General features: G+C 38.3%; 2 protein-coding genes, 2 long non-coding RNA genes and 1 other non-coding gene across 5 annotated transcripts in view; 2 read left to right on the top strand and 3 right to left on the bottom strand.

Moving 5' to 3' along the window:
- LOC110929960 (CASP-like protein 1) overlaps nt 1–1,441 on the bottom strand; it is a 2,367-nt gene extending 926 nt beyond the window's left edge. Inside the window, exon 1 of the mRNA XM_022173158.2 lies at nt 1,089–1,441. Within this exon, the coding sequence (XP_022028850.1) occupies nt 1,089–1,363 (275 nt within the window). The 5' untranslated portion in view covers nt 1,364–1,441. The remainder of the gene's footprint in view (nt 1–1,088) is intronic.
- Nucleotides 1,442–8,001: 6,560 nt separating this feature from the next.
- LOC110929959 lies at nt 8,002–9,527 on the top strand. Its single transcript, XR_002587547.2, has 2 exons — nt 8,002–8,427; nt 8,738–9,527. It is a non-coding gene; the product is annotated as an uncharacterized LOC110929959 (long non-coding RNA).
- Nucleotides 9,528–28,465: 18,938 nt separating this feature from the next.
- LOC118490188 lies at nt 28,466–29,291 on the top strand. Its single transcript, XR_004888568.1, has 2 exons — nt 28,466–28,789; nt 28,894–29,291. It is a non-coding gene; the product is annotated as an uncharacterized LOC118490188 (long non-coding RNA).
- Nucleotides 29,292–35,601: 6,310 nt separating this feature from the next.
- LOC118490842 lies at nt 35,602–35,708 on the bottom strand. The gene has a single exon (XR_004890067.1). It is a non-coding gene; the product is annotated as a small nucleolar RNA R71 (small nucleolar RNA).
- An 8,701-nt stretch (nt 35,709–44,409) lies between these two features.
- LOC110929958 (probable 1-deoxy-D-xylulose-5-phosphate synthase, chloroplastic) lies at nt 44,410–48,395 on the bottom strand. Its single transcript, XM_022173157.2, has 8 exons — nt 48,024–48,395; nt 47,789–47,917; nt 47,398–47,562; nt 47,149–47,299; nt 46,376–46,921; nt 45,276–45,865; nt 44,910–45,194; nt 44,410–44,815 (listed from the first exon to the last, which is right to left on the bottom strand). Exons 1-8 carry the CDS (start codon nt 48,147–48,149, stop codon nt 44,666–44,668), a joined length of 2,142 nt encoding a protein of 713 aa, XP_022028849.1. The 5' UTR covers nt 48,150–48,395; the 3' UTR covers nt 44,410–44,665.
- Between the last annotated feature and the right edge of the window lie 23,694 nt (nt 48,396–72,089).

The raw sequence follows: 72,089 nt of genomic DNA, 5'->3' as shown, positions 1-72,089 counted from the left end.
ATGCCCTCACCATGGGGCATTATCCGACACGTGGCAACCCAGTCAGCATGGGGCGTTATAGCATAAAGTGGTGTAGTGGGGATAATGCCCAAATAATGCCCCTTCCAATTATTAAAAAAAAAAAAGAAAAAGCAACATTAATCCTATTGGCTAGTCAAACTTGTTCCCTGCCACCATTGGTCCATTTCCAAGTATCCGGCGTTTTCATCATAACGCCAAGGGTGCATTTTTCAATTTTTTTTTTATTATAACGCCCCATGTAATGGAGGGGTGGGCGTTTTCGGGCATTATTTTTTGAAATTTTTTAAAAAAAAACGCCCCACTACACATGGTCTTAGCGGGCCAACATAAACAGAGAGAAAGGGCTGAACTCTAGATGGTCAAATATTGACAATTGTGCCATTTACGTGATTTTAATAAATACAGCCAACTAAAAAATGGCATGTAAAAATTAAATTTGCGCAATTTGAACCTTTTTATGATTTTTCTTTGTTCATACAATTTAATTTTTTTTTTTTTTTTGGTAAACGTTGGTTTTCTCCATGAATAAAACTCGACATGTGTAAAAATGCAAAATCTCATAATTAAGATCCAAGATTCACTTAAAAAAAACTTAAATTGTGTAACACTGCCTAAATCTTGTGTGACATGTCAATATTTAATTACTTAAATTTATTAATAAAAATCATGTAAGTTTAGCCACCTAACATGTCTCCTAGATAGCCGCCTAAGATATGTCTCCTAGATGCGTGCCAAAGTCTCGTTGCTTTGATTATTTTTAATGGCAAATTCTTATGACTGACGGAAATCTCATCGTGTCACCAGCGAAACCACCCGATCATATCCATCTTCACTAAACATAATGGATATATACACCAATAAAGGAGGAAACCAATAAATATGAAAAAAAAAACTTGCAGAAATCAAACCCAGGACCTATTGGTCCCAAAGAGTTATCGCACCCCAAAAATGTCACTAGCTATAAACGTGTCCCATAAAGTGAATAACAAGTAAATATTATGATTAGATTTAGATGCATGCTACATGTGTTCATCGTTCAAAAAAAAAAAAAAAAAAAAAAACCTTACATGTAAGCTGGGGAATTACTGAATTTCGCAGTCCTTGATATCACAAGTCTTGGAGTAACTCGAATCTGTGTAGTTTCTTCAGAAGTGACCATAACAATGATACTTACCACCGTTGTTGCAAACAGAAACACCCTCAACAACACATCAACCACTGCTTGTTTCTTGAAACTGCGAGCACGTGAACCGTGCTCCCGCGGTGGTGGTGCCGACGTTTTCAATGGCACCTCCATGCTAACGGCCGCATGCGGAGGAGTTGCGGTGTCGTTCGATGCCATTGATGCCGGGATGTCTTTAAAGAAAGACTAAGTTGGTCTTTTTTAATGGTGTGTGGTTGGATGTACGGTTTAGAGTCACATTTATATAAGATTTAGGTCAACTAGTTGGTACCATGTTGATAAATTTTAGCACACGTATCCATAGGTGCATTTGAAATTCGTAGCATGTGTTCACAAGGTGATTTGGTCAATAAGAGATTACCAGATATGGAAAGGGATTTCTTTGCATGTGAATGTGATTATGTGAACGAATGATAATGATTTCATGGAGGACAAAGTCAAATGTTGTTGGTTGATATGACGTATTGATTACCCTATTGTTCCAAAAACAGCCGCCTATATTTTTAACGGTGTAATTTGTAAATCAACTAGTTGATTTCGGCCGAATAATTTTTAATCAATTAAAAAAACATAACTATAATTTTGCTAGGAAAAAAACTAAAACGATGATAACACCGTAATTTTCGGCTCAGGTCAAAACTGTAATTTTTCAGGACTAATGAGCGAGTGTGAGGCAGCTTTTTTACACGAAAAAAAAAATTAAATAGAGTAAACCAATTAAAACAAAAAACTTTTATAGTTTTGCTAAAAAAATAAAACGATGAGAAAAGCGTAAGTTTGAACCGAGGGCGAGATGATAATTTTAATTAAGGGATGAAATCGTAAACTAAAAGGACCAATGGGGGAGTGCCAAGCACCTGCTGGCATGACTGCAAATTTACACTGGGGGCAAAATTGTAATTTAACAAGGAAAACAAACAAAAATGATAGAGAAAATGTAAATTTAAGTTGGGGAAAAAATCGTAACTTGGCTGTGAGAAAAAAAAAACTAATGGTAAAACTCTAAATTTAAACGGGGCAAAATCATAATTTTTAACCGATGGCAAAATTGAAATTTTTAGCTGGGAGCAAAAGCGTACATTTATTTTTAAGTAGATGGTAAAAACATAATTTTGAACTGATGGCAAAATCGTAATTTTAAGGAAAAAACTAATGGTAAAAGTGGAAATTTAAACGGGGCAAAATCGTAATTTTTAACCGATGGCAAAATCGTAATTTTTATCCGATGGCAAAATCGAAATTTATAGCTGGGAGCAAAAGCGCAAATTTATTTTTAAGTGGGGGTAAAAACATAATTTTGAACTGCTGGCAAAATCGTAATTTTAAGCGAAAAAAACTAATGGCAAAAGTGTAAATTTAGACGGGGCAAAATCGTAATTTTTAATTGAGGGCAAAATCGAAATTTTTTGCGGGGAGTAAAAGCGCAAATTTATTTTTAAGTGGGGGTAAAAACATAATTTTATAATGGTGGCAAAATCGTAATTTTAAAACAGGATAAAATCGTAAATTTGTTAGGTCAATAAAGGAGTGTCAGACAGCTGCCTGACACTATTTAGTCTGCCGCCCATTTAAACCAATAGAGGCAACGACTATTGCCCCTCATGTGTTTTGTAAGTATTGAATTTTATTATGTCTCGATAATTTTATTTTAACAAAGGGCCTTTGGGTTTACGATAACGAGTGTTGGAAATTTGTGTTTTTTTAAGTAGTGTCGGTTCAAGCACCTTGTTATATATATATATAGATAAAAGATATGAATTTAAATTAGGAATAGATGTGTGAGTTGATTCTTTTAAAAAATAGAATCTTATTTTAGGTATTATATTTAGTTTTGTTGTATCTTATACATATACCGTGGCGGACCTATAAATTATTTTTTTTGGTGCGAACAAAGGGTTCAACAAAATTTTCAAGGGGTGCTGTTAGGATTTTTACCTCAAAAATACACTAAATTTTTTTCGAAAGCGAGCATCCACCCACCCAAGCTTTGGGTCCGCCCTTGATTCTATAATATGTGTTAGAACATCACCAACGTGGATAGGGCATGGCCGTGTTCATATCTTGTGGTATGTTTAACTGATCATCTTTTGGTAAAAAAAAATCAACAATGAATATTGGCGAAGAGACGTGAGCCACGGCTGGGAAGGTCGAGCCTCAACTCGTGGCACTTGGGCAAACCTCATTGTGAGTCGCAACTTTAATAGGTACGAGATGTATCTGAAACTAAACGAGATGCGGTTGGAGACAAAGAAGCAACAACTGAGAAGGTTGTGAACCCTGACTGAGGTTGAGTCAGGGTTAGAATGTATGAGCCGCAGCTTGGAGAAGCAGGCCGCGGTTGGAGGTTATCGAGACGAAGCTTGCAGGTTAAGGTTGTTTAATGATCTAAATTTTCTAGTCGAAGTTCTAGCTAAATTAGGATAATCTATTTATTGTCTATCTTCTAAAGTTTCGTAATCGTGTTGGCTGGTTTAGAATAGTTTGTTTCCCAAAATAAGGAAGTAGTATAAATACCCATGTTGGGGTCTAGGTATAATGTATCCTTGTAATCGTTTCTTCAAGTTACTCGATAATAAGAGCATCTCCAATGCTACATCAGGTCAAAAATCCAGACCCGCCACCACAAAATGTCATATCATTCTAGACCTCTATCTTTACTTGCCTTTTTTTTCCTTCGATGCTAAACCATAATTTCTAAGAAAAAAGAAAATCAAATCCGCAATATAATCTCAGCATATGAACTCTCCGTAGTTATTGTGAATCCGAACCATTTTAATAAACGTGTGTGCTACTATTAGGGCCGTTATTTTTATCCAAAACCCGAAACTCGATTTGAATTTAAAGCAACCCGAACCCAAATTTCATATAATCCAAAATATGAAAGTTGGTGATGTATAATCACACCAAACATGGAGCCCGGTGTCAATTAAGTGATTCGCCGTACATAGATTTGTTATATAATCAAAACTAGGGTGGGTTTTTAAGCACACTAGTGTATTTGCGAACTGAATGAACAAATCCTGACCATTGATCTACACACGTATATGGCCAGGATCTCATCATCAAATCGTAAAATACACTAGTGTATTTCAACATGAAATCCGGGTCATTGATCTACACACGTGTATGACCAGGATTAGTTCACTCAGTTCGCAAGCTACACTAGTGTTTACTCTTGAATCTAATCTATCACAACTATATATTATCTTTATATAGTTGTGTTTTTTTTTTTGAAAGATATCTTTAGTGTATAGATAAACATGATATTTAATATTTTAGTAATATCTTCCGTTCGTAGAAAAAGAAAAAGAAAATGTTAGTAAATTGGTCCCACGAGGTGTTAGTTCCAAGAACAGTTGAACATCAAAGAGTAGCTTAAGTATATATTAAAATCAGAAGTTATATTATAATCAAGTTGAAAAGTTGTAACTCCGGCACCAACTGCATAAAACTAAGTTAAATCATGAAACCACGAATAAAAGTTGACATAATCGTTGTGTTACTACAACACATATACATGACAAAAGGCTATTTGTGTTTTTCTAACTAAAAAGTAAATTGTACACATAGAAACAATTTGAGATAACAAAACAATAAAAACAACTTGAATGGAAATTTTAACTATCCAGACAATTATGGATGATAAATATCAGGTAATTTGATTAGGCAATGGGGTGTACTCTAACATCTAGAGTGTTAACAATGACATGGAATGTTAACTAAACCCAATGTTAAAGTGAATTAAATGAGTTATGTGTTAACATGTTAAACCATTTCCTTAGGCCGTTTGGTATACTCTAACACCCATAGGTGTTAATCCTACTTGGCATCCGTTAACACTTGTCATACCGCTCCTGGAGAGCGTTAAGGGGCATTAAAAGTTTCACGTGTTAAGACGTTAACTAGGAGAGAGAGTGAGGGAATCAAGCATAGGAACATTTGCACACACACAACATGCTATATATATATATATATATATATATATATATATATATATATGTATGTATTTTAATTAATTTAAGGGCGTTAATGGGGGTTAAACCAATTCCTTGGTATGAGGTGAAGTGAAAGAGGGTCAAGTGGATGATGTAGCGCCTACGTGTAGTTAAGGGGCGTGAAAGTATACCCCATGGCTTTAGACAGTGGCGGAAGTAGCCCAAAAATTTAGGGGTATCCCATTTTTTTATTTTTTAGACCAAGGGTATCTTTTGTATAACGGAGACGAAGTTGAGGGATATTTTTACACTACGAAAACGGAGTTAAGGTGTATTTTTACACTACGGAGACGGGGTTGAGGGGTAGCCGTGCTACCCCTAATAACCTTCTAAGTCCGCCTCTGGCTTTAGAGTGAGACAAAGTGAAATAAGGGAAAAAAAAAAGTTGACGTATCGCTTAGATGGAGTTAAGTTAAATTAAACTATAAAAAGTACCCATCAATATTGTTGAAAACATAGATAACACTAACGCGTATTTGAGTGTGAACATATTTACTCAAGAGAGAAAAGCTTTTGCCTTCACTGATGTTACTTGTAAACATATTTTATTCGTCAACTTGAATGAGAAAAGAAATTCTATGAAATGTAGGGTACCCAAAAGTAAAATTTTATGCTTAACTGGCAGTCATTTCAAGAGTTTGGATAAGAGGTTTAAACTCGAAAGTGTTTTATGTATGAGTAACACGCGAAAAGATTATTGAGTTTATGTTACTTTTGTTATTTCAGTTTAAAAATAAATTTTTTTTTGTATCTGGGTGCCTAAGATTTCATTTTTGTTATCATTAATTCATCTAGTTGGCAAACTGAGTTAAAATTTTCTGTTAACTATTTCTCTTTTTATCGGTCTCCTCATGTAAATTAAGGGTATAATCGTCATTTTATGCCATAATATATTTTAATTAAATGAGAAAACGATAAAAAAAGAGAAGTTAACAAAAATATCTAACCCAGTTTGCAAATTGGATGAACATGGCAACAAAAATGAAAACTTAGGGGCCCAGATACAAAAGGTTTCATTTTTGGATTGAAACGACAAAAATGGCCTAAACTCAGGGACCATTTTGGCATTTTACTCTTTATGTATAGATTAAAAACGGGTAAACAGTTTATTATGAAGCCGTCTGGCGTCTTTTTTTAGTGTTGCAGATAAATTATTTAAATTACATATGTATTCACTATTTATTATGGTCTGAATCAAATTACAGATTTAACATTTAATTCGCGATTATTATGGGTTGAGTACCGCTCGACATAGTTTGTAGAGTTCATAATTTATGTACCCGTGTAGTCAATGTTTATCCATTGGGAATAGCCCAATGAAGTTGGTGAGCTAGATAAGGTTTAGGAGATCATGAGTTCAATTCTTATAATATGCAAGTTTAGCCATGAAAAAAATGTATTCAATGTTTTGTTTGTAACCTTCTAACAATCAATGGAAAGTAAATTGTCTGATCGGTACCAAATAGACTATTTCAAACAAATAAAGACATAACCCCGATTTTTTTATTCCAAACTGATCAACACAATTTTCATATATTTGGTCAAAAGGGGAAATTATATAACAAAAAAAACTACTATAAACTTAATAATTAATTAAAAACTTTCTCCTTCCCTTTTGCTCTTAATCTTTCTTGTTCTACATCTAGTCTTTTGCGTGATGTAGAATTGTGCTCTTTTGTGTCATTTAGCACAAATACTAAACGGCCTAAATAACCCTTGTTGAGGCAAGGGATTATTTACAAAAGCAAACAATGCTCAAAGTCATTGAACAAAAAAGTTATGACTCATGGATCAAACCAGTAATTTGATTCAAACCACATAAACGAAAAATATAATTTGCTCTAACTAAAATTTAATTTATAATTTTATATTGCCTGTTTAGAAATTCTCTTATAAAATAATAATTTAATTTCTTGGTTAGAGGAAGTGAACTTCTTTATGTTCTAGCTTTTTGTTGCAAGTAACACGCACCTCTAATCAAACTATTAAATCTACACGTTTGTCTATTACGGGACTTCAACCGTCATCCGTCAATCTCATGGGAGGAACATCTTGATACCACTTGGTTACAAGCCTTTGCTCTTCAGATTCTAGCTAACTTGATTTATGAATTAAATGTTAATGCGCCTATATAGGGACGCCTCTGAGAATTCATGTATATTGTTCGAGCTTGAAAAAATGTGTCATTATGTAAGATTTTTTTATTATATATATTTTTTTAAATCAAATAGGTATTGAGCTCACTAAACCTAATGTCAATGGGCTAACTTCTAAACCATAAAAATTGATTTGTAAATGGGCTTATCTTGGAGTTGGTGTAGGTATATTATTAAAAAAAATAACATACATATATCGGATTTAAAAAAAACGCGTGCCCTTGAAATCACACGCCCTGTACAGTGGTCCTCTCCGCACACTTGAAAACACGTGTAGAACTAGATGGTGTTTAGGAGGTTTGTTAAGATTGAGTTTAGAAATAACTTATTGATTTGTTGGCTTTCTAAAAAAATCAATAAGTTAAAAAAATGTTTGATATTAATAAAAGTGTTTTTTATTTTGGCTTTTAAACATAAAATTATCAATTTGCTCTCACTTTTTTAAATACCAAACATTGAAACTTACCTAGTCCTTTTTAATCATTTTACATGTATAAATAAGTCAAACACTTTTTAAAAAACAACTCATTGACTGATTGACAATCACAATCACCCTCTAACTCTTTAGACATATATTTTCTGTAAATTGGGATATTCAACGAGTGAGTTTTCTTGCATATATATCCTATCAATTGTAGACTGGCAAGTATAAGAATTATATTACAATCTCTTTGGTTTTGGGGCTGTTTGGCAACCCTCTTAATGAATCATTAAGAGGTGGACCTCTTATTCGGACAGAGGTGGAGGTGTTTGGTTGTGCCTCTTAATGGGAAACCTCTTAATGATTCAGTGCTGAATCATTCAGATATATCAACATGCTGAATGAAAAAAAAAGACCGTGGTTGCCCCCTTTCACCTCTGATGGACAAGAAACCCTAACCTCTCAAAACCTCCGCCCCCACCCCGTCTCCTCACCACCTCCCGCCGCCCTCCTCCTCCTCTCCTCGTCTCCTCACCACCGAACACCTCCCACAGCCCTCATCCTCCCTCTCTTCCACCGAACAACCCCTCTCCTCCGACGACCGCCGCCCTTCCTCCTCCCTCTCTTCCACCCAACAGCGACTCCACCCAGGTTCGTTTTACCTTGGTTTTTTTTTTGTATTAAACTGATTTTCATTTATATTATGATGTGTTTATTTTTCTGATTTGGTTATGGTTTGGTTTTTCTGATGTGTTTATATTAAACTGATTTATATTACTGATTTATATTAAACTGATTTATATTTTTCTGATTTGGTTATGGTTTGATTTTCATTTATATTAAACTGATTTACTCATTATTATGATGTGTTTATGTTTCTGATTTGGTTATGGTTTGGTTTTTTTTATGGATTTGTTTAATTTTCTGATATGTTTATGGATTTTCCCCAATATCGAACTAGGCCCTTGTGTGTTTATGTGTGCCTGCAGCAGATAGCAGGGTGTTGAGGTCCACCCCATTTCATGTTCATGATCTTAAAAGATTTGATGTTGATGTCCTAGAACAGTATTTGATTGTTACTGTTTTAATGTAACATATGCTTTGTTATATGTTGACGATGATGTAACAGATTTGGTTTTAGAATGGTGTTGGTGTTGCTTTCAACTGCTTCTGCCTTGCTCCTGTTTTGATTGTTTCTGTTTTAATGTAATAATATGCTTTGTGCCTTGACTTTTCGTTTGATTGTGTGTGTGTTTAGAATCACCCTTAGGCCATGGGTATGGGGTTTGGGTTAGGGGAAAACGCCCAAGCCACCACCCCGGGGGGCTTGAGTTTGGGCGTGGTCCCCTTTGGCGTGGGTTTAAAGCCGGGCGTGGGGCGGCCAAACAAGGTGACATGGCGGGATCTCAATGGCCATGTGTCAACTCATGCCCCCAACCCAAGCCCTAGCATACCCCATGGGCGTGGGTTTTTTTTCCCATTCCACGTGTCAACCAATGCCCAACCCAAACCCCACCATACCCCACGGTTAGTTCAAACGTATTAGTGGTACTATTATCCGTACATTCTATTCTATTTAAATTTACGTTTAACTAAAATTCTTTTGAATGGAAGGTTTATCCAAAGTAAACACATACATTTATTTGAATCAAATTAAAATTGTATGTAGAGTTGTGTTATTTGTATTTGGATTTCGTATGTTGTGTTGTTTTGTATTTGGATTTAAAGGATTGATGTGTAATTTGGATTTTCTATGGCGTTTTGTATTTTTCTTTTACAAATTTTCATCAATCTGTACACTATTCAGAGCTCTTGCCAAACAGATACATTTCATTCAGCACATAATAGTTCAGAGGGGTAAAATAGTCATTCTACACAGTCATTCAGAGATACAACCAAACAGCTCTTAATGGTTCAGCACTTACTGATTCAGAGCCTCTTACCCATTCAGGCCTCTTACTGGTTCAGCACTTGCCAAACAGCCCCTTTATTTTTTGTGTGTGAGAACACACATCATTTATTCATACAGAGACTTTATTTGAGTACTCCATCGTGACAACTGACAGTACGAGAACACTTAACGGTCATCACAAGGAACCGTGTGTGTTTACATTTGTTATTATATATTCAACTAGAAATATCTTTAAATGGGATTAAATATATCCAGAATCATACCACAATAAAATATTGTAGTGGTTGACTTCAATGGTGTAGATTTATGATTGTAAAACAACGGCCTACTAGTGACTAGTATAGGAACATAATCAAAGGAACACAGAGAGAAAGATAGAATAAAGAATTATTATTCATTGAGATGTGTACATGCAATACAAAGAACCTCTATATATAGTGTTCTTACATTAATACAAAGGACATGAAGAGACGGGAGTTAGAATGTGGATAGTCACCATAATATAACGTATTTATAACACTCCCCCTTGACTATCCACGTGATAAAAGAAAACAATGTATTATACGTTTGGTGATGCTGACTCGTTAAAAACCTTGCTAGGAAAATCCAGTGGGACAAAACCTCAGCTAAGGGAAAAAGAGTGCAGCGCGCATTTTCTCCCCCTGATACTTTTGGATCAGGTATGTTGCCTCATTAAAAACCTTACTAAGAAAACCCAATGTGGGCAAAATTAGTCAAGGGAAAAAGAGTGTAACTTGAATAAGTCTCCCCCTCATTTTAACATGTATCATCTAAGTGACGTGTGTCAATCTTCTTTGAAAGTCGAATAAAGCTTTTGTAGCGAATGATTTGTCGCTCGATCCCTTAATGTGCAATCCTTTATGTTGAGCAATGTTGTATAATCTTCTAACGAGACTTTAGGTGCCTCCTTCCAAAAAATTATAATGTGTCCACGACTGTGTTTTGTTACATTCATACATCTACAAGACTAACCAAACTTGTTTGGATGGGTTAGTAAAATATAATCAAATATCGTTTATACCTGAAATATTTCTTTGAACTCTTTCCAATGTCTCTTCGCTTGACAAAGGTTATATCATGACAATAAGCTCAAGTGAAAGATATTATAACTATACATAGCTAGCAAAACATAGTAATGAACTTATGCATTTAACGATGGTACTTCTAGAATGAGAATATTTACTTTGATAGAAGATGATAATAGGCATTTTTTATAACAAATGACTTAACAATCTTTAACGTAACTATGCTCATACTAAAATATTAAACATCATCTTCTAGATGTACTTGGGGGATTGGTAAAATATAATTACATATATACTCGAACTGCAGTTCGAGTAATAATTATACCGTGACAAGGTCATTCAAAAATTATCCCTTTAATAGCTCGACAATTTCTCTCGATGCATCGCTGTAAACTGCGATTATAGTGAACTTTTAAAAGTAGAACGTTGATAAAACATGGCTAATTTAATCAAACTTATATCCCTCTTTATGCAAATATCTCGAGTTGTATAACACTCGTTCTAACTATTTTAGTCCATACATATTCTATGAACTTGATATAGTACGTTCTTGAGGTTTTGACATCATTAATGCTTCTAGCGTTATCAATCCATGAGGGAATTCTTTCCATCTTATCCAAATATGCATGTGCTTTCACTATTTAGAAGTTTTGCTACATAAATTTGCCCATTTAACACATTGATATCTATATCATATGCAAAAATGCCATAAACACTTGCTTTTATATCCAAAACCCATATTGTACCATGCGTGTACACTATTTATTGAGATATCACAATCATCGGGTACAAGTTTTCTATGTATGTTTCTTGGTGCACAAGTATTACATCATTAAGATGTTTCAATTAACCTTTTAAGCACTCAATTGCTTTAGAAACTCATCACGAGTTCCAGTTATATCCAACATGTAAAATAATCATAACCTATTCAAATCCGAATATGTAGAAATGGCCACATTGTTCTCGAGAACTTACTTTACATGACCTACATAATTTAATCCTTCGGGACTTTCATGTAAACTCAGTATCAAATGGTACATAACATTCATAAGACGAATATCAATTCTCTCTTTATATTACCAGACTACTAAAATATTGGAAAGTCAATGCATCCACCACTGGAGAATACGTCTCCTCATAATCAATCATAGGTCTTTACGAAAATTATTGTGCCACCAATTTTTCCTTATATCACTCAATTTGATTTTCACATAATTCGCATAAAAGACCTGTTTATATCCAACATATTTTACAACTTCAGTTGTATATACTGTTTGTCCAGATACTTTCCATGTCTTTAGAGAATTCAGCTTTGCCTTATTTGCGTCTTTCCATTTTGGCAAATCATTTCTTAATATTCATTCATAGGCAGATCTTAAATCTTGATCCTCTCATTTAATCATTTTAAGCGCTACATTATATACAAAAGTATAACGACGTCGATTTTTATTTCGATTCCATACATATCTTAGACATGATACAATCATCGATATCTCTTTATTTTCAGGTACCTGAGGTTCTTCTTGAACCATCATGTCTATTGTCTCTTCAAGAGATCTTATTACTATAACATCGACTTGACCATCTTAATTACTTGCTCCAATTTTCAAGAAATTTTATTATTGGAATCAACTAGTCTACCACACTTTACGCGTGCAATAGACTCATTACAAAAATATGTGGTTGTCCTCTTGGGACAAAAATATAACTGGAGCATAAGCAGTTGATTATGTGACTTACTTAGTCACTTTATTTAGGTCAGTGACCTTGTCTGGTAATTTGTTCTTTAATATTGGTAAATGAATTATACTTTAAACTTCTAGTTCATAGTTTATAGTCTGAGGATCAATATGACATGATAATTCATTTCACTTTTCACTTTCCAACTGCTTGTTATCTCCCCTAATGTTGGGAACATTCATTCACTAAAGTGAAAACCAATGAGCCATAAACGAATACTAATGCCTTTAAGTATTTAATCATAGACGATTATTTATACCCAACATATTCTTAAACTTTTTAGAAGTCCCGTCTTTGTGCGGTATGGTGGATAAGTTTCAATATATGTCGCACAACCAAAATCTTTGATGAGACATCTTTGGTTCCTGACCAAAAACCAACTGTATGGGGAGAACTATAACTTATTGGCTTGATGTGAATTGATGGTACTATATATAAAATTTCATGTACCTAAATGAACTTTTTCTCCTCTCATGATCATTGGCTTTGTAACCAATAATATACGTTTAGTGATCATCTCAACAATAACACTTATTCCAATTATCGTTAATAACTTGGGAATCAAATTCACTATTATCAAATAAATATACCAATATGGATTAATGTGTTTGCTATCACATTAGCTAAGCCACAATCACACAAGCTTCAGGTTGTGGATTTCATAACCATTTAGACGATGCATCGATTTAGAAAAAAAAAAAACTAAATGGAATCATGTTGGGATATGCATATCCTTTAATCGCTTCCAGAATATTTAGGTATACACACCCTCGTTTATTTTTGCAAATATATAATTTCACTTGAGAGCAAATATTACATGCTAATTATTATCATGAAGAATCTTCTAGTTCTTTATTATGTTTCACATCATCATTCACTTGGTGTGGTCTAACCAGTCAAGCCAATTAAGTAAATAATCATGATACATAAACTTCTAGTTTACGATCGTATGTGTAGTAGTTGCATTATGCGAGAGAACAACATGTTATTATTGCAAACTATTGTGTTTTATCCTTTTCACCTTTTTGTTCTCGTATAATCACTACCATAATTTGCTACTTATAGTGGTCAATCTCATTATGACCATTATTACAATTCTGAACTTGGCTATCATATCATTTTGATATGGTCAAACTCATTATCAACTTGGCTATCATAACACTTCTGATGACCGTTCTCATTATTATTATAACTGTCATTACAAATTTCTCAATTATGTCCATGATCATGATATTTTCAATGATCTTTATATAATCACATTCAATTCAGGGAATGAAGTAGAACCAGAACAAGTCTTATAGCTTTTCATTCTTCATCGGAGGTTTTGTGGATCATACATGTTTTAGTTGCACTCGTGTTTGTTTAATACACGACATAAAATATGAGAGAACCATATCTTATTATTTCAAACATTCATGTTATACATGTTTCATATATTATAATCTCGTATAATCACTTCCTTAGTGAGTCACTTCTTGTGGTTGATTTCAATATTAACATGGTTGATCTCACTATCAATATAGGATCATTACAGTTTTCTCATTTACCATGATCACGACCTTTATAACGATCATTGTATAATCACCACATAATTAACATGGTTGATCTCATTATTCACAGGAGCATAATAACAAATTTTCATGATGGCATCATTTTAACTTCCTTTGGGTCATGACCGTGACCTTTACACTGATCATCATCATATTCACTTTAAGCAATGGGATAGAATCCGGAAACATTCATGGATTCTCATTCTTTGTTCAGTCACATGGGTATGAAATCATTTTAAACTCATACTTTGTTAATGGTATCTCTACTTCATGAGCATATCTCAGGTGTGACAAATGAACATTTTTATCCAGTTTTTCATTAAAACAATCTTATTTTCATATATTATAAATTGGGAAATCGGTACATTGTGACAAACCGTACTTTTGAGGTCAACATTGTGTATCGTTACATTCCCCGCTCGACTATGTATTATAACTGAATGTATACTTTATTGTTCGCGCAAACGACAACCGATTAAGTTGATGGTTCATATAAGTTGCATGCTTGGTGTCGAAAGGGTTAGGGAAGCCGCACAATTAGTATGGTGTGATTAGTTATACTAATTGGTTGCATGAGTATGTTGAACTAGATCTCGGTTTCGAATTGCAACATTGGGGTTGTGAGTCATGGCCTCTAATTCGCAGCCCACTCTAAGGGCCCAAGGCCTAGGCCGGCTTGCATGAGGGATCCGCATACTTAGTTTTGCAACTTCCATAATGTTACGGGTTACACAAGAAGCAAACCCTAATCTCCTCCTCCCTTTCTACACCTCGACAGCAAGAAAGCACCCTTCACTCGGTCCCTTCACTCGGTCGCACCATCCGAAGACTCCTTGATTCGAAGCCACACTCTCTAATTCCTCCTCGGTTAGTGTTACACCATACTTTGCTATACTTTCTGATGATACATGGCTGTATTTTCGTTGCTTAGTTTATCCCTGATGGTTAAGAAAATGCTTGTATGCTTTAGTAATATTGTATAGGGATTGTGATCCTGATGGTTGTTGCCTGATTGATATGTAAATTGTTGGATCCGATTTGGCCATGGACGAACAATTAATTTAATATAGAGATGATTAGGATGTCGACTGATATTGATCATTAGAATAATATTTCCGCAATGCTAACATTTAATGCACTAGTGGAATCTGATGTCTTATATTCGGGCATACTCACTATTTGACCGATGATCTTATATGAATATGATGGCCATGTGAATATGATATTATATGTGTTAACAATCTGATGGCCATGTGAATATGATCTTATACATATATGGGAATCAATTAACATACTGATTGATTATATTATCACATGATAGCCTAGGGGATAGATATATCAATAGGGTATCGGTCCAATGTAATCAAAGTAAAATGGCTATGTGAAATTCATAAATATGTTAGTAATCCTAAAAAGCCATCAACATAGAAATAAGGAAAAGGCAGCCATGTGAAATCTGATCAAATCATGTGGTTACTTTAATAAATTGTCAGTGGCATTTCATGAATATTAAATGTGGAGATGATGCTTTTGTGTGTAATCAAAATTTGGTATAGATGGCAGCTGAACCTTTTTGACAATATGCATGTATAATGATTAGTGCACATGGGACTAAGAAGGATAATAATGAATCAAAGTAGAGTTTCATGATTTATTTGATGTGTGAATCACTGCTGTGAATATTACACGCCTGATCGGGGCTCTTGCTTAGGCCGAACCTTTAGCAGGTTATACACATATAGTTTGGGCCACACATAGCTACTAAACACACACACATATAAAATCCCGAATTGTTAGTTCTGGGCCACAAACAAGCCGGTTCGCAGCTGGGTCACGAGTTTCACTGTGCATACTCAGTTGGGCCGGTGTTAATGGAGCAACATAACCGGACTGGGCCAGTAACTTTGGGCCGAGCAAGGCTGCCAAGGCAGTGATTTCGCCTAGTATGCTTGATGTGCGATGTATGTTTAGCCATGCTAATAATTATGATATACGTATACTTTATTTGAGTCATACATGTTTAATAGCCGGATTGAAGCATGAACGAGCAGGTTATATATTTATGCGTACAATATGCTCGAGTAATTACAAGTTAAACATTTGGTTGGTGTCGCAGATGCATGAACAAACCGTTGTGAACTGGATTATATGGGTGCGTTATATGAACAATGAATATGCTTGATTGAACCTTGAAATGAATTAATTAATTGTTACACCCTACGTGCCAGGAGATGAATGATCTATGCTTACAACTTGTTTTAAATAAGTGGATGTTTGTGCATGAGTCTAAATCGATATTGGTAACTATGATAGGATCGTTTTGAGCAACTGAAAACATAGCTAGTCTTACCGAGCAAATCAAAGGTGAGTTCACTACATTCGAGCATGCGTCCCAGTGGTTGGGGACAGTCAGTGGGTATCCCATGGGGGGGGATGAGTCTTTGGGTAAAAACGAGTATATTGGTTAATATTCTCACCTATCATCTTTTGTAAGTCCCTCATCGGGTATTAGTTAGTAGCGCTACTTAGGTTTGGCACCCTCACCCCGTGCCTGTAGAGGACGGAGGTGAACTAATGACCCAGTCTGGCCCAGTACTAGATAGGAGTACGTGGGAAGGGCAGTCGTGTATTTCAGGAGCCGTCATTGTTCGGAAATGAGATATTAACAATATTACTTGCATTGGTTATTGAACGGTTATACATACAACTGGTAACAAACGTTTTTCTAAAACTGTGAACTCGCCAGCTTTGTCTGATACACTTGTTACATGCTCGCAGGTCGTTAGGTACTTGGGAACAGGAACTTGCTGGCTGGAGGGCGTGAGTGGTCATGGTTGCATTGATGGGTTTATTTATCAAACATTTATTTACTATGGATGTTTGGAAAATATTTACATTATGTAACGTTAACGCTTCCGCTGAACTTGTGGTTTTTGAATTACTTATGTTTGGATTTTATTACTATTAAATGACGAAACTTTATTTTAAACTTATGGATTCAATGTAATTGGTGGCTCATTACTAGTGGTCACACGCCTAACAGGGACACTCCCTAAGTGGTAATTTGAGGGTGTGACAGTTTGGTATCAGAGCCACTGGTTATAGTGAACTTGGTTTTAAAAACGACTTTATAAAACCAGACTATAACCGAACAGTTCTGAAAACGTGAATACAACCATGACACTCAGCTCCAGACTGCAAGGTTTGTCTCTCGTTTATTTATTGTACTGCATAATTAGTGAACACCTGCATATGATATTGAATATGATTGCACGTTAGCACAACAGTATGAATTCGTTACTTGCATGTGTTATGTGATTGGTAGTGGTGTTTCCTTAGACATTCATGACTCGCGTTTTGTGATGTTCTTTGCTTGCTACTCAAGTTTGAGGAACCATTTGACATGAGTTAGGAGGAGCTGAGATGAGCATGCAAATCACAATATTATTGTGGGTGCACACATAATAATAGTGTGGGGTGCATGTGAGTCCCAGTGAGGCTTAACAAGTGAAAAAGGGGTTCTGCTCTGTTATTTGATCAACGTGAAACGTAACAAGTCTATAGGAGTCATAACAGTGATTATCTTCTACTCGAACGTGACATTTTCACTCCTCCCTGAATCCTTTCGAATCACGATGCTATCGAGTATTACCTGAACACACACCTGAACGTCTAGCGAACCGTGTAGAATGCTAGGTGCTTGTACGAACGTCCTTGAGTTGGTCTATACCTTTCCCGCTTCCCTTTGTTTGCTGGAACGTGACGTATTGACGGTTAGATCCCGAAGTGCGACCACTTCTGTAACACTCTAACAACATACCGTGTATCACTCCATCAACTTGCAAGATCGATGGACAAGAGGATGAGCGTAGTGCCTTACCGACCTTAGTATTGGGATGACCCTGATTACCGATAACGAACACCAGCGAATTGACTTCAAACGAACTCTTAACCCTGGCCAGCGACTCATGGGAGTCAACTCTTACGAATCAATCAGGGCATAAACGACGACAACAGATTACACTGTGGAATGTGTGACTTCCAGCACAGCGAGTAGCGCCTTAGAACGTGGCACAGAATGTGAAAAGATGAACATGGTTGGCGAAAGATCGCAGGACTTCGTTTCAAGCAGCGACATTAAAGGCAACAGTCTCGACGACATCAAAGTACTCGTAATCGTAGCCTACCGTATGGAAATAAAGGTGATTTTCACAGGGATTGACTGTTATTAAGTTAAATGACAACAATCAAGGGAACGATGACGGTATTGGGAACCCCCGTGACTGTAGCAACATTGGTAGTGGTACTTGTGGAAGGACAATTAGGATTGGCGTGGGCGACGCCAGGATAGTAGCAGCGTGGTAGCTCGTGTGGGTAGCAAATCGCTTCGTCTCGGTTCTTCTTAACCCTGACGCTTCTTGAAACCGAACCTGTTGTGGAATCGGCTGATGACAAGACAATGGAACTTCATATGTTTGTTGGGATGCAAACTCGACACTCGTGGGACAAGTGTTCGACATCGACCCTTGATGGTCTTAATGCAGTAGTCAGTGTGGATTGTGACATCCCACATCGGTTGTGAAGGGGAACAAAGGCTTCTTTATAAGGGGCTGGATACCTTCACCATCATGACGCGTTTTTTTTTAAACCGTGAGGGGCGGACGCCGAGGGCGTGCTGGCCGCCAAAGCGGACCATATCATGGTGCGGTTACGCTGGGTTGTTGAAGATGGTAGATGTACCTTGGGAAGAGAAGATTTTGCGTATCCTTCTCCCTAGTAGAGGACCGTTGTCTGTCCTAAAGCGTCAAAGGGGTGCAAGGGTTAGTGCCATCCCAGCTATGAAGGCCCAGAAGTGTCTACGGAGGGATGACCCCGCTATGTTAGCAACCGTTTCTGATGATAAGGCTAAGAAAAATAGGATCGGGGATCCACCGATTATTCGTGACTCTTCTCAGTGTGCTATTCGAGGAACTTTCAGGTTTACTTCCAAAACTGTTAGGCAGAATTTCAGTTTGATCTCACGCCAGAGGCAGCCCTGATTACTCCTACTCTTACTGATTTGCACTAGGAGGATTGCAAGAACTGTTTAATCAACTATAGAAAATGTGGTACAGGAGTTTTGTCGGGCCTAGTTTCCGCTTTGGGGAACCCTCGGTTATACCCGTGAAGATAAGCCTTATCGTTGGACATGTGTACCGATTGTTGGGAACTCAGCAAGGTGACAGTCAAGGACTGTTTGCCTCGACCATGTAGTGCCAGCCTGTCGGCCAGTACGAGGGTCAAACTCCCATTCGAGGATTGAATAACGAACGAACTAGTGCCAGATGGAAGTCTGAAGGGGAGAACGTTCATAAAGCGGCCTATCAAACGCAATTCGGCCATACGACTTTGTATCCCATGACCTTGGGGTTAATCAACACACCAGCAGCTTTATGGGTCACATGAATCGACCGTGTATGTTGGTGACGTTTGAATCATTACCAGGAGAAAGGAACAACATGGGCGGCATATGTATCTTATTTTAGAGCTCCTGAGGGAGGAGCCACTCCGCGCAGAGTCTTGTTAAATGTAATTTCTGAGTTCGAGAGGTACCTTTTGGGCGGATAATCAGCGAAGTGGGAATACGCATGGATCTCGCTAAGACCCATTTCAGTTAAAACCGATCGACGCTAAAGATTTCTGCGCGGCTATAGCAATTCCTTGGTTTCGCTAAATACTATCGTAGCTTCATCGAGGGATTTTTGGAAATTGCGCTGCTACAACCTCTTTAGCACAACAGGGTGCTGTGTTCGTGGAAGACAAACAGGAGGACGTCTTTTCGGCTTTCGAATGGTAACTCTGCAATGCACTAAGCATCGTCTTTACCCGAGGGTGTGGGTGATTTGGTGGTATATCATGACGGTTCGAATCAGAGTTCCAGTTTCACGCCGACGCAAACAGGAAAGTGATAGCTACGTAATAGACTTACAAGCAGAATTGCACGATACACAACTTGCTAACGGAAACCATGGTCTTGGATTAAGTGGGAGGCATTACTTGGACGGTACCAGATGCACTACTTAGACCGATCACAAGAGCCTCCCGTGTACTCTGGCTTCGAAAGAGTTAAATCAGGTCATGGCATCACTGGATGGGATTTTTGGATGATTCCGACTGTGAAACCTGAACGTGCACGAGCTTTGCCGCTCACTATCGACTCTAACCTACTGGATTAAACTCGCTCTGTTCAAACTGGGGAACTAAAGGAAGAAAATTCTCAAGTTGAATCCATGCGGGGCACGGAGAAGCAACCTTTGACAAATCGAATGATATTCGCCACCTCAGGGAACAAATAGGGATCTAATTATACAGCAACTTTTGGGAACTTGTGTTGAGCAAGCATACCGGCTTCGATATTCTAACCATTTGGATTTTGATGAGTGATATTGGGATCTATAAATCTTGCACTAGTGATCGGGCATGAAGGCAAACCTAGCAATGTTTGTGACTAATGTTTGACTTGTGGGAGAGTCAAGGTGAGTATCAGCAATGTTTGGGAACATACTATCATGGATTTTGTCACTGGACTACCTGGAACTCAGAACGGAAATAACTTCATCTAGGTGCTCATTGATTGTTGCACGTAATCGGTACACTTTCTCGCAAACAAGGAAGATTGTCAAGTCTTCGCATTCTCTAAATAACTAATTACGAATGGTAGTTTTAGGCACGAGGTGTCAACTTCTGTTACCTCTGATTTTGATCTATACCTGGTTATGTTAGGCATTACACGACACCCTTGGCTCTCGTCTAGTCATGAGCGCTGCTTATCACTAAAGGACAACCGGACGGAGTAACGAACCATCCTGGCACACGAAGACATGCTGTGAGCAGGTGCGTGATTAACTTTAGTAAACATTCGGAAGGACACTTACCTTTGGGTGAGTTCTACTGTAGTCGTTACCGTATTGGTATGAATGCCGCTCTGTTTGGGGCATCGCATGGATGATTATGCCAATTCCCTTGTGGACTGAGGTGGATAACAATCTAATCACAGGTCCAGGACTTGTACTCGAAACCCTTGGGGAGATTGCCTGGATCGGAAATCGTTTGGCGGCAACGAGTAACCGTAAGGAGAGTTGGTAAGCTTGGAAAACACTGGGAGTTCGTTGTAAGCGATCGTGGCAAGCTTGATTTTCGTTACGTTGAGTTATTTAGAATTCTCGAAAGAATCGACAACATGGTTTGCAAACTCGAATTACCTGACGAATTAGATATGTTCACGATGTCATTTATGACCCGAACCTAAAGAAGCATTTGTTCGATGAAACGCTTGCGGTACCCTGGTTGAGGAACCCATCGTTAACATAGTCGACTTACAATCGTGAGAGTTCGCTGGAACTCAAGACGTGGACCGGAGTCCACGTGGGAACGTAAAGATCTGATAAAGCTCGGGTATACTCAATTATTTATGCGGTTGAATCAACTTTTGCTGTCCCTAGCGAATTTCGGGACGAAATTCTTTTTCAAGTTGGGGATAATGTGGCACCCGACGGAAAATCCACAGTCATCCTAAGCTATCACTCGAGCTATCACTCCTTTCGCTGAGACTGCTTACCAAATTTCGGGACGAAATTTCTTTCAAGTTGGGGATGATGTGACAAACCGTACTTTTGAGGTCAACATTGTGTATCGTTACATTCCCCGCTCGACTATGTATTATAACTGAATGTATACTTTATTGTTCGCGCAAACGACAACCGATTAAGTTGATGGTTCATATAAGTTGCATGCTTGGTGTCGAAAGGGTTAGGGAAGCCGCACAATTAGTATGGTGTGATTAGTTATACTAATTGGTTGCATGAGTATGTTGAACTAGATCTCGGTTTCGAATTGCAACATTGGGGTTGTGAGTCATGGCCTCTAATTCGCAGCCCACTCTAAGGGCCCAAGGCCTAGGCCGGCTTGCATGAGGGATCCGCATACTTAGTTTTGCAACTTCCATAATGTTACGGGTTACACAAGAAGCAAACCCTAATCTCCTCCTCCCTTTCTACACCTCGACAGCAAGAAAGCACCCTTCACTCGGTCCCTTCACTCGGTCGCACCATCCGAAGACTCCTTGATTCGAAGCCACACTCTCTAATTCCTCCTCGGTTAGTGTTACACCATACTTTGCTATACTTTCTGATGATACATGGCTGTATTTTCGTTGCTTAGTTTATCCTGATGGTTAAGAAAATGCTTGTATGCTTTAGTAATATTGTATAGGGATTGTGATCCTGATGGTTGTTGCCTGATTGATATGTAAATTGTTGGATCCGATTTGGCCATGGACGAACAATTAATTTAATATAGAGATGATTAGGATGTCGACTGATATTGATCATTAGAATAATATTTCCGCAATGCTAACATTTAATGCACTAGTGGAATCTGATGTCTTATATTCGGGCATACTCACTATTTGACCGATGATCTTATATGAATATGATGGCCATGTGAATATGATATTATATGTGTTAACAATCTGATGGCCATGTGAATATGATCTTATACATATATGGGAATCAATTAACATACTGATTGATTATATTATCACATGATAGCCTAGGGGATAGATATATCAATAGGGTATCGGTCCAATGTAATCAAAGTAAAATGGCTATGTGAAATTCATAAATATGTTAGTAATCCTAAAAAGCCATCAACATAGAAATAAGGAAAAGGCAGCCATGTGAAATCTGATCAAATCATGTGGTTACTTTAATAAATTGTCAGTGGCATTTCATGAATATTAAATGTGGAGATGATGCTTTTGTGTGTAATCAAAATTTGGTATAGATGGCAGCTGAACCTTTTTGACAATATGCATGTATAATGATTAGTGCACATGGGACTAAGAAGGATAATAATGAATCAAAGTAGAGTTTCATGATTTATTTGATGTGTGAATCACTGCTGTGAATATTACACGCCTGATCGGGGCTCTTGCTTAGGCCGAACCTTTAGCAGGTTATACACATATAGTTTGGGCCACACATAGCTACTAAACACACACACATATAAAATCCCGAATTGTTAGTTCTGGGCCACAAACAAGCCGGTTCGCAGCTGGGTCACGAGTTTCACTGTGCATACTCAGTTGGGCCGGTGTTAATGGAGCAACATAACCGGACTGGGCCAGTAACTTTGGGCCGAGCAAGGCTGCCAAGGCAGTGATTTCGCCTAGTATGCTTGATGTGCGATGTATGTTTAGCCATGCTAATAATTATGATATACGTATACTTTATTTGAGTCATACATGTTTAATAGCCGGATTGAAGCATGAACGAGCAGGTTATATATTTATGCGTACAATATGCTCGAGTAATTACAAGTTAAACATTTGGTTGGTGTCGCAGATGCATGAACAAACCGTTGTGAACTGGATTATATGGGTGCGTTATATGAACAATGAATATGCTTGATTGAACCTTGAAATGAATTAATTAATTGTTACACCCTACGTGCCAGGAGATGAATGATCTATGCTTACAACTTGTTTTAAATAAGTGGATGTTTGTGCATGAGTCTAAATCGATATTGGTAACTATGATAGGATCGTTTTGAGCAACTGAAAACATAGCTAGTCTTACCGAGCAAATCAAAGGTGAGTTCACTACATTCGAGCATGCGTCCCAGTGGTTGGGGACAGTCAGTGGGTATCCCATGGGGGGGGGATGAGTCTTTGGGTAAAAACGAGTATATTGGTTAATATTGTCACCTATCATCTTTTGTAAGTCCCTCATCGGGTATTAGTTAGTAGCGCTACTTAGGTTTGGCACCCTCACCCCGTGCCTGTAGAGGACGGAGGTGAACTAATGACCCAGTCTGGCCCAGTACTAGATAGGAGTACGTGGGAAGGGCAGTCGTGTATTTCAGGAGCCGTCATTGTTCGGAAATGAGATATTAACAATATTACTTGCATTGGTTATTGAACGGTTATACATACAACTGGTAACAAACGTTTTTCTAAAACTGTGAACTCGCCAGCTTTGTCTGATACACTTGTTACATGCTCGCAGGTCATTAGGTACTTGGGAACAGGAACTTGCTGGCTGGAGGGCGTGAGTGGTCATGGTTGCATTGATGGGTTTATTTATCAAACATTTATTTACTATGGATGTTTGGAAAATATTTACATTATGTAACGTTAACGCTTCCGCTGAACTTGTGGTTTTTGAATTACTTATGTTTGGATTTTATTACTATTAAATGACGAAACTTTATTTTAAACTTATGGATTCAATGTAATTGGTGGCTCATTACTAGTGGTCACACGCCTAACAGGGACACTCCCTAAGTGGTAATTTGAGGGTGTGACATACATGACCAAGTCATGTAGTATTATCGGTCTATAAATCTTATGACCTTTTATAAATTAATAATCAGATTCAGAAAGTATGACACTTCTGATGTCATATTTAAGCATATTTATATTTTTTATGATAGCATATAAACCACAAATTTGGTTTTGTTGTTTTATTCAACAATATTTACATGGTGCATGATGGCATATAAAATCAAGGTATAATGTACAGTCAATTTACATAATACACTACGTTATAACATATCGTAGTAGAAAACAAGTTATAGAAAAACTTTATAAAATAAGATATATATTTTCATCACTTGCAATAAAATGTATGTAATTTATGCATAAAAGTAACATGATATAGCCAATGACAGGTATATCATATATACACATATTTGTCACTATAGTTTAAGACATAAACAAATGCCACTATCAACTTTCTCGATCATATAATAACATATGAATCTTTATTACTTGTAAATGAGCTTTTTTTTATACTAATAAATTTTGTTGCTCAAGAAAATATAACAGGCATCTTGAGAATTTTAGTGTCATGTTAATTTGCAAATAATATCTTTTACCATATAAATATTTCATAAAATCAAATCACATATTTAAATATCTGATAGCAACTAAAAGGCTTACACAATTGCAATAACAATGATATACAACAAAGTTAACTAAGAAGTTGTCATATTATAACATATTATCATATAAACATGTGCATTATTGTAAATTCATTAACAGAATTGCACTAATCATTATCTTCAAATAGAACTATTAGACATCACATTTTAATACAAATTGTATTTGGTAGTTTATCATAAATTGTATAAATATTAATAACAAAAACTAATTAATGGATCAATCAAAAGTCATAACCATAATAATAGTTACATCCATTCACCAAATCAAAATTAAATTTATATACTAATATATTGAAAATTTCTCAGTAACCTTGCAGATCATTTATCGGCGATTTCACAAAATATCATCCCAAAATCAATAAAATTTTGTAAATTAAAAGCAAATAATGATTTAGAATTTGTAATGTCTCTTTGAAACCCCAACAACGTGATTCGTTGTATAAAATTTAGAACAACAATAAAAGACTATTTATGTAAATGTAATGAGGTATACATAGTAATATGTTATTGTAAACGTTGTTACGCTTAGAGTTTTGGTGTCGTTATTTTTTTACATAAGGTTTGTTGAAAATATGTTTGTGATTAGTGTGTATGCATGTATCATTGTTCATAGTAATGTATCACATTTATGTAAGTGTCCCTTTATGTTTCAAGTAGCATGCATGAATAATAACACCTCAACACATCATATAGTTCAGTTACATCATGCAAATTACATAAATTTACACTAAATAACATAACATATCAACATAACTACAATTAACAATATGAATAACACAATTGACGTAAATATAACACAAACAGTATCGTCTCTATCACTTTGTGAAGATTTTTAGATGCATTATATTAAAAGACTTTCTAGCTTTCTACAATATGGTCAACGCAAATATTATGATCCTGGTTAAATAAGGATGATGTCAATATTAATCATGATGATTTTAATCTTAAATCCTAACTAATAAAACAATATCAAGAAAAACGTAAATTAATTTTCAACTTTTGTCATATCAACAATCGATGAGAAAAGAGGAAATAAAATTAAAACAGTTAAGGGTTTTCATACCAGATCAACAATTTTGTCTTTTATCTATTTCGCCAACGTTGATACAAGATGGTGTCTTGTGTTGATACAATCCAACTTCAAAAGCAATTTATGCTGATAACGTGTTGTAAAACAACGGCCTACTAACAACTAGTATATGAACATAATCAAAGGAACACAGAGAGAAAGATAGAATAAAGAATTATTATTCATTGAGATGTGTACATGCAATACAAAGAACCTCTATATATAGTGTTCTTACATTAATACAAAGGAAATAAAGAGACGGAAGTTAGAATGTGGATAGTCACCATAATATAACTTATTTATAACATATATTATATTCTTTGAGTTTTCTTCCCATGATACAATAGAAATTCGATTTTAGTGGCTAACAATTTGATTCGTTACAATACCAGTATCCAGTATAATCTACAATAGCAAATTTGTATACAACTTCGTTTAAATAATTTTTATATAGGCAAATTTGTATTCGGCTTTTTTTTTTTAAAAAAAAGTAAGTTATTAGAGAAAAAATCAAATTAAATAAAACCTAAACGGGTTAAAATAAATACGAGATTAAAACTTATAAAAAATAATATTTTATAATAATGTTACTATATATTCATAGTCCTTTCCAATTATTGTGAGGAATAAGTGATAGATAAAAATAACTAAGAGATTTTCACCTCACGTTGTATAGGAAACATATATATTATTTTACTACGTTAGAAATCCGTTTATTATACAGGTTGAATAAACGAAATATTATAGTGCTACATATCAACCACAGAAATATTAATCAATCACTGCCACTCTTCACGCAATATTTATTTATTATTTATTCAATACATATAGTATTAACAATTTTAAAGCATCTATCTATACAAAATATTTACTAAACAAATGTGAAGTACAAAAAATATCTACTATATATCATCGTCAGGTAATTGGGATGCTTAATTATATTTTGCAGAATTTACCGATCCATGCACGTGCGAAAGCCATTTATGGTACCATAAAAAGTACTTCATTTTGCTAAACATAAATGTAACTATGTAAGGTAAAAAAAATTATAAATCCATTGTTCATCGTTGTTGGATAGTTGAAGTGCGTAGTTATATTCTATCAAAATTACAGATCAAAACACGTGCGAAAGCCGTTTGCGATACCCTAAATACTTTATTTTGAAAAAAAAAATATCCATTGTCAAGAAGATTTACATCATAATGATTTAAAAAAAAAAAACATAACAATGTATTTAGATTTTAAAAGAAAAAAAACTAACAAAAGTTTCAGAGAAAAATCAAACTAAATGATAAAAATGATATTAGCAGTTTTAAATCAATTACCTAACGAAAATATATATACTAAACATAAAATACAAAAAAAAAACACATTACTAATCTGTTTTTCATCGTCGTTGAGTAGTCGAAGTGTTAATTAATTATATTATGCCTAAGTTACCGATTCAATTGCACGTCCGAAAACCATTTATGATAGCGAAAAATACTTTATTTCACTAAGATTAAACATAAAAGAGGAAAAAAATACTACTCTTAATCGTCATCTGGTAGTCAAAAAACATAATTATAGACTGCTGACGTTACAAAATTAATTATGTGCGAGGGCCATTTACGATACCCAAAAAGAATTAAATTTTAAATTCAACTTCGTTTTAGTTAAAATTTATATCAAAATATTGATAAAAATAAATATCTGTGTATTTAATTTTTTTAAATAACGTATAAAAGTTATTATAAATCAAATAAATGACAATTGAAATAATATTAAAAAAAATTAATAGTCAAATACGAGTCGCTAGATGTTACCATTTGTAGTGCATATAATAATTAAAAAATGAAATTAAAAAGTCTGTTAAGATGGTGGGTTGGTATATAACTAGTGAAGTTCCCCGCGCTACGTGGCGGGGAATTCAATCGTTATCGGTTTATTTCGTTTTGTGACAGGATTAATATGGTACCGATACTCGGCATAACAATCGAAAGAAAAAACAAAAAAAGTCGTGCCATGACAAAAAAACGATATCCAGACATAAAAAATACATTCGTCTAGTAAGGTTCAATCCATGCTACACTGCAGGAAGAACATGGTATGTTAAAAAGGTATTTGTTTTAAAAGATTTGGGATAAATTACACTTTTCGTCCTTTATGTTTGTAGCGGGTTACAATGGATGACTTTTAACTTTGATAATTACAGTCACAGTCCTTTATTTGTAAAATCTGTTACACCTTAGGTCCTTTGACCCTAACCTGGTTAAAACTTCCAGTTAAATGAGGTTATGTGCAACCCATATGAGGGCAAAATAGTCATTTAATAAAAAAAAATCAAAATTTAAAAACTTATATAAAGATTTAACCCACCATCATCATCTCCCTTCTCTATCTTTCTCCCCTGTACACACACTCTCTCTCTCTACATACCAGTTCTTCTCTCTCTCTACATACCAGTTCTGTTGTTTGATTATAAACCAAAACCACCATCATCATCTCACCGTCATCACCAACACCGTCGACCACCTACCCGAACCCTGTTGTTTGATTAATGGGCGATTTCTTTAGAGAAAATAAGAATTGCGGGTTTAGGGTTTCTCAATCAAGTCAAATTGCAGAGTATAAAACCACACACCATACATCGGCTGTTTCAGATTCTGAACTTAAAAACCCTTTCGAGTATTTAGGGGTTTTCAATAAACTTGATATCGTCGAGAATCACCGGGTACGACATTCAGTTTATCCTTCTTCCTTTCAATTGTACATTACAAAATCGCACTATACATCAGTTGATATTTGATTTGTTTTGAAATAAACAAGAATTTGCAGGGTTTTGTGAGAATTGCGAGTTTAAGGTTGATATTTGATTTGTTTTGAAATGAGCCAGTGGACCATCTAACAAGCACCAACCAAGCTATAAATAAGAAACTATACAAATACATGAATCAAAAAAGAATGGTGACTGCAGATAACATATTCTTCCAAAAAAAAGTGTTTCTGTTTACTTTTCAATACCAATTGGTCTTCAACACCATTTGACCCGATTCATCAGTCTCAAAAAGCCGACCCGCTAACTTATCCCAGTTTTCTCTCCTTCTTGATGACCCGATCGGAGGAGTGTCTTCTGGAACATTCCGGAAGGTCCCATATTCGCTGGGCGAGTAAGCTTCCGGAACTTCGAGTGCAACAGCCTTTGATAATGTTGCTTTGTGACATTCCAGAAGGTCCCATATTCGCTGGGCGAGTAAGCTTCCGGAACTTCGAGTGCAACAGCCTTTGCTAATGTTGCTTTGTGTTCCTCTGGATGCTCAATGGCTATTGATGAACTTCATTCCATTATTTGTTGTGGAGAGAGGGAGAAAGAAGCAGGAGATGGATGAGTGATTAGGTTAGGAATTGGGGAAAATATGTTATATGTGTAATTTTTTGTTTTATTTATTAAGAAAAATTTAAATAAAAGCATGAAATGACCATGATACCCTGAAGTGAATGGATTTAATTTAAAATTTTAACCTGGTTAGTCTTAAAGGACGAAAGGTGTAAGGAGTTTTATAAATAAAGGATTATGAATGTAATTATTAAAGTTAAAGGTCATCTATTGCAACCCGCTACAAACATAAAGGACGAAAAGTGTAAGTTATCCAAAGATTTGTTATAAAAATAACAAATTTGGAAGTAAAGAAAACAACATAAAACTGAAAAAGTAAAAAGGAACAAATCATAGAAAATATTATTAACAATAAGAGATAAAGACAAAAAAATAATAAACAAAACAATTTACTCAAAATAAAAAAGAATAAAAAACATTTTTTACCATGAAGGGCTTCAAACCCAAGACAGCACACCACTACGTTTGAATGTTCATGTAACCAACTGAACTGCGAGTCTTTTTCTTAAGAGTTTGCCGCAATAATAACTATAATATATATGTAGAGCGAAAAAAGAAAATAAAAATCAACTCGTATAACTTTCATCATTTCATGTCAAGATGAGTTTGTTTGTTTGACTCGCTTAACTCGTATAAGCAAGAAACCCACCATCTCTTTTTGTTGTTATATATCTACGAAAGAGATTACTTTTTTGTTATAAAAATACAAATCCTCCAGAACTGAAAAATACACAGTGCTAGCTCCTAAAGCCACCTGTTGACTTGATATATTCGAGCCGAGTTCATGCTAAATTTTAAGCTCGTTAACAGTTTTGAGCCGAGCCAAGCTGGCTTAACTTTAAAACTGAGCTGAAACTTGCTTGATTCAACTCTGATAACTATTAACCAACCCTAAAAAAGGAATAAATGTCCTAAAATTGCTGATTAATCCCCCGTGAATATAAACTAGAAGGTTAAATTGCAATTAATTATATGATTTTCTTACTAATTCATCGTAAACAAAAACTCATCTTCATCATCATACTCAGTAAATCTCACCGATAGCAAAGCTAAGGTAGGGTCTGAGAAGGGTAAGATGTAGACAACCTTACCTCTACGCCATAGCAATAGATAGGCTGTCGGAAAAGAGAAATAATTTAGGGATCAGTCAAGATTGAGCGACATCATCTCCCAAATTAGAAGATCCGCCAGCTCATTCCCAGCCTATTTTCCAGCCAAAGTTTTATTACGTTTCCTGTTTCTCCATCTTGTAATTGTGTATAAATTATGGTCGTTTCTCCGGTGTAAGGTATCACAAAGCAATATCACAATACAATTTAAGCCTACTTTATTTCTTTTCTTGTCGAGATGGTATCAGAGCAGTGTTTTTGATCCTTGAACACTTTGCTCATCATCTACAATCTATCTCTTCCAATCCAACCTCAAACCAGAAAAACCCGATAATCAAAATCAAAAACCCCATAGTCGAAATCAAAAGATCAGTAGCAGCAGCCGCCGACACCAGCAGTCACCGTTATCATCACTGGAAACCCCATCTTTGGCCGCACAATCTGTTCAACAGCCGCACACTTCAATTTTGGGTCTGCACACTCTGTTCAACAGCCGCACACGTTTCATCCCGGTGATGTTGCCCTCACAGAAAGCAAATTTGGAGAGATCTAACCGCTGAACAGAATCGAAGAACTTAATTGACCTGCAGATCGAGGTTTTTATGAGGAACAACAGTTTGTGTTAGCATAAGTTTTTTGAGAAGAAAAGAGGTTAGAGAATTTTTTTTTTGTGAGTGATTGCAATTGAAAATTTGGGGCCGCACACTGTTCCATTATCTTAATCCATGAAATGTGATGGTGAACTGGTGATGAGGACTTAAACAGTGGAATTTGGTGGTGGAAGTTTCTAGGTGGTTATTTGAGGGTTTAGGTTGTTTTTTCTAATTTTTTACTGGACCGGCCCACTATTATTTCTTCTTCCAAGCCCTATTATTGTTACATACACTTGGTTAATTTGGGTCCGTACACTAAGGTGAAACCAGCTTAAGTTCGCACACTGCAAGTGTTAAGCGTATTCTCAAAAAAAAGGAGGAAATGGCTAATCACCATGTCTATGAGTTGTTGAAAAACTATCCTTCAACAAATGGGGAAGCCTATTTAACAACGCAGAAAAACGGTGGTCAAATCAACTCCTGGATCTTTGATTGTGGAGCCACTGATACGATGACGTACGAGTCATCAGACTTCATCTCTACAAAGAAACCAAATAGAACTCACATCAAAACTACAAATGGCGAAAATGCCTTAGTAAAGGGAGGAGGAACGGTTGAAATATCTCCCAATCTGAGACTGTCAAATTGTTTATATGTTCCTTCGTTAACACACAAATTGTTATCAATAAGTCACGTCACAAAGGAACTCAATTGCACAGTTCTAATGCATCCTCATTTTTGTATCTTACAGGACATCAGAACCGGTAAGATAATTGGGCATGGCACTGAACGACAGGGCTTATACTATGTGGATGAGGTGACTCGGTCAGGGATTGCGATGCTTGCTCACAGAACAAAGAGTACAGAAGCATGGCTTTGGCATAGGAGATTAGAGCATCCTTCCGCTGGGTATCTACATCTTTTACTCCCTGAACTCTTTCCATCAAACAGTACATTAGATTGTGAAACATGTGCCTTAGCCAAAAGCCATAAAAAAAACCTTTCAAACCAAGTAACACTAGGGTCAGTGAACCTTTTTCACTAATACATCCCGATGTCTGGGGTCCAGCTGAAACTAATGGAGGTCAAAATCTTCGTTTTTTCCTATTATTTGTTGATGACTGTACCCGGATGACATGGGTGTATTTTCTAAAACACAAATCTAAAGTCTTCGATAAATTCAGACTGTTCTACACCATGGTCCAAACTCAATTCAAAACCAACATTCAGATCTTACGATCTGATAATGGAGGTGAGTACGTTAATAACTCCATGAAACAATTTATTCAAGAGAGGGGAATGATTCACCAAACCACTTGCCCGAAACACCCAGAACAAAATGGTGTACTTGAGCGGAAAAATGGTATTCTGGTAGAAATGGCCGGGCCCTTATGCTTGAATCCAAAGTCCCTAAATCTTTTTGGCCCGAAGCTATAAATACAGCTGTGTATCTCCTTAACCGCTTACCAACCAAAGCCCTTAACCTGAAAACTCCCCTAAACACCCTATCCACATTCACCAAACTACCCCCACCTCTTACCTTACCACCTCGGGTCTTTGGGTGTACAGTTTTTCCCCATATACCCAAAACTGAACGATCCAAACTTGACACATGTGCCGAGAAATGTGTCTTTGTTAGTTATGGGGTGGATCGGAAAGGATATCGATGTTATAACCCATTACGGCGTCGTGTGATTACCACTGTCCACTGCGACTTTCTTGAAACAAAATATTACTATCAGTCCCATCTCAGTGGTCAGGGGGAGATAGAGCATGAGGACTCACTGAGTTGGTTGAAGTGGGTCCCATCCGCAAGCGAAGGCGAGCCATCTCATACATCCACACATACTAAGCCTGTCGAAAGTGATGTGCACAAAATGCAACATATAAATTATATCAATTGTGGCTTAAAACTAACCCTTTTTTAGTACTAATGTTGGAAAAAGTGTGCTTTTGTCTTCCTTTTGTATTTTCAGGATTAAATGAGCTTAAAATAACAAAAGAAGCAAAAAGACAGCAAAATCTAACATAAATACAAGAAAAGGAACAAAAGTGATATGCCCGACCCCCCGACAGCATCTTCCCAAGCAAAAACAAAGAAGACAGAAGACTGAACACGCCCCGTGCTCAGCGAGCACGGGGCCGTGCCCAAGAAGCAGCAGAAAAGACAAACCCATAGAAGCTTCTACTGCCCACCACGGGGCCGTGCCCAGCGGACACGGGGGCATGGTCAACTTCCTACAGGTGCATTTATTGTAATTGCGAATTACAATTAATGAAGAGAGAGAGTGTCAGATGGACACGGGGCCGTGCCCAGCGGGCACGGGGCCGTGCCCGAGCTTCTATTCAGCCTATAAATAGGAGTGTTTGGAGCTCTTGCAACTCATCCCTTGGCACACCACCTCTCTCACACTTCACCCACCACCCACCACCATCACAACACCATCATCCACCACCATCATCCATTGTCCATCATAGAGTGTGTGAGTCGTCTCGGAATCCAAGATTGATCGTAAGAGTTCTTGACAATCAAAGGCCATGTTTGCCTAAGTCTCTTACATCACTTGGTGAAGACAAGCGTTTAGTGTAGTACTTTTTATTTTTAATCTTTTGCACTTTTTAATTGGTTTTGTATGAATGACTTTAATTACTAGTTTCTTATGTTGAATGTGATTCTTCCTTATCGTTTGTCCGTGGTGTCTTGGCATTATTTTACTGTCTATATAAAATAAAAGATTTTCACCATTCATATCTCCACGGTCTATATGGAGGTATGTTGGCTACCTGGTCGGGGTTAAGGGAACGGTTTGGTAAGAGTCTTGCAATTGTTCAGTGTATAGATCCTGCAAAGAACCTGGGTCAAATTTAGTAGGACCTCCTTCAATACCCAAAGGTATTGGATGGCGGGGGTCCAAACTCTTTTATCCCCCCATAAGTTAAACTACTATTAAAACTTTAACCCGGCTACTTAGGACTGTATCCCTGCTGACTCAGACTACTTAGCCGAGGGTAACGTCACCTTCAAAAGAGGGGCCTACCACATTATGCATTAATAACTTAATTAATTATATTTCAATAATCCGACCCTTTAGGATTGTATCCTTGCTGACTCAAACTAATGAGTTGAGGGTAACGTCGCCTTCAAAAGAAGGGCCTACTACAATAACTAAGATAATCTCTTAAATAAGTGCAAAAGTGCGAAAATAATCAAAGGTTACACTACACACGAGTCGGATCCAAGTGATTCATCTTGTCTATCTGTTTTTTATTTTATTTTATTTTTCAACATTTTAGTTAGTTTTATTTTCTTAGTTTAAAAACCTTTTTATAACATTTTGATTTGATTAGACGTTGAGGATAAACCGGTACTAAAAGCTCTTGTGTCCTTGGACGACCTCGGTATCTTACCAACACTATACTATGTCCATGATGGATGCACTTGCCCATATGTGTGTTTAGTGTTAGTAAATATCGTGTTTTATAAATTTAAAACTTGGCTAAAAAGTGTAAAATGGCTTAAAATATACACCTAAAACATATACACACTAACACGCATCAAGTTTTTGGCGCCGTTGCCGGGGACACAAGGATTTTAAGAACGTTAGGAATCAACGGCCTAATCATTTTTTTTCTATTTTCCTTTTATTTTTTTTAGATTTTCTTAATTTTTCAGCTTCTGCAGAACTCAGCACGGGCCGTGCCTGGTCGGACACGGGCCGTGCCCAGCAGTAACACTGGCAGTTTTTATTTTCCGAGTTACAGAGGGCTGAGCACGGGGCCATGTCGGTGCAACACGGGGCCGTGTCCAACTTTCCAGTAACAGGGATCCGGAAAACAATCGTTGTATCTCCGACCACGGGCCGTGTTCAGTGAGCACGGGGCCGTGGTGAACTTTCTGACCAACATTCTTTTCTGTTTTTATTGCAGGATTTGGAACCAGACGCCACCCTCTATGTAGTGTATGAGCTCCAGTTCCAATAAAGACATAAAAGAACCTCTAGAAGAATCCGAACGCTTTCTCTGAAAAAGACTTAAAGCTAAAAACCAAGAGATGGTTTACCCACTTCCAGTGGCGGACCAACGTACCCTCATGGATTACCTACGACCCACCGTAGGTAATCTCGGCGCCGCTATCAATGCACCAAATGTCGAAGCCAACAACTTCGAACTTCGGCCACATTTGATACAAATGCTTCAAAACTCCGCAACCTTTCATGGGCTTGCGGACGAGGATCCCCATCTACATATTACTAATTTCTTAGAAATATGTGATACCTTTCGGATCAATGGAGCATCAAATGACGCCATCCGCCTCCAAATGTTTCCATTTTCATTAAAAGACCGAGCAAAAGCTTGGCTCAACGCCCTCCCAGTTGGTTTGGTAAACACCTGGGATGAACTAGCCCAAAAATTTCTATCTAAGTATTTCCCTCCCGCTAAAACGGCTAAATTAATGACTGAAATTAATACATATTCACAAGAGGATGGGGAATCCTTATATGAAACTTGGGAAAGGTTCAAGGAGCTATTGCGCAAGTGTCCCCATCACAGTCTTGCGGTATGGCAACAAGTGTCCACTTTCTATAATGGGTTGTTGCCACACACGAGACAGAAACTTGACTCTAGCTCCGGGGGACTTTTAGGTAATCGCCGCCCACATGAAATATATAATCAAATCGAGGAAATTGCTCAAACCAATTTTCAGTGGCACACTCCCCGAGTCAATAAATCTATTGCCTCGGGCGCCCATAAGGTTGATGAAAGCACTTCTTTACAAGCCCAAATCGAGGCCCTTTATTCAAAAATTAAAAAGCTAGAAATGACAAAAACGTTCTCGGTAATGGCTTGCGAAGGGTGTGGTGGGCCACATGAAAATTGGAGTTGTATGAAAGAAACAGATGATCAAACAGAGTCGGTAAACTACATTGATAATAGACCTAGGCCGTCGGGTCCCCCAACGGGTACCTACAACCAAAGATGGCGTAACCACCCTAACCTTGGTTGGAGAGAACCCGACAATAGTAGTAACCAACAAAGTCTAAATCAACGAACAAACTTTCAACAACCAAGAAATAAGTCACAAAATTTCCCTCAACAACAAGGTGGACGAGAAAGGCTTGAAGATACTATATCTCGCCTCATCTCCGACACTGAAAAGAAAAACTCGGATCGGTTTCAACAATTGGAATCAAATTTTAGAAATCAACAAGCTAGTATACAAAACATTGAAAAACAAATAAGTCAACTAGCTCAAAATTTCTCCGAGAGGCCACAAGGCGCGTTACCAAGTAATACCGAAACAAACCCAAAAGCTCAAGTTCATCTCATAACATTAAGAAACCGTACCGTGGGTCCCGCGGAAGCTCCGTCGCCACCCGAGGAAAGCACAACGCCGCCCCAACAAGATAAGGCTTCTCCTCTATTTCAAGAGCCCACCAAAGCTCCTTCGGTTCCGTACCCCGGTAGATTAATTCGTCAAAAGACCAATGAGCAATTCGCAAAATTCGAAAGTTTACTAAAACAATTGCATGTTAATATTCCTTTCATAGAAGTCCTAACTCAAATGCCTAAATACTCAAAATTCATGAGGGACTTTCTCACTCATAAAAGGAAAATTGAATCATTGCAATTAGTTAACCTAGGCGAAGAATGCTCCGCCCTCGTACTCAACAAACTTCCCCAAAAGAAGATTGATCCCGGAAGCTTCACAATTCCTTGCTCGATCGGGGAATCCCCCATTCGTAATGCACTAGCCGACCTTGGGGCTAGCATTAACCTCATGCCCGCATCAATGTTCAAACGACTCGGCCTAGGAAAAACGAGCCCTACCAAGATGAGTATACAACTTGCCGATAGATCCGTCAAATACCCGCAAGGTGTCGCTGAAAATCTACTAGTCAAAGTCGACAATTTCGTCTACCCGGACGACTTTGTCATACTAGATATGGAAGAAGACACAGAAGTCCCCCTCATACTAGGGAGGCCATTTCTAGCCACAGCACAAGCAGTGGTAGACATAAATGACGGAACACTCACTTTAAAATATGGGGATAAGGAAGTGAAGTTCGGGGTTGGGAAGAGAATAGAGGACGATGACCCGGTCCATTACATGAAGGTTATTGATTCGAGTTTGGATGATGCTCTCCGACGGTGCAACATGGGATGCAAAATATCCCACTCGGAAAACATATAACCTCACCTTGGGTCTAGCCAAGGACCCTTATAAACGTGGCGCACCACGGAGGCATTCTGGGGAACTATCCTTAGTTTAGTTTAATCTTTTAGTTTAATTTTAATTTGCAGGAATAAAACACACTCGTGATGGTCAAGGATAACAAGGGAAATGAGAAACATAGCCCCATGCACGAAAACAGGGCCATCCGACAACAATTCCTTCATTACAGTAAGCTCAGCACGGGTCGTGTCCGCCCAACACGGCCCCATGCTGCACACTCTGCAAAAAATTGCCCAATTCAGGCACGGGTCGTGTTCGCTGAACATGCCCCCGTGTCCAGGCTTCTGTTTCTTTTCTTTAATTTTTGTAGCTGGCACCTGAACACAGGGTCGTGCCCGGTCCCCACGGGGCCATGTCCAGGATGCCAGTAACATAAAATTTTGCTTTTAACACCATTTTACACGTTCAATCAACCTAAAAACTTATTTTTGGGACACATTGAGGACAATGTGTAATTTAAGTGTGGGGGGGATGCTAAAACCTTGAATTTTGCAAGTCCTAATAACAAGCCTTACACAAAACTCTATTGGAACCGCTAATCACCCCAAATTTTTTCAACAATTTTCATTTTTTTTACTTGTCTAAGGTTAAGTTGGAAATTCAAGTTCTAACAAGGTTATATTTTTACAAGTTTACAACCGATAGCGTCGTGATAAAAAGAACAACATAAGAAAATTACGAAAAGGCATGACAAACTGAGTTAAAATTTAATTATATATACTTGATCACATAAAAAGCCCTTTCCCACAAAAGTGAGTTTTGAGCCTTTAACGAGCATACAAATATATATCTTTACACTAAATGCTCATTTTTCGTTTCTTGTGTGAATAGCCGCTTGGTTCGTACGACTCTAGAACTTGCCACAACAATACATTCCCGGTCCTTACCAACTTAAACCCGAGTAAGTAAATGATGGAGACATTAGGACTAACCCTTTTTCATTCTACACAATTACTTTTCATTTTTTTTACCACCTACCCAAACTCCCCCTAGTTAACCCCTTTGAGCCCAAACCTTTTCATTTCTTAACCCAAAACCATCACCCTTTTTACCCACCTAAACTTTTTTATTTTTAACCCTTTCTTTTAGTAACGACGTTCGGTTTTCTTATGACTTATGTTGAAAAAAAATTTGATGAAACCAAACAAACAAACAAGTTCATCAAAAATAACTTTGTTTGAGGAAAAATTGGTTCATCAAAATAAAATAAAAATGTGAAAAATAAAAAGTCTTTTAGAAACTGACGTTTATAACGCCTTTCGCCCTTTTACTAACCACTAACCCAACCACCCACCTTTAGCCCAAGCCTAATCCTTCACCCAAAAAGTCCTCTTGATATTTACAAAGGTATATAGTTAAAAAGGAGGAGGATTGATTGCTTGGCAAGCTTATGGTAGGAGTAAGTTCCAAGCCGCTCTCGAGTGATTCACTAAAAATACACCTTCGGCCGAGTGTTGAGTGATTCCCCCGTGAGATATGTGAACTTGTATATAAATGGAATTTTAAAAAAGGTATGTTATGCCCTAATAAATAATTTATCTTATGAAACGTTTTAAAAAAATCATGACGAATAGGATTGTAAATAAATAAAAATAAAACCTAAATAATCTTGGAATTCCCGACACTCTATGACAAGCCCCAAAAACCATCTCTTCTACCCATTCCATTTGGGAGTGAATAAAGCCACATTATAAAGAGTTTTGCTTGAGGACAAGCAAAGATTCAAGTGTGGGGGTATTTGATGTGCACAAAATGCAACATATAAATTACATCAATTGTGGCTTAAAACTAACCTTTTTTTTAGTACTAATGTTGGAAAAAGTGTGCTTTTATCTTCGTTTTGTATTTTCAGGATTAAATGAGCTCAAAATAACAAAAGAAGCAAAAAGCAGCAAAATCTAACATAAATACAATAAAAGGAACAAAAGTGATATGCCCGACCCCCCGACAGCATCTTCCCAAGCAAAAACAAAGAAGACAGAAGACTGAACACGCCCCGTGCTCAGCGAGCACGGGGCCGTGCCCAAGAAGCAGCAGAAAAGACAAACCCATAGAAGCTTCTACTGCCCACCACGGGGCCGTGCCCAGCGGACACGGGGGCGTGGTCAACTTCCAGCAGGCGCATTTATTGTAATTGCGAATTACAATTAATGAAGAGAGAGAGCGTCAGATGGACACGGGGCCGTGCCCGAGCTTCTGTTCAGCCTATAAATAGGAGTGTTTGGAGCTCTTGCAACTCATCCCTTGGCACACCACCTCTCTCACACTTCACCCACCACCCACCACCATCACAACACCATCATCCACCACCATCATCCATTGTCCATAATAGAGTGTGTGAGTCGTCTCGGGATCCAAGATTGATCGTAAGAGTTCTTGACAATCAAAGGCCATGTTTGCCTAAGTCTCTTACATCACTTGGTGAAGACAAGCGTTTGGTGTAATACTTTTTATTTTTAATCTTTTTCACTTTTTAGTTGGTTTTGTATTAATGACTTTAATTACTAGTTTCTTATGTTGAAGGTGATTCTTCCTTATCGTTTGTCCGTGGTGTCTTGGCATTATTTTACTGTCTATATAAAATAAAAGATTTTCACCATTTATATCTCCACGGTCTATATGGAGGTATGTTGGCTACCTGGTCGGGGGTTAAGGGAACAGTTTGGTAAGAGTCTTGCCATTGTTCAGTGTATAGATCCTGCAAAGGACCTGGGTCAAATTTAGTAGGACCTCCTTCAATACCCAAAGGTATTGGATGGCGGGGGTCCAAACTCTTTGATCCCCTCATAAGTTAAACTACTATTAAAACTTTAACCCGGCTACTTAGGACTGTATCCCTGCTGACTCAGACTACTTAGCCGAGGGTAACGTCGCCTTCAAAAGAGGGGCCTACCACATTATGCATTAATAACTTAATTAATTATCTTTCAATAATCTAACCCTTTAGGATTGTATCCTTGCTGACTCAAACTACTGAGTTGAGGGTAACGTCGCCTTCAAAAGAGGGGCCTACTACAATAACTAAGACAATCTCTTAAATAAATGCAAAAGTGCAAAAATAATCAAAGGTTACACTACACACGAGTCGGATCCAAGTGATTCTTCTTGTCTATCTGTTTTTTATTTTATTTTTCAGCATTTTAGTTAGTTTTATTTTCTTAGTTTAAAAACCTTTTTCTAACATTTTGATTTGATTAGACGTTGAGGATAAACCGGTACTAAAAGCTCTTGTGTCCTTGGACGACCTCGGTATCTTACCAACACTATACTATGTCCACGATGGGTGCACTTGCCCATATGTGTGTTTAGTGTTAGTAAATATCGTGTTTTATAAATTTAAAACTTGGCTAAAAAGTGTAAAAGGGCTTAAAATATACACCTAAAACATATACACACTGACACGCATCAAAAGTCTCACCCAAGAATCATCCAGACTTGTGTTCGAGGTAAGTGACTCTCCAAACCTTGAAAATGTGTTTGATTCTGATCCGGCTACTACTAACAATCATCAAAGTCCTGAGACAATGTAACAGGTGGAGATTGCTGAGCAGAACAACGCAGCCCAAGAAGAGGTCGAATCTAACGTACAACACGATGGAGGCTCTGGAACAACCCCAATCCCGGGAGCATACATTTTACCTCCTAGAGCCAATAGAGGGGTTCCTCCAAAACGGTACTCCCCAGAAAGAGAAACCAGAAACTCAAGGTATCCTTTAGCTAATATGGTTGACGGGAACTTATCTAAAAGTGCGAAAGCATTTGTTACCTCACTATACTCAGAACAAATACCTAGTTCCGTAAAGGAAGCCCAAGGTAAGGAGAACTGGAAAGAAGCAATGGAAACGGAAATGCATGCTCTTATGTAAAACAACACAAGGGAGAAGTGCATTCTTCCTAAAGGAAAGAAAACAGTTGGATGCCGGTGGGTATATTCAATCAAATATAAACCAGATGGTTCCATTGGAAGATACAAAGCTCGGCTTGTAGCCAAGGGTTACACTCAGACATATGAGATTGATTACTCTGAGACTTTTTCCCCGGTTGCAAAAATGGACACCATCAGAGTTCTCTTCTCTGTCGCAGCCAATAAGGGGTGGCCTCTCCACCAATTTGATGTTACAAATGCATTTCTCCATGGAGACCTAATGGAAGAAGTCTACATGGAAGCACCTCCAGGTTTTTCAGAGAGTTTTAAAGAAGGGGAAGTCTGTCGGTTGAAAAAGTCTTTATACGGGCTAAAACAATCCCCTCGAGCATGGTTTGGAAAGTTCACTCTGGCCATGAAAGAGTATGGATATCACCAAAGTAACGCTGATCATACTCTGTTCCTCAAGAGAAGAAATGGCCTTGTAACCTGCTTGATTATATATGTAGATGACATGATTATTACCGGAAATGATGTAGAAGAAAAAACACGACTGAAAAAGAATCTGTTCTCAAAGTTTGAAATGAAAGACCTTGGGAATCTCAAGTATTTCCTTGGGATAGGAGTCCTCAGGTCTAAATGGGGGATCTTCATCTGCCAACAGAAGTATGTCCTTGATCTCCTGGCGGAAGCCAAATTGATTGATTGTAAACCAGCAGATACTCCAATGGTGGTGAACCACAACCTTCACATGGAACTTTATGGAGAGCTTGCAGACAAAGAAAGGTATCAACGACTCGTAGGGAAGTTAATTTATCTCTCTCACACTCGCCCAGATATAGCTTATGCTGTTGGAGTGGTAAGTCAGTTCATGCACCAACCACAAGTTGCCCATATGGAAGCAGCTCAGAGAATTTTAAGGTATCTTAAGGGGACCACAGGCCATGGAGTGTGGTTTAAAACAAATGGACATTTAAATGTTGAGCTCTACACTGATGCAGACTGGGCAGGAGATAAGGGAAACCGAAGGTCAACATCAGGATACTTCTCCTTGGTCGGTGGAAACCTTGTTACCTGGAGGAGTAAGAAGCAGAAGGTGGTCACTCTGTCGAGTGCAGAAGCAGAATTTAGAGGTATAGCCAGGGGCGGACCCAAGCCCACTTCAAGGTGGGCTGGCGCACCCCCGGGGAAAAAAAATTAGTGTTAAATTCCGTCGAAAATCCCGTCCGCACCCCTTGGAATTTTTCGTCCGCACCCCTTGGATTTTTCGACCGCACCCTTGAACGCACCACTTAGGTAAAAAGTGTTATCAATTTATATTTTAATTTTTTGGTAAACTCTTATTTAAAAAAAATATTACCTAAATTATATAACTTTTAATACCTAACTAACTAAACTCAAATACTCATACATTTACCCGCTTATAATTCCTAACTAGCTAGCCCACTAAGTCTTAGCCCATTAACCAAACCCACAATATTTCAAACTATAATAAAATAATTAAAGCCCAAAACCTTTAGAAATTCTCTCCCGCTCTCTCCCTCTCTTGCGTCCCTGCACTGCCAATGAACAACATCACCCAGCGACAACAGTCCAGCAGTTGGCGACCACCGTAATCAGCCACCATGCCACCGTCGTTTGACACCAAATCTAACCGGAATCCGAACACGGGTAAGTTTCTTTGTATTTAGATGATTTTGGTTGATATTATAGGAGAAAAAATGGTAATAAAATTGTTAAATAGGTTTGAAATTTTGTGTGTTTTGACGTTGTTTATGGTTTTTTAGATAATTTTTAGGGTGATTATGTTGTTTATATATTTTTAGGGTGATTACAACTAACGTTATGATTTCTAGGCTTGAATAGTTGAAAATTAAAACTGAAACGTTATGTTATGTTATGGAGCGATGAACTTATGTTATATAGAGAAAGAATTGTTTAAAAATTTAGTTTTAAGTGATGTTTTGGATAGATTTCAAAAAATGAAAACCCGTAAGAGCGTCGACGTTTTAATTATGTTTGTAACAAAGTTTACATGTTTTTTATTATTATATAAATTTAGTTTGATGTTCGTTTGTTTTACATGACCCGACCCGACCCGATACGAACCGATTTTTTTACTCATATAACTAGGGGCCTAAAATTTTTAAAAATGTTCCGCACCCCCATGGAAAAATTTCTGGGTCCGCCACTGGGTATACCTCGAGGGTTAAGCGAAGTTCTTTGGATCAGGAAGCTACTGGAAGACATTGGTTTTTCCCAAAGGGCACCTAGTAAAGTTATGTGTGACAATAAGGCTGCAATACAGATTTCAGAAAATCCAGTTCAACATGATCGAACAAAACACGTGGAGGTAGATCGACATTTCATCAAGGAGAAACTGGAGGAAAGAATCATAGAGCTCTCATATGTACCGTCAAAAGATCAACTTGCAGATATTCTTACAAAAGCCGTCAACGGAAACGCGTTCAGTAGCTGCTTGAGCAAGTTAAGTATTGGTGACCCCACTACTCAACTTGAGGGGGAGTGTCGGAAAAGAGAAATAATTTAGGGATCAGTCAAGATTAAGCGACATCATCTCCCAGCCTATTTTCCAGCCAAAGTTTTATTATGTTTCCTGTTTCTCCATCTTGTAATTGTGTATAAATTATGGTCATTTCTCCAGTGTAAGGTATCACAAAGCAATATCACAATACAATTTAAGCCTACTTTATTTCTTTACTTGTCGAGAGAGGCTGCTTCTAGAGAGACTCTCGGCTCGATGGCAGTTTTGTATCAAACCTTGGACATAAGGCACATAACACTCGGCAATTAAGACAAAGGCCAACTAGTGCATGTACTCCCTTGTCTTTCGGCCATCAACGCCACCACATGATGCATGATTAACCATCCCCCTCTTTTAACATTATTTTCACGAAATAAACTAAACTATTTTAATGGAGACAAAGCAATGGTAAGGTGTTCCGAGCTACGATGAGGAAGAAAGAGCAGCGCCAACCATCGTGATGCTGGCGGACCAAGAGACCCATAAGACGACCAGTTCAATGCCCGATGCAGTTCAAACATCACAGGAGGGTGCTGTATCTATTCTCATTTGTAATTCTCTCTTCTCATAAGCTTCTCTTTAACATGATTCCCTATACTAATACATTAACAAAACACAAAGAATAATAAAACTTTGTATACATATACCCATTGTAACTTTTTATCGGGTCTCCAGTCTAAACGGTCGGGTTCTAAAACGGGTCTTTTAGTATTGACCCGAACCACTTTGCTTACTACATAACAAGTCAACAAACCCAATCCAGTTCAGCTGACTTTTTACAAAGGGTTTTGACTCTATCTTCACACTGTTAAAAGTTGAGCAACAACTCTTGTATATCACTCATCACACAAGATGACAAGAACCCTCTATGACATAACCTCCAGAGCCTCTCTTGTTTGCCCAAGTACATTGAATACGGTTGCGGCTATATGCGATGGAGTCAACCCCGCTTCCGCTAGCTGGTCATCCGGTGCACCATGGTCGATGTAGCGGTCCGGAAGCACCAGTGGTCTCCACTGCATACACCACATCAAAATTATTCAACTTCTTTACACCTGTTTTTATACATTTTAGTATTTTACCATATAACATGCTAAATGAATAACTTACCTTCAGTTTTCCATCAAGAAGACCATCTAGTGCCATGAAATGAGCAACGTGAGAGCCGAACCCGCCGATCGATCCTTCTTCGACCGTGATCAACACCTCGTGTGACTTTGCGAGTGCCCGGATGAGATTATGGTCCAACGGTTTGCAAAAACGAGCATCGGCAACGGTTATGTTTAAGCCTCGTTCTTTTACTAAACCCGCTGCTGTTAAGCAGCTTTGAACTGCTGTCCCATACCCTAGAAGCGCGACTCGTTCTCCTTCGATCATTATTCGGCCTTTCCCAATCTATCAAACGAAAACTTTCATCATTAATCGTAATGAGTACTATGGCAAAAAAGTAATTTTAAGTTGAAGTGCTTGAAGTACCTCGAGAGGAACGCCTTTGTTGCCAGGTGGCAACGGAACGCCTATCCCATTTCCACGCGGATAACGAAAACAACTAGGTCTGTCGTCAATGGCAGCAGCGGTTGCCACCATATGAAACAGCTCAGCCTCGTCAGAAGGAGCCATGACCACCATGTTCGGAAGGCACGCCATGTAAGTGACATCAAACGAGCCCGAATGTGTTGGGCCATCCGCACCAACAAGCCCAGCCCGATCCATCGCAAACCTCACAGGCAACTTCTGCAAGTCTACATCATGCACTACCTGATCATAACCCCTTTGCAGGAACGATGAGTAAATCGCACAAAATGGTTTTAGGCCTTCACACGCCAAACCCGCAGCAAAAGTAACCGCGTGTTGTTCAGCAATCCCGACATCGAAACATCGACTCGGGAACCGACGATGGAATAGATTCATCCCGGTCCCACCACCCATCGCAGCATGTATAGCCACAATTTGTTTATCGGCCTCAGCTTCAGCAATCAAGGCCTCCGCAAAGTAAGTCGTGTAGGACTGAGTCGGTGCGCTTGACTTGAATTGTTTCCCTGTTGCCGGGTCAAACTTCGCCACACCTATGTTGAAACAAATAGCAATAACCGAACCGTTAACCGAACCGAAAACCAACAAAACCAAACGGAAATTAACCGGAATCAAATTGCCCAAAATCGGTTAACCGAACCGAATCATTTAAATTTTCATATATTTCTAGCTTTTATACCTCCATTTCATGTTTTAAACTTCTATGTCATGTATTATACCTCCATTTTATTTATTTATACATCCAATTCATGTATTTGTACATCTATTTCATGTATTTATACCTCCATTACATGTATTTCTAAGCAAAAACTTTAGCCCATGTTTGGCTTGGTTATTAACCAAACTGAACCGAAACCAACAAATTAACCGAATAAACCGAACCGATTAACCAATGACTTCGGTTACGGTTTCGGTTAATGCTAATAACCGAACCGAACCAAACCGTGCACACCCCTACAAATAACCATGTAAGTCGATGTTTAGGGGGTGTTTGGACATGCATTTAGAAACAGATCACATAACATCAAAAACCTATAATTTACCATGGTACTTATCAGCAGCTTTCTCGGCATATGGATATCCTCTGCCTTTCTCTGTAATGACATGAATCAAAACCGGGCCCGTCGTTTTAGTACTCTTAACCTCTTTAAGAATGGCAACAAGATCATCGATGCTATGACCATCAACGGGCCCAATGTAATATAACCCAAGTTCTTCAAACAGGGTCGACCCGGAACCACTAATCATACCACGGGCATATTCATCAACTTTAGCAGCAAGTTCATGCATGGGCCCACCAATTTGTTTGGTAACTTCTTTGGCAACTTCACGCAGTTCCCTAAGAGGACGGTTAGACTGTAACCTACTAAGAGCGCTGCTTAAAGCTCCAACGGGAGGTATAGGCCCGTCAAGTGTTGCAGTTGGTAACGAGACTTGTTTATTGTCATTAAGGATGACGATCATATCAGAATCTAGATAACCCGCATTGTTCATGGCTTCGTAAGCTTGACCCGCGGTCATCGCACCATCGCCGATAATAGCTACTACGTCGTTTGTTCCACCTTTTAAATCCCTCCCCACAGCCATGCCTGTTTGTTCATGATTTACAAATGGAAAGATAAATCAATTAGATAAAACATAAAGAAGCCAAAGTTAAATGCGGAAAGATACAAACTTTAAGCCGAAAAGACCATTAATCAGTTGCAACAAAACGAAAGATATCCAAACACCATTTCCCGCGGCCCGTTTGTTAATAAACATCGCATACACCAATATCGCATTAAACAAGTGGCAGACCGTAAATTTAAACAAGTACCTAACCCTGCAGAAATGGTAGTTGAACTATGCCCCGTGCCAAAACAATCATGCTCGCTTTCAGACCGTTTGGTGAAACCCGCCAGCCCGTTTGTTTGTCTAATGGTATGCATCCGGTCCCTTCTTCCAGTCAATATTTTATGCGGGTAAGACTACAAAAACATAAATTAATCCAATTCAAATTCAAAATTTCAACCAAAATCATCTTCCATATTCAATATACATGATCCTAATATCCTATAATACCAACCTGATGACCAACATCCCAAAGTATCTTATCTTGTGGCGTATTGAACACGTAATGAAGCGCCACCGTAAGCTCCACCACACCAAGGCTGGAACCCAAGTGACCACCGGTTTTCGATACATTAAAGATGACATCAGACCTAAGCTCATCAGCTAATTGCTTCAATTCCTACAACAAAAAGTAACAAACTTTACTTCAAATTTGGTATCTTTACATATACTAGTTACTTACATGACTCAAAACACATGTACATATGATTTGACTTTTCAGTCAAAGTCAAACCAACCATAGTTTCAAACCCAAAATTAGCATAACAACTCAAAAGTTTACACTTTTTTTCATTCAAAACCAGCATACAATCTAGTAAAACAAAACATATATGCAAACAATTTACCTTAATGGACAGATTCTTCATGTGAATTGGGTAATTTATGGTGTCCAAAAGTGGAGTAGGAGGTCTCTGTGAGTGATACTCACCCCTTTCAGACAGTGTAGCTTGAACAACACCTGATCTTTTACTCAACTATTCACAAACAACCAAACATTCAAACCCAATAAAAACCAAACCTTTAACTCATAAAAACCTCAAAAAAAAAGTTGAAAAATCAAGAAACTGAAACCCATCAAACCTGATTAAAGGGTTTGTGCGAACAAGATTGACCCTGTTGCAGATCTTTACCAAAGAAACAATGTTGAATTGTGTGGGAACTGATCGACCGGTGGTTGATTGGAAATGCAAACCCACAAAGCGCCATGGTGGGAATGTTGGATTTGAAGAAAAAATGGGAATGTGGGTGGTGATCAGAGGTGGGGTTGTGGTGGATTGGAGCGGTGGTTTACGGTGGTGGTGAATTTGGGTTGGGTTGGGTTGGTGAAAGTGTGAAAGTTGTGATTCTTGTAAGAAGACAAGTTGGGGGTGATGAAATCTTATGGGGTTTGTGATTGGTCCACGTCATTGGAAATCACATTGTATGGATAGCATTAGCAACTATGAAATGATAGTGGTGGAACTCCCACTAGTACAAAATAATAACTATAACTATATTATTATTTGAGTGTCTTTATGTGTCCTCTTGACATTTGGATTATGATGTGTTTTTAGTGATTAAGACTAATAAGAAAATATGTGATTAAGGTTCTTAGTTCCACCGGACGTACACTCGTGGACCTTGTGGTATAGACGGTTTGTGAGAGGGGGTTAGGAGAAAAGGTGTTGCGGTTTGTGAATGATGAGAGAGAAGTTGTTGGTTCGTTTGAGAGGAGAAAAGAGCAGGTAGGCTAACGTAAAGGTGTTAGTGACCTCCCACGTTGCTCTAAATGAGATCTAAAATACGTTATAAGTGGCTTTATTGGAAATTGAATTTTAACAATGGTCAAAATAGCAATCGGTTAAATATAAATACTGATTTTGATTCCAGCTCCATGTGCGAGTTTTATAAGTTCGATGTTTGGTATCTAGTTTTGCACACTTTTAGTAACCACCCAAGATCTAAATTACGTATATTTGGTATGAAAAAAAGCCAAAATAGACTTGTAGATATTTGTTTTGTATTCTTTAATTACATTTCACATAGTCGTTTAAAGGTACTTTAACAAACATAGAAATATCATAGGCAAATATTGCAATTCTAGTAGATATTAAAATAGTATAAAAGATATTATATAATATCTTACCTATTTTCTGATAAGAGTTAAATAAGGACCTTAGTTCTTAAGAAAAACAAACAAACAAATAAATTTATCATATACACTAGGGTGCTATTTTGTGTGCTGCCTACGTGTATCAATATGTTACATGCAATGTTTTTCATTTTTAATCATGTAATTGTTGGGTTGATATTTGTTATTTATGTTTGTAATTTAAATTTTAGTATCATCTAGACTAATACGTGAGGTTTGTTTTAACAAGTGTTCGATTTATATTTTCGGTGCAGTTTTTAAAGATGTCTAATTAAAAGTGGTTGTATATTGAACATGTCGCTATATTTGTATTTCTAAGCTTAAATCATTTAGTTAAAGATGTAGGTGTTTATGATTATTTTTATACCATATATTTGTTTATGCTTTTGGACATAGATAAACGTTTTAAATAGAGATGTCAAATGTTTGAAGATTATATCAATTGAGTTTTTTTAATTGTACGGGTTTCACTATTTTTTTATGTCTGTAAAGACTATATTAATGGTCAATCAGGGCTGACTCAACCTTTTTGAAGTCTCAAAACGAACTTTGAAATTGAGACCCTTTTTAAGGGTTCCCTAACATGGATGGATCGAGTCAAGTGACGGGTCATAACAGGTTTTGATTATAGTTTGAATCATTAACATAGAGCATGTCTTTAGGCAATTAGCAACATCAAAAAGATATATTTGATCCCAACGTCATCATAAATCTAAAGCTTCTAATTTTTTCTAAAGCAACAATTATCAAAATATTGGATCCATAATTATAAAAATCTATGCCCTGACAATATATATTAAATGGGGCCTCAAAAATTTGGAGGCCCTAAGCCCCAGCCTTGATTAGATAACATATAGGCCGGCCCTGGACTCGGTCAACTGTGAGCTTACCACACAAGTGTCTGTACTTCTCGAGTCCACTTATTGGTTATGTTTAATTGAATGAGTTCAACTACTCTTGCATATCTTTAGAGACTATATTAACGATTAACTAATGGTGTACCACAAAAGTGTTTGTACTTCTTGAGTCCATTGATCGGGAGTTAGATCCACTCCTCGTGATAAGTATAAAACAAGACACAGAATGATAAACTGATCTCCGCTTACGTTGCCGAGGATGTCGCAAAATGGTCTAGCATAACAACTAAATTACCCTCATGTGCCAGACTTGACTGAAATTTTAACCTGGTTAGGGCCAAAGAACGTAGGGTATAATGATTTTTGTGAAGAAGTGATTATGACTGTAATTATTATAGTTAAAGAGCATCAGTTGCAATTTGATATAAACATAAAAGAGGAAAAGTGTAATTTACTCTAATACGTAACTTGATATTTGTTATATTCGTTAACGATACTTTAACAAAGATAACTTGATATTTGTAATATTCGTTTAACGGTACTTTAACAAACATAGGAATATCATAGGTAATGTTGAAAATTTTAGTGAAAATGAGTTTTTCACTAAATATTTTGCACATCAATAATTATATTTATATATGTGTTGTATAAATAATAATCCGTAGGTTTGTGTTCTATGTTGTGAGAGCATCATAATAATGAATCAAACTTTGTCTAAAATGGAGCTAAGATGAATAGAACATCGATACTCGAAGTTGAGTGATTGAAGTGAATATTTCTAAAATTTGGTGACTCTAGTATAAATTAATCTTTGTCATAAATTGGTGGTTTTATGACTTTTAATTTCTATTCAAGAATCATGGTGTATGTCTTGCTATGTCTTATTATTTTATTTAATATGACTTTAACATGTCATGAATGTAAATTAATCATTTTTTGACTCATGATTAATGAATTACTAGACTCATAATGAAGGTTTTTATTGTTATAATTATCTTTAAATAATACAAATTAAATATGGAGTTTTAGTTTTGAGTATAAAAGGAACCTTTTGACTCTTTGTTGGATGCAAGACAGAAAAATAGAGAAAAATGAGATGAAAGAGATATATTAGAGAAAATTATTTATGTAAAAAGTTTTATATGATTTAGAGATGAGTAGTCTCTAATTATTCCACCATCGCCAACTTATATTTATTTATTTTCCCACATAAATTAGAACACCATGATACCCGATGCTATCTCGGGCGTGAGTGACATCTCTGGCAATACACATACTGTTCCGGTTGTTGTACCCTGGGAGATAGACCATCTGAGAGGAGACGCGAAATCTGTTTTAAGGGCCCCGTGTCAAACACGATCCTCAACCAAAACCGTCAACGATATTTTGCTTGTCTTGCAGCGGAGTTTCGTACAAGAAGTTGCAGTTGAGGTTTTCCAAATACGTCGACTTGAATCAAGATTGATACAATTATATTGTATTTTATATTTATTTATTTAGTTTTGTAACCGGTATTGTACTAGTCGAATTTCCCACAAATAATGAAAGTCTCGTTATTATTTATTATTTATTTTGTAATATATTTTAATAAAAAGTGAACCTAGTTTCAACATGTAAATATTGTACTTATGCTAGATATTAAAATAGTATTAAAGATGTGTATAATATCTTGCCAATATTTTGATAAAGTTAAACAAGGACCTTCGTTCTTAAGAAAAACAAACAACTAAAGAAATTTATCATGGGACACTAGGGGTGCTATTTTGCCTCCGACCTACGTGTATTAATACGTTACATGCAATGTTTTTCATGTTTAATCATATGATAATTGTTAACTTGATATTTCTTACTTTTGTTTGTAATTTTTTAGTTATATCAATTAGAATAATATGTGAATTTTATTTTAACAAGTGTTTGATTTATATTTTCGTAACCACAAGTAGGTATGCCGTATGCGGTTTCTAAAGATATCTAATCAAACGTGTTTATGATTATTGTTATACCCTTTATTTGTTTATACTTTTGGACATAGATAAACGTTTTGAATAGCAAGCATACTATGAGGTGTCAAATGTTTGAAGATCATATCTATCCAGTTATATTTAATTGTATGGGTTCCACTACTATTGCATGTCTTTATAAACTATATTAACAGCTAATTGTCTACCACAAAAGTGTTTATACTTCCCAAATCCACTAATCGGGAGTCAGTGCCACTCCCGTGATAAGCATACAACACAACACGACACAATGACAAACTGATCTTCGTTTGCGTTGCCGAAATTTCAACTTATGTCCCTAAGTTTTAGAAATTATGGATATCGTCGTTTACTTTTTTCTCGATACATCACACATTTGGCAAAGAGATAACTGTGTTTTTTAAATGATTATTTTGAATTTGGTAAATTGTTTATTACATCCTTGTGTGCTAAGTCATGTAAAATTATAGTTTATTTTTTCAGTTAAAAAAATAAGTAAAAAACACTCCGCCCCTTCTCTTCTTCTTCACAAGTCATTGACCATCGTCTTCCGATTATCGTCTTAAACAGCGGGTAACCATTTTGGGCACCCCCTTTAGGTCATCTCGGCCACACCATGAAGCACTTACAAAATAAACATGTTTTTAGTTTTTTTTTTTTTTTTTTTTTTTTTTTGAGGATGTAAACTTACAAAATGAACGTGTTTTTAGTATTTTTTTTTTTGTTGAGGATGTAAATAAAAAGCTACAAAAATTTAAACTAGTAGCCTTCCGGCTTCTTAGAGCATTAACATTCAATCCACTAAAATATGTGAGTAGAGTTTTTATAATATAAAAAGTATAAAAAGTGGTTGTGAGTGGAGGAGAGAGAAAATGTTACTGTTCATCTGTATATTTGATGGGACACTGTTCACCCCCTGTAATTTTTTAATATATTTTAAAAGTGAATGAGAGAGAGAAAAGGTAATGATAAAGGTATAAAAAGTATTATTTAATTGAAAAAGAAAGAGAAGATGTAGTGTTTTTTAGTGTAATTTAGGATGAAAAATTGATAGAATAGATATGAATGCTCTTATTGATCCATATTATAAAAAGAAAAGAAAAAGATAACCAAAATCCAACAAAATATAAAAAGAAAAGAAAAAAAAGTAACCAAAATCCAACAAAATATAAATTTGACACGCAACAATCTTGTTCCATTTATCATTTTCAAATCTCAATAATTACATTATCCCCACCCATTTTGACACATTACGTGCATCCAATCTATTTTATTCCTATCCACTTTACTCCATAACTCTTTCAACTTTACCTTCACCTCATACATATCAATATATTGTTATTATTATTTTATATTACTTTACATAGTGTTTTTATGTGCTTATATTTGATATCTTGACTTTTAATTAGTTAAATCAAATTAAACTACTCCATCCAAATTAAGGCCTTGATTATCGTCCCACGGATTTAAAACGCATCATAATTGTGAAGATATCAAACCTTTTATAAGAATTAAAATCCAATTAAGTTTACCTAGTTAAATCAAATTAAATTAATCCATCAAAATTAACGTCTCGATTACTAAACCAAGAATATATTCAGAAATAAATACAAAAAAACTAGGTGTTACGATAGAATTAGGAGTTTGAGACCCCCTCCCCCAGTTACAAACTAAATAAAACACATAGTATCTAAGACCAAGTGTAGTTACTCATGGTTGGGCCAACCACGAGGCCGCCACGAAGCCACCACCGCCCCCCAACTCGTTAAATGCATTTTTTGGCTCCCCTTCGTTGTTCAGACCACGAGTGAAAGTGTAACAGCCCAACGTAACCACACCATAATATTGTCCACTTTGGCCAGGACGAATCACTATCGCCCCACGAATTTAAAACGTGTCATGACGGTGAAGATATCAAGCCTCTTGTAAGACCATGCGTAGTGAGCGTGTTTTTTTTTTTAAAAAAAGCCCTAAATCACGCCCGATCACGCCCACATGCCACCCCCTGGACGTTATTGGCATGTTTTTTTGTTTTGGCGTACTTTAAATGTCACACCCCAACCGATGGCGGAATCATCGGAGCATGGCACTGAGCGAAACAGATTGTCCAGAAGTTTCCATAACAATTATCATCACTATTCAGTTTAAATGACACGTCCCATACCGTGTCCCAAATAATACAATACATTATTACAGATAACATCCAGTCAAATATTCTGCTCCGACAACTCAGGTTTAATTAAAGCAAATAAATATTGTTCAAATGCTCCTAAAGACCCAGACTGACAAGATCTACAGACAACTATGCTCTAGTTGCTCACTACTGACAGACAATTATTTGTTGGGGGCCTCTAGAGCTTTATTCTAGCCTCGCTTTCCTAGCAAGCAAATATCTTAAACACCTGTCACATACGTTAAAATAAAGTCAATACATATAATGTAAATGTGAGCATACAAGTTTGATAATAGCATATAAAGTTCGAATAGTTTACGCATAACCAGCACGTACACAGAGGAAAACGAAGCATGTTAATTATCGACATGGACCTATCGATACCAATGACTGCGGGTTGACCGTTCGGGACGGTTCGCAATACATGATTACCACCGTAATCCATGCAAGTAATTGTCCTTAACAACCCCCGTGTGAACGGGTGCTGAGTCCAAACTATAGTACTACGTCGTTAAGGCAGGTAGACAGCATTCCACGTGTAAACACAATCAACAAGCATTCATTTAGTCACATAATACATGCATATTGGTTAGCGTTCAAGTAGTTTGAGTAGTGTGATCGATTATGTTTTGATATAGGTAACGTATGTAACACCCAAAAGTGCTAAAAGCAGAAGGGGATCGAGTATACTCACAACGACTGATTATGGATTGAAGGGAGTGCTTGAAAGTAGGGTTAGCCTGAATAGTTTGATAGTAGAGCGATGAGTAACGTGGAAATGCATACAAGTGTAGATGGGTCGAACAGCCTGGTCGATCGAACAGTAGGTTCGATCGGACGGCTGGTTCGTTCAAGTAGACAAACCGTTCGGACAGTCCATTCGATCGGCTGGTAGGCTCGATCGGGTGGGCTGTTCGAGTGGATTGTTACTTCTTATGAGTAGGATGTGTTTGTGTATGATGGTTTGAACTTTTGAAGTTTTCGTTGTAGTATTTGAGAACACTGAAGTGTTCTTACCTTTCAGGTCGATCGATCGAACGGTCTGTTCGATCGGCCGGCTTAACCGATCGGTTAGGAACTTCAGTAGTAGTCCTCAACAGGATGTCACTCGATCGAACAGCATGCTCGATCGAACAGCATGCTCGATCGAACAGCATGCTCGATCGGGTGGCATTCCAATACGTCAAACGAATTGGAAATCGACTAAGTGTTGAAGCACAGTATCTCATGATCCGAGGAGTAATGTTGACAAACAGCTGTTCGATCGAACAGTACCTCGTTCAATACCATACTTCATGAAATTGTTAAGTGTGGGACCATATGCTAGCCGATCGGCTGGTATGTCCGATCGGTTGGGCTGTTCGTTCGAACAGCCTAACCGTTCGGCCAGCATCCTGACCTGGTCGGCCTGTTCGTCTAACACGTGGCTGCTCTAGTTATTTGTTGTCATATTGAGGTAGTTTGACAACAGGCTGAATCATGGAACCTTCGTTCTTACTTGTTTTCCCCTGCTCGGACAGGAATCACCCAAGTCCGGCCGGTGAACTGTTCGGAACGGTAGTTTGAAGTTTAGCCCGAAGTCGGTGAACCTTGTAGATAGAATCCGAATCTTGAACCACACAACCATTTGAATAATTAGTGAGTTGGCTCAAGCTCCATTTCTACCGGTTTGAAGGCGTTGAGTGTAAAACTGTTGAAAGAAAGTTGGAAATCTTCTTTTCAATCCTTTACATCATGAAGGTGTTTAGATCTTTGATAGATCTTAGCTTGTTTATGTGGAAATCGGTTAGATCCGAGCTATTCATGGTGGATTAAGGCCAAAACATGATGTTCTTGAAGAACACCATGATGACATCATCCTAGATTGCTTAGATCTTAATGATTTCACGGTTAGAAATCAAGATTTGAAAGATAGAAAGGTGTAGAATCGTGTATTGATCAAAAACGTACAAGATTTGAAGTGAAAACTTACCGGAGTTGAGAGAAATCTGAGAAAAGGTGAAGAATAAGAGCTGGTCGGTCAGAGCTTTCCAAAAGTGGTAAAGATGACAATGACAGCCCTATTTATAGGCTCCAAAAGAGGAAAGTGTTGGCCGATCGGACAAGCTTCCTGGTCGGACGGCCGGCTCGATCGAACAGCATGTTCGATCGACTGGGCTGTTCGATCAGAAGTGTCCTGTTCGATCAGTGGCCGGTTTTGAGTGTTTTGGCGACGATTTTCGATATTTCGATTTCGATTGAAGACGACACGAGTACGATAGAGTTCCTAATCAAATTACTTTCAGTCCCAACTACTATATCTAACATACAATCGTCTATAATTCGCCCTAACCTTACATTACCATTCGTCGTAATTCGATTTCGATTGCATTCGGTTTGAGATTCGAGTTTCGATTGAATACCACACAAAACATAAAGTAAGCACGCACAAGTAACACGTAAGGCACACACACACATAAGTATTACCACACCAATTTCGCATAGTTCGAGCCTCGAGTTTGATTGATGAGTCGGTTAGCTTGATTATTGATTGATTAACTTTATCGCATTGTTACTTCCTACCATTCACAGTCGTAAATCGGTCGTATTGATTAAACATTCGATTACTTCGATATATATATATAGTAACAACACTTACTCCACATAATACCACTAAACATAAAATAGACTAATTATATTCAAAGAAGTTAAAGTTGACTTGAACTTTGACTTTGACATTCGAAAACACGGGGTGTTACAGCCTCCCCTTGTTTAGGGAATTTCGTCCCGAAATTAGGCTGAAAGCTGCACAGCACCGTGAATTACCAATTTGACGCTCCAGATCTTTATCCAAACAACTGCGGGTACTTGGCCTTCATGTCGCTTTCAAGTTCCCAAGTGAACTCCGCGCCTCGTTTGCCTTCCCATCGGACTTTCACGATAGGAATGCGCGAGCGTCTGAGTTGCTTGGTTTGGCGATCCATGATTTCGACAGACTTTTCGACGAAGTGTAGCGTTTCGTTGACCTGAAGATCGTCGAGGGGTACAATCAGATCATGATCAGCTAGGCATTTTTGGAGGTTCGACACATGGAAAGTTGGGTGGACGTTACTGAGTTCCTCCGGTAGTTCGAGTTTGTAGGCGACTTTTTCGATCCTTTCCAGAATCTTAAAAGGTCCAACATATCGAGGCGCTAGTTTCCCTTTCTTGCCGAATCTGACTACACCCTTCCAAGGTGATACCTTTAGGAGTACGTAGTCGCCAACGTTAAATTCAATGGGCTTGCGTCTTCTATCGGCGTAACTTTTATGTCTATCCCTGGCTTTTGCCAAGTTGTCGCGAATCTAAAGGATTTTGTCAGTCGTTTCTTGTAGTAACCCGGGACCGGTTAATTGCGAGTGACCGATCTCGTGCCACACAATAGGCGATCGACATCTTCTTCCGTATAAAGCCTCGAATGGTGCCATTTGTATGTTGGCATGATAGCTGTTGTTGTACGAGAATTCGACTAACGGTAGGTACTTGTTCCAACTACCACCGAAGTCTATAACACACGCTCGGAGCATGTCCTCAAGAGTATGGATCGTTCTCTCAGTCTGTCCGTCGGTTTGAGGATGGAATGCAGTACTTAGGTTAAGCGACGTACCAAGGGCCGCTTGAAACGTTTCCCACAATCGTGAAGTAAACCGAGCATCACGGTCTGAAATGATGTCACGAGGCGTACCATGATTACAAATGATCTCGTCGGTGTAGATTCGGGCTAGTCGTTCTACCTTGTAGTCTTCCCGTATTGGCAAAAAGTGGGCTGATTTGGTCAGACGATCTACTATAACCCAAATGCTGTCGTGACCTGATGGCGTGGGCGGAAGTTTGGTTATGAAATCCATTGCTATACTCTCCCACTTCCATATGGGGATTGGAGGTTGTTCGAGTAAGCCAGAAGGTCGCTGATGCTCAGCCTTGACTCTTGCACAAGTCAGGCAACTTCCAACATAAAGAGCGATATCCCGTTTCATACCCGCCCACCAGTACTTGTAACGAAGATCCTGGTACATTTTATCGGCACCGGGATGAATAGAATACCGGGATTTATGGGCTTCGTTCATTATAATCTTTCGCAAATCGGTCCGCTTAGGGATCCAAATTCGGTCCAAATAATAGAAAATCCCATCTGCCTTGCTTACAATCTGAGCTCCATCGTGATAGATTCTCTCCTTCTTCAAAGTGCGTTCGTTAAAGCAAGCATGTTGGGCTTCGCGGATGAGAGCTTCGAGATCATGCTGGGCTTGGGTATTACGAATACTGAGCAAATAACTCCGTCTGCTGAGTGCGTCGGCTACAACATTTGCCTTGCCCGGGTGATAACGAATCTCACAGTCGTAATCGCTAAGAAGTTCCACCTATCGGCGTTGACGCATGTTAAGTTCCTTCTGATTAAAGATGTGTTGTAAACTCCTGTGATCGGTGAAGATCGTACACTTGGTACCATACAGGTAGTGTCGCCAAATCTTCAATACAAAAACAACTGCGCCTAGCTCGAGATCGTGGGTTGTATAGTTCTTCTCGTGGATTTTGAGCTGACGAGATGCGTAAGCTATAACCTTATCCCGTTGCATGAGAACGCAGCCAAGACCAAGGTTGGAAGCATCACAATAGACGATGAAATCGTTGTTTCCGTCCAGCAATGTGAGAACAGGAGCATTGCAGAGCTTGCGCTTAAAGGTTTGGAAAGCAGATTCTTGTTCAGTTCCCCAAACAAAAGACCTGTCTTTATGGGTGAGAGCGGTAAGCGGCACGGCGATCTTAGAGAATCCTTCAATAAATCGTCGATAATAGCCCGCTAATCAAAGGAAAGATCGGACTTCAGACGGGTTCTTTGGCGTAATCCAGCTTTTAACTGCTTCAATCTTCGCGGGATCGACATGAATACCCTGACTATTCACAATGTGACCCAGAAACTGAACCTCCTCCAACCAGAATTCGCACTTGGAGAACTTGGCATAGAGTTGGTTCCCCTGGAGTAACTCGAGAACCAAACGTAGATGTTGCGCGTGTTCGGCTTTCGACTTGAAATAAATCAAGACATCGTCGATGAACACGATGACGAAACGGTCAAGGTAAGGTTTACACACGCGATTCATCAGATCCATAAAAACCGCGGGTGCGTTGGTTAGACCAAAAGGCATAACAACGAACTCATAGTGGCCGTATCGAGTACGAAAGGCGGTTTTGGGTATATCTTCCTCTTGTATGCGTAACTGATGATAACCTGAATGTAGATCGATCTTCGAAAAACACTTAGCACCTTGCAGCTGATCAAATACGTCGTCGATTCGGGGCAGAGGGTATCGGTTCTTGATGGTTAGTTTATTCAACTCCCGATAGTCGATGCACATCCGGAACGACCCATCCTTCTTTTTAACGAAAAGGACTGGCGCGCCCCAAGGAGAGGTGCTCAGGCGAATAAAACCCTTTTCAAGTAACTCCTGGAGTTGGTTCGAGAGTTCCCGCATTTCGGATGGAGCGAGTCGATAAGGGGCTTTGGCAACAGGGTTAGCTCCAGGAATGAGGTCGATACGAAAGTTGATATCACGAATTGGCGGTAGTCCGGGAAGATCTTCACGGAACACCCGAGGAAATTCACGAACCACTGGAACGTCTTTGACTTCAACCTTCTTTTTCTTTTCCTTCTCCGCTACTACAATGTTGGCAAAGAAAGCGCTGTATTCCTTGCGGAGATACTTGCTAGCTTGGATGCATGACATGAGCTTGAGACCTTTCGAAGCTGTTTCACCGTATACACATAAGAGATCACCATTTGCGAGCGAAATCGAATCATCTTTTCAAAACACACAACTTCAGCATGGTTTTCACGAAGAAAGTCCATGCCTACTATGACGTCAAAGCTTCCGAGTTGCATCGGAATGAGATCAATTGGGAAGAGGTGATTGTTGAGCTCGAGGGTACAATCACGAAGAACAGAGTTAACTACGACGGTTCTTCCAGTAGCAACTTCGACTTCGAATGACGAGGGGAGATAAGAACGCTTACGACTAAGGAGCTTCTCGAATTCAAACGACACAAAGCAGTTATCGGCTCCAGTATCAAACAAACATGATGCATAAATACCATTCACAAGGAACGTACCGTTAACCACGTTGTTGTCAGCCTGGGCTTGACGGGCGTTGAGGTTAAAAGTTCTGGCACGGGCTGCCTGCTGTTGCTGCTGAGCCTGCTGCTGTTGGGGTTCTTGTTTCACAACCCGGTTCGGGCACATGTTTGCAAAGTGGTTAGGGTCACCACATGCAAAGCAGACTCGAGCGTTGACCGCGGGTGCTTGAGCTGCAGGTTGGCCTTGAGGGGCTGGAAGTAGAGCTTGATGAGCGGCGGCTTGAACTGGGGCTTGACAGGGACCATAGTGACAGTTCGCAGTGAAATGGCCGTAGAGGTTGCAGTGGGCGCAGAAACGACAGGAGAGTCCCACCGGATGATGATATGAGCATGTCGGGCAGAGCGAGTGGGGACCTGTGTAAGCGCGCTTAGCTGGCGGCGCATTGATCACTGGAGCTTGTCGGTGGTGAGACTGCTGTTGAGCCTGTACGGCTTGAAGAGGGGCAGCAGTTGTTGTCACAGCACAGTTCTTGTTGCTGGAGTTGTTGTTGTTGTGCTTCTTCTTTCTTCTTGATGACTTGGAGGGTTGAGCAGTGGTGGTGTCGGCGGTTGCTGCTGTGGTGGCTTGATGCAGAGACTTGGATGACTTATCCCAGAAACCAGACTTCACTCGTTTGTCATTGATCTCGGCGACAAGCAAGTAAGTCTCCTCGATAGATGATGGCTTGGCGGCATGAACAAAGTAGGAAACACAATCTGGCAGAGCTCGAATATACTTCTTGATGGCCATATCTGGCATCTTGACTTGATCAGGACAGATAATGCTAAGCTGCTTGAAGCGAGCAGTTAGAGCAGCGCTGTCTCCGTCCTTCTGCTTGATGTTCCAAAACTCGTCCTCCAGCTTTTGGCGTTCATGGGGAGGGCAGAATTCGTCCATCATGATGGCCTTCAACTCCTCCCAAGTCAGCTCATAAGCTGCATCATTTCCGCGCTTGTTTCGTTCGGCCGTCCACCAGTCTAGAGCTCGGGACTGGAAGACGTCTGTAGCATTGAGGGTGCGGAGATTTTCAGGACAGCCGCTTTGGCGCAGAGTGACTTCAACTGAATCAAACCAGTGAAACATGGCGGTAGGGCCATCTTCTCCAGTAAACTCTTTAGGTCCGCATGCCTTGAACTGCTTGAAGCTGAAAGCAACCTTGTTTGCATCCTTAGGAGCGTCTGTTCTTGATTCTTCAGACGATTTGCTGACATTTTCATACACCTCGCTCACGGCTTTAGCCACTTGCTTGGCGATGATAGCAGCGAGACGCTTGTCTCTCTTCTCTTGGAGGGTCAGATGGTGTCGGGATCCGGACGACATTGTCTGCAACAGACATCGTCACAGGACTCAACACAACATGATTGAATCTCACCTCACACGTCTACTACTAACTAAAGCTCAGGAACACGTCAAAACACGCATCTCATAGCACATAGACACATAACCACAGATTCACATAATCACAGAAGCACATAAGCACGTAGGCACGTAGAGCACATAGACACATAAGCACAGAAGCATATACACATTTTAATTACAGAAGCAGTTAATGTCACGTAATTCCCTTATAAGCACATAGAGCATTCCGACTGCCTCAAGATCCTATCATTCAAACTCGCGAGTCGTTCGTATAGCATATCGAGTAGTATAGTATAATCGTATAGCATGTCGAATAGTATATCATAATGTCGTCTAAGTTGCAGTAACTGGTTATTGATTTAAGATAGAACAGCGATGTGAGTCGTGTGTGTTGAATGAAGTAATAGCAAAAATCGAATAACTCCCAAAAATATAAAACACGTAAACAGATAAAGCACACATAAACACATAAAATCAACGAGTTATCAGAGTACACGGTTGCGGCACTCAGAATCGGAACACATAAACACATAAAATCGAGAGATAGACTGTCTGCGGCTACTAGACATTGACTACCCAAAGCGATTCGACTATTCGCAGAAGACTTGTCGTCCCCTTTCGACTTTCGGGATCGCGTTTCTGCCTCGATTCTTGGGCATTCAACACGTATTCCCTAGGTCATACTTGTGAGTTCAGGTCGTTGGAGTCCGTCGAGGCTTTGGTGAGATGAGTAAAAGTTGGAATAAGTTACCAAGGTTCGGGTTTCACCCGTGGCTTAGCAATTTCTTCCTTGTTTTAGTAAAACTTGAGGAGATTGGGCAGATAATTTTGTCGAGAGTTTGCGGTTTTCACACCTATTCTCGATGAATAAACTCCTCCCATTTGTGAACAATTGCAGACCGAACAAATAATTTAGTCGAGAGTTTGAGGCTTTCACACCTAATCTCGACCAAATTGCTTGTTTGGTGTCAGATGATTAGGCAATAGCAGTGTAGTGCAAAGCAAGAATAATGAAGCATATAAGCTTGGTCTGTTGGGTCCTAACTATAGTCTAGGTCTCTAAGACAGCGACCCGGACTAGGTCGTGTCTAGCCTAATTCCCTATAGTTATGGCTCTGATACCAATCTGTAAGGACCTTCAAAAATATCTTCAGTATACCCGTATACGAAAACCCGGACCCTAAAACCCTAACCTACATTAAAAATCAAGAAATATCTGATTTTTGGGTTTTAGGCGGGCCGCGTAAGAGATAACTCAATCTTACGCGGGCCGCTACAACTTATAAATAAAACCGGATAAGCTTTAAGAGTCCGGACGGGCCGCGTAAAAGATTTATGTAACTTAACGCGGGCCGCGACAACTCAAGATTATCCGGAAATACATACGGGCCACGTTTGGGCCACCTGGCAGGCCTAAGCCCATGACCCAGCAACCCTATACGTAGAATAGGCGGCAATGCGGGCCGCGTAAGGATTGCTTGTAACCTTACGCGGGCCGCGTGAAGGTTATTTCCAGGCTATAAATAGCCTAGCTCGGGGGCATTCATTCCGTGTCGTCGAAATCAATTATAAACGAAGAATTTCTGTCAAAAGTATAAATTTCATATAGTAGCGAGGTGCTGCCACAATACCGGGTAATAACTCGATCGCTATTACGATTCGATATCCGATCGATTGAAACTATCCAACGAGTGTTTAAGTGCTGCTCAATCTGGGTTTATACTTTGTTATTCGTCGTGATTCCAATAGGATATTTGGGCTATGCTCTGTTATTCGTTGTGAATCCGCTGGATATTAAGTATCGCACTTTGTCATTTGTTGTGAGGGTTGTATCTCGTGAATTATCGTAACTGCTGTATTAGTTACTAACCTGGTTGTGTGCATTATTGTTAAACTAGGTTATTCGGCTTATCGGTAGGCTAAGTACTGCCCGTCTAAACTTGCAATGTGAGTCATTCTCTTTTTATCAACTGTTTTACAATACTCCAAATTATTTTCCAAAGTTATAATTACAGGGATTAAGTTTATGTAGTCACCAAATTACAGCGGGTATGAGGGGTATTGTGCACATTACTATTTTTATCACTTTAGGTGGGCGAGCCTAAAATTTGTGATACTCGTCACTATTGGGGCGACGGGATCCAATAGTGGTATGACCACAGTCACAGATACGGTCGAGTGACAAATACCTATTTGGGGTAATTGGTTGATAAAAACATTGTAATCTCTCTTAAGACTGTAAATTATAACAACGTGTCTTTTTAGTTAAAATGAATGATTCACTCAGTATTTCCTCGCTGACAAAATATTTTTACAACATGTTTCAGGTGACCTACTTTGAATCAAGTACAAGTGCTTAGGAGCACTCCGAAGCTTAAAGTAGTGGCTCGAATAAAGAAATAAACATGTTTGTAAAATAAAGAAATTATGAAATTTCTCTACTGTAAATTACAGGGTTTATCCCGAATTTATAAATAAATAAAACTCGGGCATTTTCAAATTTAAAACGATCCTGATAAGACTTCCGCTGTGAAAATGAATACCACGGGATTTCTGTCCCGCAGCTCCTGGACCGGGTCAAACCGGACACGGGGGCCGTGACAGAAAAAGGTGGTATCAGAGCCACTGATTTAAGCCAATTAAGTATTTTAGAAATACTTAATTTATCTAATTGCTATTCTGTGATTTTGTGAAACTTTAGGTTACAAAATTTTAACTTAGGATTGTGTGCGTCTTCGTGTGTGCTAACAGCATGAATGAAATATCAGAAGCCCTACAAAATATTTCAATCCATAGTACAGATGTGGATATCACCGGTATTACTACTGGATACCAGGCGGACGTAGAGGAGCCCATGGTATTTAAAGCCCAGCCTCAGGAAAAACCTAAAGTAGTGAAAAAGAGACATAGGTGGGCGGGTTGGAGGCGTGTGCGTAGGAAGAAGCCAGCAACTCAGAAAACCATGAAAAAGACGACCCAAAAGACAAAGGAAAAGGCATAAAAATTGGAGAAAGTTCTAGACAAAATCAGGAACCCCTATCTTGGGAGGAAGAGCTAGATCATAAACTGTCGCTAGGAGACATCATTGGGCCAACCGATGAAACCCTCTTTAGCCACCCAGCAGAAGCCCTATTACCTGTTAATTTAGAACCTGCTATTCCAGACCCTATTATGCACCCCAGACCTTTTCCAGGAACCCTAGAGCAATGGTGGTCTGCCGATTGGCAATTTCAGAACATCATGAATAGCCCTAACACTTTTCTCCCTCAGTTCGACCCTGAACCTATACCCAATCCACCAATGAGTAACGAAAATTTAGCTGAACTCCGCCACTACGGCGAGGAGTTGGTGGATGCAGGAAATAGAATTTGGGAGGTAGGAGAGCAGATCTCCTGGAAATACGACGAGAGGGAACGTCGTTACTGAAAAAGCCAATCAACGGAAAATGCAGAGGGTGGTGTAATGTATAATAGTGAAATATAACTCTTGTAAAATAGTTTAAAATAAAACCTTGTAAGATAAGTTGTGTGTACGGAAGCATAGTATTAAAATATATATATAAATCGAATAGTCACAAAGTCGACAATTTTGGCTGTACATGTTTTTGTGATTATCTGTTTTCTTAATTGTTTTTATTAGTATTAATTGCCTACTTGTTAATGTACAGAATGGGTAAACAAAAGCTCTCGGATATTTACCAACAACTAGACAGTGCCCAAAAGACTAAGAAAACCTCATCCCAACCAAATTCCTCGAGATATTCAGTAAACACTAGTGAAGGAATATTTATTCGCAGAGCATCCTATGAAAACCCACTTACTCCAAAAAGAGAGATTGGATTATTAGAAAAAGCCAAGAAAAAGTAGGAACATCCAATTCCAAAGAAATAGTGATTAATAAGGAAATCGGTAAAAACCCACCGTGGGAAGACGGGTTAGATGAAAAATGGTCAGACCTCTATATGTTAGCTACTGCTGCGAACCTTGATCCGTAATCAAGATAAGTAGCAAAACAAAGACTAACCCTGGTAAATAAATAAGTACGAGGGAATAAATTAAATGCAGGGTGTAGTTGTTAAAACCGTAGTATGTTTTTGAAATATCAGTTGTAATATATCTATAAGATTGTGTGTTATTTCTTAAATAAAGTTTGATTGTATAATGGACTCAAGTATTTGTGCTAAATAATAGTTCATAAACATTCACATGGAACACGCCGTAAATGAACCAGTTAATGAAGTTAACCAGTCAGAACATAATAACGAGGATCATTTCCTAAATCGGCAAGACATAGAAAACATTGTTGCTCAAGGAATAGTTAATGCTATCCCAGCCATCGTCGCTGCGGTAAAAAGTCCCGTTGAGCCTTCGCAAGCTCACCCTAGTAAACGTACGCACGACGATACTGCAAGTAATAGTATCAATGGAGGTGGTAATAATAATGACAATAGAATTCAGGCCCCTCTACATAAATGGATGAAAGTTGCAACACCTGGTTGCACTTACAAAGAATTCCTTGCCTGTAAACCTGTGGAATTTGCAGGCAACGAAGGGGCAACTGCGGCACTACGTTGGTTGGAGAAAACCGAAGCCGTAATTAAAATAAGCAAATGTGCCGAAGAAGATAGAGTCAGTTATGCTTCGCACCTTTTCAAGGAAGAAGCGTTGGAATGGTGGAACACAGTATTACAAGCCAAAGGAAGTGACATGGCTTATGCCATGAGTTGGGAGGAATTTAAACAGCTGATAGAAAGGAAGTTCTGCCCTGAATACGAGAAAGAGCAGATGACGAATAAATTCCTAAGCCACCGAATGGTGGATGTAGATTGTCGAGGGTATACCTCAAAATTCTTTGAGTATGCCAGAATCATACCTACTCTGGCTTCGCCAGAACCGGTACTTATATCTCGCTATATTTGGGGTTTAATTAGCGAGATTCGTGATATTGTCAAAGCTGCGAGACCACGCACAATTGACGATGCAGTGGAATTAGCCAACACTTTGACTGACGGACTGGTACGCACTCGAGAAGAAAATAGAAAGAAGGATATGGCTCAGAAAATTACCCAAGGATTTCGTGTGGGTAGTGGTAGTAGTTTCAAGAAAAGGGGAACAGGACAATCCTCTGTCCTGCCATATTGCAAAAACTGTAAAAAGAAGCATTTCGGAAAATGTAGGGAAACCTGTAACTTTTGCAAAATGGTAGGCCATCGGGAAGAGAATTGCAGAAAGAAAACCACAGTCTGCTACAACTGCGGAGAAACTGGGCATTATAAGCCAGATTGCCCTAAATTAGTCAAACCAGCAGACAGCAAGGCTAAACCGGCTGAAGGAACTACCAAGAGGAACGCTAGAGCCTTCCAATTGACTACTCAGGAAGCCGAACTAATTCCTGATGTTATAGCTGGTACGTTTTTAGTTCACAACGTTTTTGCAAAAGTATTATTTGACTCTGGTGCAAACCAAAGTTTTATAAATACTTCGTTCTGCCAAGCCCTTAACTTACCTTTAGCCAACCTTAGGCAGATTTTTACAGTCGAAACGGCAGATGGAAATTCTGTTAAAATAGATAAAGTTTTGCAAGAGGGAAAGATAGAACTATTAGGCCATAAATTCTCTGCAAACCTGTTGCCAATGAACTTAGCCGAATTCGATGTCATATTAGGATTGGATTGGTTAGTAGCCAACCATGCTCGAATTCTCTGTGATAAAAATTCCATAGAAATTCATACACCCACAGGAGAATTAGTAACAATTACCGGAGACAAACCACAAAAGCCACTGAAATTTATTTCAGTAATGAAATTGGCCAGTTATTCAAGAAAACAAGGAATAGCATATATGGTATCAGTAGTTGCTAATACCAAGAGTAAGAAACTGGAAGATATTTCGATAGTATCCGAATACCCAGATGTCTTTCCAGAAGACTTACCAGGATTACCACCTGATAGGGAGGTAGAATTTAGAATTCATCTCATTCCAGGAAAGATACCGATAGCCAAGGCACCTTATCGGTTAGCGCCAACTGAAATGTTAGAATTAAAGAAACAGTTAGAGGAATTACTAAGTAAAGGATTTATACGACCGAGTGTCTCTCCATGGGGAGCCCCGGTGTTGTTTGTAAAGAAGAAAGATGGATCGATGAGAATGTGTATCGATTATAGGGAATTAAACAAGGTTACAATTAAGAATCGATACCCATTACCTAGGATTGATGATCTTTTTGATCAATTGCAAGGAGCTAGATATTTTTCTAAGATAGATTTGCGCTCCGGATATCATCAATTAAAGGTACAAGAAGAAGACATACCTAAAACTGCTTTCAGGACTAGGTATGGACATTACGAGTTTATAGTCATGCCCTTCGGATTAACAAATGCTCCAGCAGCATTTATGGACATGATGAATAGAATCTGTAAACCGTATTTGGACAAATTTGTGATAGTCTTCATCGACGATATACTTATTTACTCCAAAAGCCAGGAGGAACATTGTGAGCACCTGCATGCACTCTTAACTTTGTTAAGAAAAGAAAAGCTTTATGCCAAATTCTCAAAGTGTGAATTCTGGCTATCAGAAGTACAACTCTTAGGACACATGGTGAATCACGAAGGTATTCATGTAGATCCCTCCAAGATTGAAGCCATCATCAAATGGAAAGCCCCGCAATCCGCAATGGAAGTTAGAAGTTTTCTAGGATTAGCTGGTTATTATAGACGTTTTATTAAAAAATTTTCTAAGATAGCCGTGCCATTAACCAAGCTAACCTGTAAAGCTGTAAAATTTGAGTGGGGACCAAAACAGGAAGAAGCTTTTAGGATTTTAAAGCAAAGATTAACAAATGCCCCAATCTTAGCATTACCAGATGGAACAGAAGATTTTGAAGTTTACTGTGATGCCTCTATGTTAGGATTAGGATGTGTGTTAATGCAACGCAAAAAGGTAATTGCGTACGCCTCGAGACAATTGAAGAAGCACGAAGAAAACTACACGACTCATGATTTAGAATTAGGAGCAGTAATTTTTGCCCTTAAGATTTGGAGACACTATCTTTACGGGAGTAAATTTACTGTCTACACAGATCATAAAAGTTTAAGATACATATTTGGGCAAAAAGAATTAAACATGAGACAAAGAAGGTGGATGGAAATCCTAAGAGATTACGACTGTGATATTCAATATCACGAAGGAAAGGCAAACGTAGTCGCAGATGCCTTAAGTCGTAAATACCACGAAAAGCAAAGGCGAATTCGTGCTCTTAGATTAAATCTGCAGATAGATTTAATGGAACAGTTAAAGAACATTCAAACCACAGCAATCAAGGATGATTCTGAAGGAATGAAAGGACGAACGAAAGAATTGGAACAAGGAAATAATGGAATTTGGAGATTCCATAAGAAAAGAATTTGGGTACCTAAACAGGGAGATTTAAGGAATAAGATTTTAGAAGAAGCCCATAAATCTAGGTATACCATGCACCCTGGAAATAATAAAATGTACCAAGATTTAAGAAATAATTTCTGGTGGATAGGTATGAAAAAGGACATAGCTAGTTATGTATCTAAGTGTCTTACTTGTTCACAAGTTAAGGCTGAACACCAGAAACCTTCAGGATTACTTCAACAATTAGAAATGCCTGTTTGGAAATGGGAACTTATAACCATGGATTTTGTTACTAAGTTACCCAAAACCAGAAAAGGTAATGATGCGATTTGGGTAATTGTGGACCGATTAACCAAGTCAGCTCATTTTCTACCCATGAAAGAAACTTTCAGCATGGCAAGATTAGCAAAATTATACGTAGATGAAGTAGTATCCCTACATGGAGTTCCACTTTCTATTGTATCGGACATGGATAGTCGTTTTACTTCACATTTCTGGACAAGTTTCCAAGAAGCCATGGGTACTCGTTTAAACTTAAGTACGGCTTATCATCCCCAAACAGACGGACAAAGTGAAAGAACCATTCAAACTTTGGAAGACATGCTTAGGGCATGTGTAATAGATTTCGGTGGAAACTGGGATGATCATTTGCCCTTAATTGAATTCTCCTATAACAATAGTTATCATGCAAGCATTGAAGCTGCCCTGTTCAAAGCACTGTATGGACGCAAGTGTAGAACTCTAGTTTGTTGGGCAGAGATAGGATAAAGTCAATTATCAGGATCTGAGATTGTACGAGAAACTACCGACAAGATCACTCAAATCAAAGAAAGACTAAAGACCGCTCGGGATCGCCAGAAAAGCTATGCAGATAACCGTCGTAAGCCGTTAGAATTCCAAGTCGGAGATAAGGTACTTTTAAAGGTTTCTCCTTGGAAAGGAGTTGTGCGATTTGGAAAGAAAGGAAAGCTAAGTCCAAGATACGTAGGACCATTCCAAGTAGTCCAACGAATAGGACCAGTAGCTTACCGTCTACAACTACCAGAAGAATCAGTGGGAGTACATGATGTATTTCATGTATCCAATCTTAAGAAATGTCTATCTGACGAATCTCTGGTAATACCACTCCAAGATGTACAAGTAAATGAAAAGTTGAAGTTTGTTGAGAAACCACTCCAAATAGAAGATAGAAAGATTAAGTTTCTCAAACATAAACGACTGGTGCTAGTCAAGGTCAAGTGGGATTCAAAGAGGGGACCTGAATATACTTGGGAGCTGGATCGGAGATGAAACGCAAGTATCCACACTTATTTCAATAAATCTCGAGGACGAGATTTTTATTAAGGTGGGGAGGATGTAAGGACCTTCAAAAATATCTTCAGTATACCCGTATACGAAAACCCGGACCCTAAAACCCTAACCTACATGAAAAATCAAGAAAAATCTGATTTTTGGGTTTTAGGCGGGCCGCGTAAGAGATAACTCAATTTTACGTAGGCCGCTACAACTTATAAATAAAACCGGATAAGCTTTAAGAGTCCGGGCGGGCCGCGTAAAAGATTTATGTAACTTAACGCGGGCCGCGACAACTCAAAATTATCCGGAAATACATACGAGCCACGTTTGGGCCACCTGGCAGACCTAAGCCCATGGCCCAGCAACTCTATGCGTAGAATAGGCGGCAATGCGGGCCGCGTAAGGATTGCTTGTAACCTTACGCGGGTCGCGTGAAGGTTGTTTTCAGGCTATAAATAGCCTAGCTCAGAGGCATTCATTCCGTGTCGTCGAAATCAATTATAAACGAAGAATTTCTGTCTAAAAGTATAAATTTCATATAGTAGCGAGGTGCTGCCACAATACCGGGTAATAACTCGATCGCTATTACGATTCGATATCCGATCGATTGAAACTATCCAACGAGTGTTTAAGTGCTGCTCAATCTGGGTTTATACTTTGTTATTCGTCGTGATTCCAACAAGATATTTGGGCTATGCTCTGTTATTCGTTGTGAATCCGCTGGATATTAAGTATCGCACTTTGTCATTTGTTGTGAGGGTTGTATCTCGTGAATTATCGTAACTGCTGTATTAGTTACTAACCTGGTTGTGTGCATTATTGTTAAACTAGGTTATTCGGCTTATCGGTAGGCTAAGTATTGCCCGTCTAAACTTGCAATGTGAGTCATTCTCTTTTTATCAACTGTTTTACAATACTCCAAATTATTTTCCAAAGTTATAATTACAGGGATTAAGTTTATGTAGTCACCAAATTACAGCCGGTATGTGGGGTATTGTGCACATTACTATTTTTATCACTTTAGGTGGGCGAGCCTAAAATTTGTGATACTCGTCACTATTGGGGCGACGGGATCCAATAGTGGTATGACCACAGTCACAGATACGGTCGAGTGACGAATACCTATTTGGGGTAATTGGTTGATAAAAACATTGTAATTTCTCTTAAGACTGTAAATTATAACAACGTGTCTTTTTAGTTAAAATGAATGATTCACTCAGTATTTCCCCGCTGACAAAATATTTTTACAACATGTTTTAGGTGACCTGCTTTGAATAAAGTACAAGTGCTCAGGAGCACTCCGAAGCTTAAAGTAGTGGCTCGAATAAAGAAATAAACATGTTTGTAAAATAAAGAAATTATGAAATTTCTCTACTGTAAATTACGGGGTTTATCCCGAATTTATAAATAAATAAAACTCAGGCATTTTCAAATTTAAAACGATCCTGATAAGACTTCCGCTGTGAAAATGAATACCACGGGATTTCTGTCCCGCGGCTCCTGGACCGGGTCAAACCGGACACGGGGGCCGTGACACAATCTGTCACACCCCAACCGATGGCGGAATCATCGGGGCATGGCACTGAGCGAAACAGATTGTCCAGAAGTTTCCATAACAATTATCATCACTATTCAGTTTAAATGACACGTCCCATACCGTGTCCCAAATAATACAATACATTATTACAGATAACATCCAGTCAAATATTCTGCTCCGACAACTCAGGTTTAATTAAAGCAAATAAATATTGTTCAAATGCTGCTAAAGACCCAGACTGACAAGATCTACAGACAACTATGCTCTAGTTGCTCGCTCCTGACAGACAACTATGCTCTAGT

This window comes from Helianthus annuus, chromosome 3 (assembly GCF_002127325.2).
Source record: "Helianthus annuus cultivar XRQ/B chromosome 3, HanXRQr2.0-SUNRISE, whole genome shotgun sequence".
Taxonomy (NCBI): domain Eukaryota; kingdom Viridiplantae; phylum Streptophyta; class Magnoliopsida; order Asterales; family Asteraceae; genus Helianthus; species Helianthus annuus.
The sequence above is the reverse complement of the archived record's forward strand: the minus strand, read 5'-3'. Positions and strand labels throughout refer to the sequence as shown.

Bases quoted from the DNA above. Each gene is read 5' to 3' on its own strand.
- LOC110929958 (XM_022173157.2), bottom strand. From the start codon at position 48,149: ATGGCGCTTTGTGGGTTTGCATTTCCAATCAACCACCGGTCGATCAGT. The intron at 47,563-47,788 runs GTAAATTGTTTG...TTTTTGTTGTAG, and splicing joins TGAAGAATCTGTCCATTAAG to GAATTGAAGCAATTAGCTGA. The intron at 46,922-47,148 runs GTACTTGTTTAA...ATGAACAAACAG, and splicing joins TACCATTTCTGCAGGGTTAG to GCATGGCTGTGGGGAGGGAT.